Source organism: Copidosoma floridanum, unplaced genomic scaffold, assembly GCF_036245765.1.
Source record: "Copidosoma floridanum isolate Cflo_tuat_1 unplaced genomic scaffold, Cflo_Japanese_pri ptg000021l, whole genome shotgun sequence".
NCBI classification, from domain to species: domain Eukaryota; kingdom Metazoa; phylum Arthropoda; class Insecta; order Hymenoptera; family Encyrtidae; genus Copidosoma; species Copidosoma floridanum.
Window position 1 is genome coordinate 16,711,581 of NW_028321898.1, and position 72,089 is coordinate 16,783,669.

General features: G+C 35.5%; 5 protein-coding genes across 7 annotated transcripts in view; 3 read left to right on the forward strand and 2 right to left on the reverse strand.

Annotated features, from left to right (window-relative positions):
* The first annotated feature begins 11,091 nt into the window (after positions 1 to 11,091).
* Positions 11,092 to 12,375, forward strand: LOC149374148 (uncharacterized). The gene has a single exon (XM_089594752.1). The coding sequence runs from the start codon at positions 11,092 to 11,094 to the stop codon at positions 12,373 to 12,375; it is 1,284 nt and encodes a 427-aa protein (XP_089450878.1).
* Positions 12,376 to 12,429: 54 nt separating this feature from the next.
* Positions 12,430 to 13,149, forward strand: LOC149374149 (uncharacterized). The gene has a single exon (XM_089594753.1). It carries the CDS (start codon positions 12,430 to 12,432, stop codon positions 13,147 to 13,149), a length of 720 nt encoding a protein of 239 aa, XP_089450879.1.
* Positions 13,150 to 13,242: 93 nt separating this feature from the next.
* Positions 13,243 to 16,281, forward strand: LOC149374150 (uncharacterized). Its single transcript, XM_089594754.1, has one exon. It carries the CDS (start codon positions 13,243 to 13,245, stop codon positions 16,279 to 16,281), a length of 3,039 nt encoding a protein of 1,012 aa, XP_089450880.1.
* Positions 16,282 to 19,771: 3,490 nt separating this feature from the next.
* LOC106638953 (salivary C-type lectin 2-like) lies at positions 19,772 to 36,140 on the reverse strand. The gene is made up of 4 exons (XM_089594554.1): positions 35,772 to 36,140; positions 21,967 to 22,076; positions 20,837 to 21,072; positions 19,772 to 20,264 (listed from the first exon to the last, which is right to left on the reverse strand). The coding sequence occupies exons 1-4, from the start codon at positions 35,851 to 35,853 to the stop codon at positions 20,147 to 20,149; spliced, it is 546 nt and encodes a 181-aa protein (XP_089450680.1). The 5' UTR covers positions 35,854 to 36,140; the 3' UTR covers positions 19,772 to 20,146.
* Positions 36,141 to 51,091: 14,951 nt separating this feature from the next.
* The window catches only part of arm (armadillo), a 21,857-nt gene continuing 859 nt past the window's right edge, over positions 51,092 to 72,089 (reverse strand). The window contains exons 2-11 of one of the 3 annotated variants that reach the window (XM_014352381.2): positions 61,847 to 61,898; positions 61,455 to 61,688; positions 60,229 to 60,661; positions 59,782 to 60,143; positions 59,422 to 59,690; positions 58,996 to 59,337; positions 58,721 to 58,897; positions 58,339 to 58,638; positions 56,927 to 57,023; positions 51,092 to 52,596 (exon numbers count right to left, since the gene is read on the reverse strand). In XM_014352381.2, the coding sequence (XP_014207867.1) occupies positions 52,436 to 52,596; positions 56,927 to 57,023; positions 58,339 to 58,638; positions 58,721 to 58,897; positions 58,996 to 59,337; positions 59,422 to 59,690; positions 59,782 to 60,143; positions 60,229 to 60,661; positions 61,455 to 61,688; positions 61,847 to 61,877 (2,406 nt within the window). In that variant the 5' untranslated portion in view covers positions 61,878 to 61,898 and the 3' untranslated portion in view covers positions 51,092 to 52,435. Of the gene's footprint in view, positions 52,597 to 56,367; positions 56,432 to 56,926; positions 57,024 to 58,338; positions 58,639 to 58,720; positions 58,898 to 58,995; positions 59,338 to 59,421; positions 59,691 to 59,781; positions 60,144 to 60,228; positions 60,662 to 61,454; positions 61,689 to 61,846; positions 61,899 to 72,089 lie in introns of all 3 variants that reach the window. The other 2 variants (XM_014352382.2, XM_014352383.2) reach the window with 2 other exon arrangements.

Genomic DNA, 72,089 nt, shown 5'->3' on the forward strand with positions numbered 1-72,089 from the left:
AAAAGTTATCCTAGCATGCATGGGAGTCAAGATATAAAATCAAAAGATGTAAAATCAAAACAAGCTTTATAACAAATGTTCAGTTTATTTAGACGGAAAATATTTATAAATTAGAGACACCTCTTAACTCTCTAATAGCTGAAAGGGCTCTAAAAAAGTTAGACAAAATAACGCGTTGCTATGTCGGATGAGTATGGTAACCGAAAAACAAGAAAGAACAGGAAAACGTCGTATATACGCTCCAAAATGGCTACACACCCGTGTTCGAAACACTAATCGAACACTGCGTAGCCCCCATTTATCTCTCTAAAAAGACAGGAGGAGAAAAACGGCCCCGGAGATAGCACTATCAACTACTCCCGTACTTCGTACCTGCGGCTTCGTAACCCTCTGTGTTTGTCGGTCGATTAGAACGTATACATGGGAATAACAATATAGATGAAAAAGTAAACTGAAACGAACTATCAGCTATTAATTGCAAAGAAATAAATAAAGACAGAAACATACAGTAACAATCTTATTACTAGTTTTTATTTGACTCAGCTGTAGCATTCAGAAAAATTTAATTTGTTGTTAAAAGGTAATAAAAGTTCAATGTTAAACAGTAATAACTTTAAAAAAAAAACTTTCAGTTGTAGTTCTACGTAGGATTACCTCGATGTTGTAGTAAAGGGTGACTTCACTTAATAATTTTGAAGCAAGAAGATATGTAGTTTAAGATAATGCAATTATAAAAATATGAAGTTCGAGATCTAAGGGTCACTAAGATGTAACATAAAGTCTCATGTGAGAGTTATTCTTCTACTGCATTGTTATATCTTTTGATAAATAATTCCCAAACTAAGAATAATATGGTTGTTTAGTTTCAAGATAAAAGAGTCAAAGCATTTTTAAGGTTAAAATTAGATGTTTTACAGCTGAAGAGTTGTGGAATCGGAGTAAAAAATACCAAGCGTAACACGAGGTATTGAATATCAATTCTTATTTGTTTCGCGATTTTTGTGTTATTTTACAAGTGCGTTACTTATTTATTTCAATGGGAATAATAAATGAAAATTTTTTTTCGAAAAAAAGCTGTTTGTTCCATAAACAATGTTTTTGATTGATTAAGCCAAAATCATAACGTATGTAAAAAAGGAAGATTTACTTACGTTTGGAATGTTCTAATGATATTATAAACTATACTTTAGAGTTACCAAATCAGCTCCAAAAAAATGATTTTATAACTTTACTTGTTTGCAAGAGATTTCCTATTAAATCCACAGGATAATCAGTTGTATTTTCAAAAAATGTAGCAGTCTCACAAAGATAATTAAAACCATGCACTGAAAAAGGGAATCCCTCAATAACGAAGACAGTTTTACTATCCATCCTATTACTATTGTCACTTAAATATGAAACGAATTATCGGAGATTATAAGTTTGCGTAGAGAATCATAAATTTTAATTCAAATGTAAACTAAAAGCTAGATATATTTAAAACCAAAACTTCATCTTCCATCGAATACTGGTTTATCAGTCTACAATACAAAATTTTTAATAATTATAATTTAAACGTGTTAATTTACTTAGCTACTATAATTATTAAAATTACGTTTTCGGAGTTTTTTTTTAATAAAAACTGAAAATGACTTACATCACCATCTTTTTCTTGGTAAATTTAACAAATTGTGGGTTCATATGCAAAAAAGTAGCAAGTTTTTAACTCTAAATGTTTTCTAAAACATTAACAAATACTAAATTTAATGAATCTTATACATACAGGTAGTTTCCTTGGACAAAACATTCCTTTCAGTCTGACGATAACTGTAGCCTTTCGTTTCATGTTTCAATGGTAAGTAAGAGTTATTAACTAAAAATATTTCAGAACTACTGTAACTCGAACGTGATAGAGCTCCAATTAGATTGATGATCTACAACAATATTGTTCCATTAATTACTTTTCCGCCCTCGGGTGGTTTTGGGAGGCTGGTACTTCCTTGGGCAAAAAAGCAGTTTTCCGATACTCGTTCGAAAAGTCTCCTTTACGAACCTCGTTACGGACCTCGCCTTCGGCTCGGGCCGCAAACCTCTCGGTTCGCAAATAGAGACTTTTTAAACTCGTAGGAAAACTACTATTTCGCAATAGTGTGTGGAAAATGGGTGTTTTCCGAAATGGTATTAGTGTGGAAAATCGATTTTTCCACATAGTGTGCGGCAAAGGTTTTTCCGCACAGTGTGCGGAAAAGGTGTGTGGCAAAGGTTTTTGTCGCACAGTGTGTGGAAAAAGGTTTTGCCACACACCGGAAAAAATTTTGCTACACACTGGAAATCAAAATTCATACCTATTTGGTTACTATTTTCCTCACACATTGCGAAAAAACTTGTACGCAACTCGTGCGGGGCGATTTCCCGCACTCGTGGCCGGAGACGGTAACACGTGCCTTGCAATCACATTCGTGCTACGCACTCGTGTGCTTAACTGGCACTCGCTCCAGTCAACTCCGGCCACTCGTGTGAGTCAATCACTACTCGTGCGGGAAATCGTCTTTTCCGCACTTGTTACGTAAATAACTATTTTGGTTAAATTTCTTTAGGCGTGTCGTATATAAGGATCTTTTATCAGCAAGCACAAACAAAAGGCAGCACACCCAAACAGCCCTGTCGTGGCAGCCTAGTAGTAGTACACCTATACATTTTTTAAATGCTTATGCTCTCGTTTGCAGTAGCTTAATAATGTTCAACATAAGTACATTTATAGTGGACTTTAAAATTTAAACAAGAACATTTAATTGCTCTGTACGAAAAACTGTAAAAATAAAAATAGAGTCTAAATTCCTGAGAAAGTGGATCTTCGCGAAAATAGGTGGCCTCACTATTTCATAACTGGTGAATAGAATAAATATAGATTGTACATCAATCATTTCTCTGTAGAAAATATTCATACAGAAAGTTTTTAACATCATATTTCATGAATACTCTGGTCGATGTTTCCGTTAATTTTTCGTATGTATATAAATGAATTTACTTCGTGACCATTTTTATTATTCTAAATCGTGACCTTCACTTAATTCCCGTTTTATTGAAACAAAAGGTATAGACATTTTTGCAAGTTTCTGTGTTGAACCAATAAAGACAGTATTTTCAACAATTTTTTTTTCGATCCTTGGTTTGTAAGGTTTTAAAAGTATTTTAACATATAGCTTTCTAGTTTATGAAATATCATTGATGTTTGTATAAAAATAAGAACTTTAATCAATTACTTACCATTTTTTTGTGTCCTTTATCCATAATGTTTTCCAGCCATTTTAGCTACAATATTTTTCAAATTTTTATGATTTCAATAGAATGATGTAATTAACAAGTTTGTTATGCCTTTTAACAAAAGAAACCTTGAAAGTGTATATAGGTATTATGTATAGGTATAAGTACCATGGAAGCAATCAGTATTTTTTACGATTAAAAATACTATGCTTGTAACTTTAAAATAAAGCCTTATCTTATAACAGTCATATTCTTTTCAAAAAAGGAATATAAGGAATGAAGTGTAATTAATGAGTCCCTAGAGGGCTATAAAATCTTTTACCAGCAGAAGTATGTCGGCAAAATATTAGTGTCTGTTTCTTCTGCTGGTCATCTCAGACAAGACCCGTTCAGACTTCCTACCAATCGTTGCTGTCATATGAAATTTTACAGGAATCCACAATTGTGACTGGGAAGAAGCTTTTTAAAAAAACTAACACCAATTTCTAACATACGTCGATAATATTAGACAACGTTTCTATTTTCATACATTTTTCTATTTCATTAAATGTAGTACTTCTGTTCACATCATTAATTTGTAATACCCTAATTATACATCAATAATATATTTATGAATGTCTAAAAATGGCAAATAATATATCAACCATCTAAAAAGTTTCTGTCTTGCTAACATTGACGATGTATCAAAATCAGTTACGTTGCAAAAAAATTTTATTTTAATCAATTTTAATTTTAATATAATTCTTGTTAACTCGCTGAGATCATGAAAGTATTAGTTTGAGCCAAGGTATGTCCAAAAATCTTTTAGATCGTCTAGAAGCACATAAGATATCTTGCAGTATTCACATCAATAGACTGGAGACTCACATAAAATCAATGTAGCATTTTTCATCATTCATTACTACTATTTTAATGTGTCCATTAATTAGGTATAAGTTTACGGCTCAAATAAAAAAAAAAATTTTTTTTAAATACTTTCAAAATAAATTTCCTCTGATATGCAACTTATGACCTTCACACAAATCACACTATCCCACTTAGTTTATAACTTTAATATGTTATACGAAAAAACGCTTATTTTCTATCTCATTTTTTTACAATTTTGAGGATTAAGTTATAGGGTGAAGAGAAAGAACGTGGGTGATAGCCAAAAAGAAAAACAGGTATAGTAGCCCGTTTCTTTCTCTCTCAAAGATAAGATATAAATATGGATTACAGGCGAGGGTAAGGAAAAATAAAGTATGGTTACCCTTCCCTCTCGTAGAATAAGTCCAAAAAAAATGTTATGACAATCGAGTATCTGCGGCAACGAGTTTCACGGCTATTTGAGATGGTAAGAGAATAAGCTAATAAGATGAACGTCATTATTCGTTGTAGTAAAATATACGTCAAAAGGCTACATAAATAAGTCTTTTTATTCTCGTTATACATTGTGTTGAAATGTTTGACATATCAACATCAGCAGTAACAGATCTTTTTTTCTTTTTTTTCAACATGTAAGATATGAAAATTATCTTATTTTGGACTTCATTGTTTTAGATATGCCAATGCAGTCATTAGGTATGCAAGTACAAGTTTCACCGTCAATATCATGGTGGCTTTCTCAGCCAGATTGGAGAAAATTACTTGAATTAAGCAGAAATAGTGAATTAAATAGATCTCCATCACCCTTATTACCGACGTTACCGATAACAGCAAGTGTAGTAGTAGAAAATGCAACACCACAACAACAGATTTTATCACCACTACCATTGTCTAAAAATTATGAGACATGGTCTGAAGAAGATAAAAATTTACTTATTCTGAGGGTGCGGATGTCATTTAAAGAGGAAGAACTAAAACTTCTAGGCCGAGAGAGAAAAAAAAAAATTAAATATTTATATAAGCAGCAAGCTTTGGCGAAAGAAAAAAAAAAAAAGGAAGGCGATTGAAAAAATAAGAAAACAATAAATGTGGATTTATTGAAGACTTCCACATGAAAAGAAGAAAAAAAAGACGAAAAAATTCATTACCACAAAAATGTATAACTGTTGAATGACATGTACTAAAAAAAAATTTTGTATCGAATCGACTTTTTTGTAAAAATGCTTTTCATGTTTTTGTAGAAATTAAAACCAGTTATTTTAAGTATGAGGTTTTAAAGATAACTTTCTGAATAAGTTTCGTACAGTATTTCAAAAGTTCTATTTGAAGGCCTTCCCGAGGCCACTTCTGTACAAGCTCCTCTCTTCGTTTACACACAAAACTCTAAAAATAATGACCTGAGAGCCATCGATTGGTTACCAAAAGCTGTTCAGGCCTTCGAGAATACCAAAAACAATCTCGTTAACGCTTGTCATGACAAAAAGCTGCAGCTAATTCATCCACTCAGGATGTTTAAACTCGATTAGTGACAGATACGTCGGATTTTTCTATGGGTGCTACTCTCGAGCAACTCATCGATGGGGATTGGAAACCCCTTGCTTTTTTGCATCAGTTTAACTCTGCGCAGAAAAATTATAGTGCCTATGATAGAAAGCCGACAGCTGTTTTCGAGTCAATAAAATATTTCAGGTACTTTTTAGAAGGTAGAAATTTTATAGAAGCTACAGACCATAAACCCTCGGTCCATGCTTTTAGGCAAAAAGCTGACAAAGCTTCGTCCCACCAGCGACATCAGCTAGGTTTTATCTCCCAATTCTCTACTCAAATTAAACATTTTCTGGAATTAGACAAAGTGGCCGCTGACGCTATCTCTAGGGTCGAACTTATTCGTCGTCCTCTAGTCGGCTTGTGTGCAGGCTCTAGGGATATGGGTATGGCGAAGGGAATGCGAATGAGTCAGAGCCTGTGCAAGGGCTTGCAGCTTCTTGGAAAGAACGTGCAGGAATGTGACTGAGTCAAAGCTTGCATGAAGGTTCATGGTTTTGGAAAGGGACGTGCATGAGTCAAAGCTTGTGTGAGGGTTGTGGCTTCGTGCAAGAATGCGAATGAGTCAGAGCTTGCATGAGAGCTTATGGCCTTACTGGGAAGGTATGGGTATGAGTCAAGGCTTGCGTAAAGATTTATTCTATACTGAACCATGACATATATATATGTATGGGTGATTTCCTCTGAAACAAATGAAATATCGTCTCCCAAAAATCCAAAATATTTGTAATAATAAAGAGTTTCAGTACTGCTTGTTTTATATTAATTAATAGGCACTGAAGTCATTTCATCTTATTTGTTGTTATTATTATAATTATTACCATTGTTATTGGCATTGTTATTGCTATTTTATTATCTGACCTATAGTAAAAATAGCATTTTAATTTTGGTGCACATTGCTCGACTCCTGAGGTCAGTATGATCGGCAGCGCTATTATCGTGAGAAGCCCATCCTATAGTTATATATATGTCGAAGCAGTACACCTTTGCGTAGTTGGATCGATGATGCACAGAGATGGCTCTTTACATACATATATATTTTGTATCAAAACGTCTATAAACCCTATCTTCTGTAAAAATATTCGTTTTTGGCGTTTACTGGGGGAAGAGTATGTGGGAACCTCGTCTCAGCAGAATGTAGAGTAGGGGAAATCGCCCCTCTCCCACCAGAGAGCGTTTTCTTACTGCCGCACCGACAGTCCTACTTAAATACACGCCTTGAATAAATGTAACGTTGTTTTGTTACACGAGGAGTTACAAGTTGTTTCTGGTCCTTCTTTTATTCTTCTCCTGACAGTATTGAACACGTAGCAGTACTTTTTTTTTTTTTTTTTTTTTTTTTTTTTGAAGGAGCGAGGAGGGGAAAATCTTTAGAGACACCCCGGCTATTCCGGCAGTAGTGTCGAATTCACCCGGTGTGCCTACCGACTAAAAACTAACCTCCCCGCATGGGACAGGTCCGTAAGACCACTCCCCTAGAAGACAAAAGGGCATAAAAGAAGAGGGAAAAAGGAAAATAACGGAGAATTTCGGAGGCCCGCTCTCAAAGGGATGAGAGGAGGGGCACTTACGCGAAAAGGGCGAAGCTCGAAAATTGCCTTGCGCCGGAATAGAGTTGGAGGAAATTTAATTTTGTGTAATTGTATATGTGTGTGATGTGAGTGTGTGAGTGTTTAAGTGTGTTTGTGTGAGTCCGCTGTGTATTGAGTGAATGGGAGCGTACTTGTGTTTGGTGTAAATATTGTTAGTGTTTAAGGCCGTAGAGGATACGGTGGGCAGAATGGGTGCTCCTGATGGGAGCGTGCGAAAGTTGAAGTCGCGAGTTTCGGCGGATTATGGAGATGCATCCGAAGGAAGCATGGGGGATTGAAGACCTAGAGTATTCCGGGGATCCTCAGGGTTCTGAACGAGAGCGCATGGATGTCTTATAAGGTCGAACCGACCGGGTTGGATGTTTGCTAGTGCGGTGATGGTGGGGTTTGGGTGGTCCGTAATGGCGGTGCAGATTCTAGTCACGAGGGCAGGGGCTGCTTGTATTGGAGGGACGATATTGAACTCCTTACAGATTTGAGTATTCCTGATGTACCACGGAATACCCAGGACCGACCTCAGTATCTTCATGAAAGGGTCTTGGATGTTCTTTAGTCGGTTTTCCTTTGCAGCGCCCCACGTAGGGATCGCGTAGGTGATGATGCTCTTGATTATGGCGTTGAAGGTGCGCAGCTTGGTCTTCTGGAAGACACGTAGCAGTACTGGGGCTGTTCTACCAAGCAGATACTTGGACACAGACCTGTCGGTCTACTTAACACCATATGAGCATTCGTTGGTTGGGTTGCGTGCTATCGAACAGCTCATGTCATGTACAATCACTCGCATGGCATAGGCCCCTATACTGCGTATATAGTTAGTATTTATATTTGTTGTTGACTTAGGTAGTCTGAGATTACACAGATACATTGGTATTAATATTACAAGTGTATCGCATTTTTTGTAATTACTATGGTATAATTATTAATAGTGTTTACTCGCATCAGCACACTTATTTCGAACCTTTCAAACTCTTGTAAGTCTTGATCACAGACTCACTTGTTCACCTAAGAATTTGTTGGAATGTAGGTTCTATAATGTTAATGTAAGTGATTAACTTACGTAGTAAAACAACAATTTTTTTACCTTGGGCATTTTTGAGAGGTTAGTGTGCCCTCGGTAGGAAAAGTAGGATTCGAGACGTAAGTGCCATCGCTCCGTGCCTGCATTACGTCCTCAAAATAAACCCAGAGACGATGGCACTTATCCGATGAAATAGTAGTTCTCGTCGGATAATTGCCATCGTTTCCGGGGCTATTTTGTGGCCCAAGGGGCGTAAGATAGTCGCGGATCAATAGCGCTTATGTGGTTAATCCTATTTTTTGTACCAAGAGCACATCAGCCACTCAAAACGCCTAAGGTAGGAGAACTGTACCATTTAGTCCGGCACCAGGGGGGTTCCTGTAGCCTTCTGAGTCTGTGGTCCCACCAAGGTTTATTATGGAGTTTTATGTTCTTACTTAGCCTTCCGAGGGTGGAACCTTAAAAATTCTGTGGCATATTTTTAACAATAGAACCAATTGGCTGTATATACCTTAATCCTATAGAACTCGAGTGAAAAATTGTATAAAATTCCAGAAACCGCGTTTTCTTACACTTTAACTGTGTGTTAACTATTACTTTTATTTTTTTGACACTACAAGATATCAAAATATTCGTCTAAGATCGTACTTTAACAATATTTTAAAATTTTTCAATCAATGCTTTCCATTTTTCTTCAGTGAGCTTTGAATGTCAGGTGTTTTGGCATGTATACAACATTTCTCTAAAGAGGATCTGTTCCGTCGAGGGACGGAATTGGAGCGGAATCGCATGATACTCAGAGTCGAACACACTCTAATTTCCCCTAGAGCCTTGCGCGCGCCTGCACCCGCCGCTGATTGGCTCGTGTCCCGTCAGTACGGTGGTGGTAGGGGCGGGGCTTCAGGACTTGACAGTTTTACTTTTTCCGTTGCACGCTCTCTCTTGTCTGACACGCCGAATTGGAAACATCGTTAACATCTCGCTTAGTGCTTGTTTTACCGCTTACAGTTTGTACCGTCTGCAGGAGATTTCGCCGCTGTCATCGAGCCCCAGGACTAAGGACATCGTCATTGAAACTTAAGTCTCTCTTATATTTTTTCCTTCTATCTTCATCTTCACTCATAGAATCGACATTCTCTTACACCTCTCTTCACCTAATTAGTCCATCACCCACGCTTTATCAGCTTCCGCATTCGCCACTAACTGCATTTGCGTGCTACATCTTAACATCCTCTGCAACAAACCGTCAATTCATTCGCTCATCCGTCAATCTCTTATTCATACTCACATACTTCATAACCCTTTCATCTCTTATTCATGCTGTCCCCCTTTTCCTAAAATCAATCCTTCTTTCCTCGAAACCGCTTTTGTCATCATCACACTAGCTCGTCATTTTTTCCTTTCCTGCACGCCCCCCCCCTGTCACCTCGACACCGTTCGCTTGCTCTACATTATCTCTCTCTCTCTCCATCGTCCAACCTTCCATCGACCTTAACTTCATCGACCACCACCCAACTTCACGATCTTTCTCGAGCACGTCACCAACCAACTTATCAGTCATCCCATCTGTCATACGAGTCATCATCGTTGATCTCGCATCTCTGTATGCACGTAGCATCATCTTAACATCGTCTTCGCTCCATCCATCTGCATTTAACCTTGTCACTACATATCGTACATATCATACATCTATTACACCTTATTCAGTGCACATTGTCATCCCGTCATCATCACTCCATATCTCGTCCCCTTCATTCCGATTCTCGTTCCGGAATCAGGGTCCCCACCCGAACACGCTACTCATAACAACCGTCATCGCAACTACCGCAGGTGGTAGTCAATTTCGACTTCCGGGCGTCGGCCCGCTTTCACCAGCTTCGCGCTGACTCGTGCGACCGTACAGGGCCCGCCGGTTCGCAGAGGAGATCACTCCTCATTCACTCGCCTCGCATTCACACACTGGGAGTCGTTACCACCAGATCCTCCCGCACACACTTACACATTCACGCATCAACACAACACACGCTTATCACCGTTCCAGTTGTCAGTGTTATTGTTAGTTTAATCTGTTCTTCAATTGTATGCACCCCAAGTTGATTTAATAAATCTGGGTTTTTTATGCCATAGGCTTTTTCCCATTAATTAGTTGTTCTTAATTGTGTTAACCTTCCTCTCCTTTTAATTTTGCTTAAATTTAATCACTATTTGTTTTTTTTGTATTATTTTTTTTAATTGAACTTAAACAAACCCTCTATACAGTACAAAGCCCCCCCCCCTTATATCTATATCTCACTCTTTTGAATTTGGACCAGGCAATCCATGTTGGATCGGCTGTGTCTCCACGCAACAATTTGGTGCCTCCTGTGAGGTAGAATTCACGCTGCATCATTCTCATCACTCATCGTCAAGCTGCAAGATCATCTCTTCGTTGGCAAAACATCATCGCTTCACCGGACACCTCTCTCCCAGCGGCCGCAGCCTGTCTACATTTTTCAAGTTCTACAGCTAAGTGACCTTTATTTTGTCTCTTCTTGCCTAAACCGGTAAATTATAATAATAAGTGTCAGTGCGTGAGTATAATTTAAGCCCCCCTTTTGCGCTGCTTAGTCGATTTAAGTTTTTTTGGGTCATTTGTTTAGATTTTTAACTTGTGACACTTGATTTCATATCCCTTCATAAAAATTGCGTTCCATATTAGATTTGATTGAGCGTTCCCGATCAACAGGATCCTTTTATTTGCGTCAAGCGTTTTAGTCGTGTAAGAATAGGGTATAGTCGTCATTGACTTATTGGAAGGAAACCCTGTAATGTGGGATTCAACTTATAACCATGACCAACGACGGTAAGGAGACCAAACAGGGGCAGTCAGAAGTAGTGGTCAAGATCAATCTGTTTACGTTTCGGCTCAAGGGTTTAGACAAGTTGATCACGGAGGGCAATGTAGATAGCACGAATGCGAAGTTGAGACTAGAAGATTTGACTAGGAGGTTTCAAGCGATTGAAGATCTGACAGACGCGATGAGTGTAGAACAGGGAAGGGCTGTAGAAGCGAAGGGCTGGGCAGACGTCTCTCAGGATTATTATAATCTTGCGGGAAGGATTGCACGAATGGGAAACGGAGGCATCGGAGCGTCCAATGTAGGAGTCCCTATGGGTCATTCGACTTTTATCGAGAAGCAACAGCTCTTAAAGCTCCCGGTAGCAGAGCTCCCTAAGTTTAGTGGTGGCCACGAAGAATGGCTGTCTTACAAGAACTCGTTCCACACTATGATCCACATGCGTAATGATATAGATGATCTCGTTAATTTCATGTATTTAAAGAACACGTTACAGGGTGAGGCGTTGAAGAAGGTTGCGATTTATGACGTTAGTGAGAGAAATTACAGCGTCGCTTGGAAAACACTCATCGAGTCGTACGAGCGAAAACGTATTCTGGTATCAAAGCATCTCGACGCCATTCTTGATATTGGTCCTCTTCAATCCGCTACGTCCAAGGATCTCTCGAAGATGGTGGATGATGTCAAGCAGCATTTGAATACTCTCGAATCGTTAGGTGTGCAGGAGTCTCCACGTATGATTGTTAGGTTGTTAGAGAGAGCTTTGCCCCCTTCTATTAAGCAAAAGTGGGAGGATTCACTAGGGGTAGACGAGCTTCCAACTCTTGACCAATTTTATAGGTTTATAGATGGAGTTGTGTCCAGGCTTTACACCATGGAGACTGACGTTCCACGGGGCAGTGAGTCAACAGCTGGGAAATCGATGGCCAAGCAGGACTCCGAGACACGAAAGGCGCGAAAGACGAACGACGGTGGACGCGTCTTAGTAACAAGGTCTGAGACGTCTTGTATCCAGTGTAACGAGCAGCATTCATTGTTTCGATGTCCAGCGTTCAATAACTTGCCAGTCCAAGGTCGTTGGGATTTCGTCAGGTCTCACCGATTGTGTTTCAATTGTTTGCGATCCCACGGGGGTAAATGTACGTTAGGTCATTGTAAACGCTGCGATCGATATCACAACACTTTGCTCCACACAGATCCAAGATCGTCCCAAAATCCAGCCCAGTCCACCGGAAGTCTAGCGAGTAATGGCGGAGGTGGTGCGTCATCGGCGTGACTAGATTTTGACGTACTTAGCGCTGTTTCCCGAGCTCGTACATGTCAATTGTTAATGAGTGCTGTTGTTCATGTCAAATCGAATCGAGGGAAGTTCATCGAGGGTCGTGCTTTGCTAGACACCTGCTCAACAAACCACTTCACAACCGAAAAATTCGTTCAACGGTTACGACTTCCAGTGCAGAATCAGGCGATGCCCATCAAGGGATTCGGGGGTGCTGGCATTAGCTCGAAGGGTAGCATTCAAATCGAGATCCATTCGCGTCTTAATGAATTTCATAGGGTATTAGATTGTCTTGTCGTTCCAATTATAACTAGTGCGATCCCAAGTGAACCATTTCCACGAGAGATAGTTGATCTTCCCAAAGGAATCCGATTGGCTGATCCCCAATTCCATATTCCCCGTCCAGTTGACATTCTTAAAGGCTCAGGAGAAACCTTGTCCTTTTTGTCCATTGGCCAGGTCCATTTGTCTCGAGATCAATACGACGTCTACCTCCAGAAAACACAGTTAGGTTGGGTTATTGTAGGGGGAACGAATCCAGACAGCGAGGCCGAAGCTACCTGCAGTATAGTGGAGTTGGACACACAATTGACCAGGTTTTGGGAATTGGAGGAGATTGGAAGTAGATTGGCGTATTCCTCTGAGGAGAAAGCATGCGAAGAACATTATGTCAAAAATGTTAAGCGTACTCCAAGCGGCAGATACATGGTTAGGTTACCCTTCAGAGAAGTAGATCCTCAACTCGGAGATTCACGGTCGAAAGCGTTTTGACAATTGCAGGCTATGCGACACCGATTTAAAACGAACCCCAATCTTCAACTCGAATACACTAAGGTTATGCAAGAATATATAGACTCAGGTAACATGACATTGATAAAAGATAAGGGTGCCGGGGGATATTGTATGCCCCACCATGCCGTTGTCAAACCATCTAGTATTACAACAAGGACTCGCGTAGTCTTCAATGCGTCTTCCAAGACCGATAAAAATCTCTCGCTGAATGACGTGCTCATGGTGGGCCCTACAATTCAACCGAAACTCTTCAACCACCTCCTTAGGTTTCGTGCTCATACTTACGTCATTACTGCGGACATAGAGAAAATGTATAGGCAGATTTTAGTAGATCCCCGGGACCGGTCCTACCAACGAATTCTATGGGTACATCAGGGTAGAATTGAGACTTACGAGCTGAACACGGTTACTTTTGGAGTGTCGTCTGCTCCTTTTCTAGCAATTAGGACGATTCATCAGTTAGCAGAGGATGAAAAGGCAAGGTTCCCTAGGGCTAATGTTATCTTGAAGCGGGATTTTTATGTAGATGATCTACTTACTGGAGCAAATTCGTTACAGGAGATTTTGCAGATCAGGGATGAGTTGATTCAATTATTAGCTAGCGGGGGTTTTTCTATCAGAAAATGGGCTTCCAATCACGCTCACGCACTTGACGATTCAGAGGGGAGGGTCTTAAGAATGGATAGCTTAACAGAGGGGGATCCGATAGTTAAAACTTTAGGTATATCTTGGGATTCCCAATCAGACTGCTTTTCATATATAGTAAAACAAATAGAAATGCCCCGAACCGTCACTAAACGAGTCATTCTATCTGAAATCGCAAAAATTTTTGATCCCTTAGGATTGTTAGGGCCGGTAGTATTTACAGCAAAGCTAATTATGCAGGAATGTTGGAAGGCAAAGGTCAGTTGGGACGAATCGGTGCCCCAGGAACTTTATACTACGTGGACCACGTTTGCAGAGCAGATTAAATTGTTGGATGCGGTTTCATTTCCAAGACACCTTCTCTTACAACAGGCAGTGACAATTGAATTGCATGGGTTTTGTGACGCGAGTCAGCGAGGATATGGGGCTTGCTTGTACGTTCGATCAGTAGATAGGTCTGGACAGGTTCTAGTTCGGTTGGCTTGTTCCAAATCTCGCGTCGCTCCAGTCAAACAAACAACAATTCCCCGGCTTGAATTGTGCGGTGCGTTAACGCTGGTTCGGTTGTTCAAGGAGTGCAGAGAATCCTTTCATTTTTTGATAAAGAAGGTGGTATTTTGGTCAGATTCCGAAATCGTGCTGCAGTGGATCAAGAAATCACCCCAGGCTCTTAAGGTCTTCGAAGGAAATCGGGTAGCTGAAATTCAAGAGCTAGCTGCATCAGTTGAGTGGCGTCATGTGACTAGCAGAAACAACTTTGCCGATGTCCTATCTAGAGGCCAGAATCCGGCTGAATTCCTTAGGAACAGGGAATGGACCAATAGAATGCCTTGGTTGTACCGTTCAGAGAAAGAGTGGCCCAACTCAGAGAGAAGCATTGTTGTCAGTTTACCTGGATTAAAGGCGTCCACTTGCTTGATGTCGGCAGTGGAACCTTCGCAATCTGTGACGCCAGTTGTTTCAAATTCATCGTTTCAGGAATCATCTCAAATCGAGCCTTTCTACAAACGTCAGTCATCTTATTTTGCGTTAATCAATTCCTTATCGTATTGTCTCCGCTGGCGTTTTTCAACCGATCGAATTCAAGGTCCACCATCACTTGTTGAGAGAATCAGAGCAGAGATTCGACTACTAAGGCTTATACAGCAAGAGCAATTCAAAAGGGAGATAACTCAAATCGAGAAAACGGGGAGTACGAAGAATACGAAGTTAGCCGCGTTTGACCCCTTTATAGATGCGAATGGCTTGTTGCGAGTAGGAGGCCGATTGCGACGTGCGAAAATCCCTGACCGACAGAAATACCCGATACTGCTGCCATCATACCATCACGTAACCGACCTCATCATAAGCGAAGTTCATCATTCGTCGTTGCATGCGGGAATTCAAGGGGTGTTGTATAAAATTCGTCAACGTTTTTGGTTGCTAGATGGAAAGAATCAGGTTAGGCGTGTTGTTAGACGTTGCGTTACGTGCATCAGACATAGACCCGTGACCCTACAGGCGAAAATGAGCGATTTACCCCAAGCGCGCGTGCAACAAGCTTCGGTCTTTGAACACGTAGGAGTAGATTATTTTGGTCCAATTAACATAAAGGAGAAAAAGTTCAGGAATCGAGTAGTTTTGCCAGCGTATGGTTGTGTGTTTATTTGCATGCCCACCAAATCAGTCCACATAGAGATAGCGAGCGATATGACAACCGAAGGGTTTATAGAAGCCTTTAAAAGGTTTATAGGACGTCGAGGAATTCCATCCCATGTTTATTCAGATAACGGTTCTAATTTTGTCGGGGCGAACAACGAGTTGCGCGAAATTTATAATCTCATTCATTCAGAGTCGTTCTGCGATAAAATCAACAATTACGCCGTAACTCATAACATCATTTGGCACTTCAATCCACCAGCTTCACCACACTTTGGGGGGATATGGGAGTCCGCCGTTAAATCATTTAAGCATCACTTAAAGCGAGTTATAGGAAGGCAAATACTGACGTTTGAACAGCTTAACACCCTCTGCATCGAAATAGAATCAATCTTAAATTCGCGTCCCATTAGCTCCATGTCAAGCGATCCAAATGACCCAGCCGCCCTTACTCCCGCGCATTTTCTTATTGGCCGTCCTCTCACGATGTTGCCTGATCACGATTTGACTTCCGTTTCAGATAATCAACTTCCCGCATGGAAATTCATTGTGAAGGCGTGGCAGGACTTTTGGAAGCGTTGGCATTCTGAATATCTCCATGAATTACAAAAACGAACAAAGTGGCTCGAAGGCAAAGGTGAAATAAGGGTCGGATCCGTCGTCATTCTAATTAAGAAAAATCATCCAAATAATCATTGGCCACTAAGAGTAGTGACAGAGGTTCACCCGGGAAGCGATGGTGTCATCAGAGTCGTCAAATTGAAAACCAAAACAGGAGTCTACGAAAGAAATATCACCGATTTGTGCCCTTTACTGGAATCCATGTAACATTGCACCGTGTATACACATCACACGACTACACATCACACACATAAACACGACAATTTTGCTCGCATACTCTCGCAACGGGGGGAGCCTGTTCCGTCGAGGGACGGAATTGGAGCGGAATCGCATGATACTCAGAGTCGAACACACTCTAATTTCCCCTAGAGCCTTGCGCGCGCCTGCACCCGCCGCTGATTGGCTCGTGTCCCGTCAGTACGGTGGTGGTAGGGGCGGGGCTTCAGGACTTGACAGTTTTACTTTTTCCGTTGCACGCTCTCTCTTGTCTGACACGCCGAATTGGAAACATCGTTAACATCTCGCTTAGTGCTTGTTTTACCGCTTACAGTTTGTACCGTCTGCAGGAGATTTCGCCGCTGTCATCGAGCCCCAGGACTAAGGACATCGTCATTGAAACTTAAGTCTCTCTTATATTTTTTCCTTCTATCTTCATCTTCACTCATAGAATCGACATTCTCTTACACCTCTCTTCACCTAATTAGTCCATCACCCACGCTTTATCAGCTTCCGCATTCGCCACTAACTGCATTTGCGTGCTACATCTTAACATCCTCTGCAACAAACCGTCAATTCATTCGCTCATCCGTCAATCTCTTATTCATACTCACATACTTCATAACCCTTTCATCTCTTATTCATGCTGTCCCCCTTTTCCTAAAATCAATCCTTTCCTCGAAACCGCTTTTGTCATCATCACACTAGCTCGTCATTTTTTCCTTTCCTGCACGCCCCCCCCCCCTGTCACCTCGACACCGTTCGCTTGCTCTACATTATCTCTCTCTCTCTCCATCGTCCAACCTTCCATCGACCTCAACTTCATCGACCACCACCCAACTTCACGATCTTTCTCGAGCACGTCACCAACCAACTTATCAGTCATCCCATCTGTCATACGAGTCATCATCGTTGATCTCGCATCTCTGTATGCACGTAGCATCATCTTAACATCGTCTTCGCTCCATCCATCTGCATTTAACCTTGTCACTACATATCGTACATATCATACATCTATTACACCTTATTCAGTGCACATTGTCATCCCGTCATCATCACTCCATATCTCGTCCCCTTCATTCCGATTCTCGTTCCGGAATCAGGGTCCCCACCCGAACACGCTACTCATAACAACCGTCATCGCAACTACCGCAGGTGGTAGTCAATTTCGACTTCCGGGCGTCGGCCCGCTTTCACCAGCTTCGCGCTGACTCGTGCGACCGTGCAGGGCCCGCCGGTTCGCAGAGGAGATCACTCCTCATTCACTCGCCTCGCATTCACACACTGGGAGTCGTTACCACCAGATCCTCCCGCACACACTTACACATTCACGCATCAACACAACACACGCTTATCACCATTCCAGTTGTCAGTGTTATTGTTAGTTTAATCTGTTCTTCAATTGTATGCACCCCAAGTTGATTTAATAAATCTGGGTTTTTTATGCCATAGGCTTTTTCCCATTAATTAGTTGTTCTTAATTGTGTTAACCTTCCTCTCCTTTTAATTTTGCTTAAATTTAATCACTATTTGTTTTTTTTGTATTATTTTTTTTAATTGAACTTAAACAAACCCTCTATACAGTACAAAGCCCCCCCCCCCTTATATCTATATCTCACTCTTTTGAATTTGGACCAGGCAATCCATGTTGGATCGGCTGTGTCTCCACGCAACAGGATCGATTGTACATGTATATTGAGACATTGTATCTCTAAACCTTCTAAGATTCAACCAAGTTTTTTTGTTTTCTTTTATTCTGAATCAGAATGCTAAGGGTGTAACCTCAAAAAATCACGCAAAAAAAAGTTATTAGCAGTTGGTATTAACTAATTACACAATTCAATATTTTTAGAAAAAAAATTTTTTTGCTCATGTCATCATCCCTCTTATTTGAAGCAAACAGGTTTTTCTCAAAATTTGTTAAAACTTCAGATGGTGGGTAAGAAATTCGCAGTGTTTAAAAATTTTCTATTTTTCTGATTTTACTTACTTGCTAGCCTACTTTGATGTGACTAAAAATATCCGAATTACACAATAAAAAACTATTGGATGTCATAGTTAAACAAATACTAAGCAAACAAGTAATGATTGATTCTTGAAAAAAAATATCACACATAAGAAAAATAATAACGTAGTCCATAATTCAAAAAAATATTACTTCAATGATTAAAATAACAAATTCCAAGCATAAGATTTTAATTTAAATATCTTGAAAGGAAGTTTTTACATTTGTACGCGTTTTCATTGATTGATCCTGATAAATTATAAATATTTTAACAAGTTTTTTTCTTTTTAAGAACCATTAATAATCATTACATGTTTGTTTAATATTTTTTAATCAGGACATCCAGTAGCTTATTCTTGTGCAATACAGATATTTTTAGTTACATCAAAGCAGGTTAGCAATCGAGTAAAATCAGAAAACAAGAGAATTTTCAAACGTTGTGAATTTTTTACACATCATCTGAAGTTCCAACGAATTTTTTGAGAGACCTTTTTCCTTTACACAGGAGAAATAATCCGCAAAAAAATTTTTTTTCAAAAATAATTAAATTTTAAAATTTGTTATTAAAAATTGTTAACAACTATTTTTGTGTGGTTTTTGGAGCTTCTAACCTCAAATTTCCAACTCAAGAGATAAAAATATGAACACTGAAAAAATCTTGATGGAGCCATAAAATTCAAAAGCTACAGGAACCCTGGCGCCTGGACTATTTTTTAAATAGTGAAATAAGGAAAGCATATTCATTTCAAGAACAATTGTTTTATTTAAAAAAACTTAAATGCACATCACTGATTCAGAATTACAGACATATCATGTAAAATCTGCACTTGTCTCTGCAGATTAAAATAACATTACATATTATTTTCAGTCGATAAGCGAAAATATCTTTCTGTAACATTGACGATTCTTTTTCATAACGTAGAATTAACGTGTGAGGGAAATTTGTATACAATGTTAAAATAATTGTAATAAATATACACCCTTCCAACAATACAATTAATAAATTTACTATTGTTACTTCATTATTACAAATATAATTACATTACGAACTATTATCTCTGTGTTACCGGAATATATAAATTACAGACTAGGTCGCAATAAGTGAATCTTATAAACAGCCCTGAAACAATATTACTTAGCGTATAATGTACAATAATTAACTAAACTATTCATTTACATTTTAGACTTTCTCACGCAGAGTATAATAATTTTAATGAGCTACTGATGTAATTTTTTTTATTTTTACTAAAATGAAGTAAATAGATCCAATAGATAGAAAATCCATGGAGGACATGTTTGAGTATTATTTAGTTTAACACGAAATCCAACTGTTGAAAATTTCTTTTACCCACAATGCTATCAGGATTTTCTCGTTTTTTCAAATTTTTTTTTTTCCTGCATCCATTGCCCTAAAAAATTTTGGATTCTAGACGATAATGTCGTGCAACAGTGGTTGAAAAAAAAATTCCACGAAAATCAGATTTCAAAAGCTATGACATAATCGGTACACGAAAAGGAATTCGCAGCGAAGCGGAAAAGCCGCACATTGAACTGTGATGAAGTACGTGAGCTACGAAGTGCGAATACTCTCTGTACTTTAGTTCAGTAAAAATAAGTACTTTACAAAAATGAAACGAGGATACCATCTTTCTTCCAAAGCGTAAGTTGAGTGTTTGATGAGGGATTGTACGGAAATGTCACTGAAAAATACCAAGTGAAGGTAAGTACATTTTTTACCTAAGCAAAAAAAGAAAGGAGCAAGGTGCCAGGAAGGTCGGGAGACAAGGAGATAGAAAGAGACAGAGATCACAAAAGAAGGTAGAAGTGAGAAAAAGCATCGGCAGACACGTGTCAGTGCACCTCACAGACGAAGTAAGTTTCAAAACTGCACGGGCTGTCGTTCCATTTAAGGCCTTTGCCATCTCGGTTCCACAACTCCAAGCAGTGCTCTTCTTCGTTATTTTCGTACCTATGTGATTGGGAAAAAGAATACAATTATTGTCTTGCTACATAACAACTCTTTAATAGCATAAAAGTCTTATGAATTTATTTTTTTGGTTTTGTTAGTAATACTAACATTAACGATCTTGAGATCCTGTTTTTGTTAAAGTATACAAATGATCGTGTAATGTTTAATAATCGTTTAGGTTGTTCCGTATAATTATTTAAATGACTTCATTTGGCGGGCTTAACTGCAACTTTTTTGTATTATTTTTACCTTTAATCAATGGATGGACTGATGTGCCCTTTAACAAATTTTTGCTGTAACTTTAGCAGAAAATGACTGTTTATTATTGAATTAAGTTGAAAAATCTAAATCTCCGTTAATAGTTTTTCAATTGACTGGGCCATGGATAAAATCTATTTTTTGTAAAATGATTCATGTATGTATCGAGAGAATGAGAGGGGTGTCATTTGTAATTATGATTTTTTCCTCAATGGTTTGTATACATGAACTTTCAATCGAAGAAAGAACAAAGCTAAATCAGACAAATAAAAAAAAAAAAAAAAAAAAAAAAAAAACCATAAAAGAAGCTGTACCGAAAATTGTTGGGCTCGCCAGTGTTCCAGTTTTCGAAGGTGACGGGCCGGCCATTGGCCATCCAAAAGAAGGTACCCTCCTCCGCTTGATCCGTACCCGACGTCCAGAAATGCTCGTGTCCCAGTCCAAAGTCCCTAATGTGCTTCTCAAGCTTGTCGTTCTCTTCCTGCGAATTTATGCTTGCCAGATGCATACCGTGGTAACGACAGTATTGCGATGCCCTATACCAGTTTGCCTGAAAAATCGTTTTTATTATCATTCATAGTATTATCATTATTGTTATTGTTATTGTTGTAAGTCAATATGTCCTTTCAGTATACCTACAGATAAATAAAAGTTTTCTGAACATTTTATGAGCATATATATTTGTCACTGACCGAAGAATTTTTAGCATCGGCTTATAATGATGTTGCAAAGAAGCTCGAAGATTAATATAATTCTTGCCAGGAGCAGCGGATAATGCAAGTAAGTACGGTGGGTATTAGGGTATTAGTACCTGTTCCTGAGATTTTGACATAAACATTCAATTGCACGCGTATTTATCAACTTATTATGCTACAGCTTACCTAGTATTCCTAAAAACTATGAAATAGCCAAGATTCTCATTTGTAATAATATACTACAACTTACATCTGCATAGCCACTATGTACTCGTCGTTATTCTTTTCACCTGATAATTAGTTCAATCTATAAACGTCATTAACTTTATTTAAAAAATTTTTATAAATAAATCCATACTTGTCAATCCACCAGCGACAACTAACATTTTTCTACGATCCGTTTTTTTCACGATTTTAAATGAATAAGTTTAAAAGTAGTTCTAAAAGAGTTGAAAGAGATAAATTTTTTGTAAAGTTGAAGAGAAAAAGAAACGAATTTAGCTTAGAAGATTTTGGAAAACAGCAAAGTACTTCTGCATAGTGATTTGACGTAGAAGATTGAGAGATGCTCTTTTTCAGACAGATATCAGTGGCAATCGCAAGAATACGGTTGTAAGTGAAAGCAAAGCCACACTTTTTTATTATTTTTAAAACGAAAACCAAATAGTGTCTCCTCATAACAAAAAAAAAAAAAAAAAAAAAAAAAAAAAAAAAAAAAAAAAAAAAAAAACTTGAAACACTCGTCTTACCTTAAAAAAAATTCCTAGATAGTATCGTTTCTCGCCAAGCTTCAAAAGTGGCATTGTCCACCTCATTGTTCCAGCACTCACGATCTCATCAGCGCAATTTGGACACTCATCTGCAACACAAGTCATCGATGGTAAAAATACAGGCTCATACCTTTGGATTATCAATTATTATTCACCTTTGGAAAATGAAAGCTTAATGAGAACATGAAACGTAAGCCACGTGAGTATAAAGCGGGAGAGATAAAGTAAATTATAATAGAAAGTCTTGCTTTCGGATTGAAAAGTGTATTGTATATTACACCTAACTAGTACGTTCGCTTTTATTGTACGTATCGGAAGACTTCAACTGCAATAAACTTTTTTTTTTACGTCCAAAGTTCGAAGATTTATCGCAATCCGATTCTTATGACTTTTTTTATTACCCTTTGCTCCGTGCTACGATCGTGCTCAAAATCTTTAAAAACCAATTTTCATAATAATAAAGTTTGAATGCAAAGTGTCATAAAATCGAGCAGTAATTATTTTTACGCGCCCATACATCGTGTTTAATAATAATATACACGAGTCAAAAACCTAATTTAACGAGCGTATCTCTCTGGGATATTCGCTTTACTTCGGGCCTTGTTGTTTCGGAATGAAAAAAAAAAAAAAAAAAGGAAAAGCCCGAAGCAGACGTGCATAAAAGCCAAAACCGGCTTGTTCCCTCTGCATTATTACTCATGCACTTTTTACTCGCTTGTTCGTACGGATTCACGGAAGGAAAAAAAATTATCCAGTGTACAATTAATCGAAAACTGCGCCAAGAGAGCACGAACATGCGTCATTTGCTCATATGGATACATATACATGTACCTTTATGTACAAGTTTACTCGAGGGCCAGTTCATTTTCTTTCAATGCAAGGCCTCTCGGGCGAATGCGATCGTCTTGCCTGTTCTACAGTAAATGTGGGGGACGAAAAGAAACGCCATGAGCTGATGCTCCACGAAATCCCCTCATGGAATCTACACTTGAAAAAGACTTTGTTTGTGAGAAAAGAAGACTACAAACTTGTTCTTATTTTTTTTTACTGCTTGTGTAAGCATGTTATTTCTTTTGAAATCCCTGAAAATCAAAAACGTAAAGGGAGACGCTAAATTTGTATTACTCAGACGTATGATCCTAATTAAGTACTCCGAGTTTGCATTGCGTTTGGCTCCGTCTGGAAAATCCGGTTTGTCCTGTCACGCATCCTTTATTATCATCTAAATGCAAGTGGCAAGGAGAGTGGCATTGAAAAGGAAAAATTTGTATTTTTCATTTGAATTGCAATCCCAACGAACCAACTTGATTTGAAATAAAGTTCGAACATGCGCTCACGGAGAAATCGATGGCTTTTTACAAGTTATAAATAAGCATTTCTTCGAGCATTAGTGAGGTCAAAAGTTGCAGTCCATTTAAGTTTGGTCGTAGGTTGTAAAACAAATAAAAATAATGAAGTATTCACTTCGAGCGTTTATCCTTACTCAAGTTTTTAACCTAAGCTTGATTCATCTTTGTGTATCGGCTCCAATAACATTTTTGTTTTTATGCTAGAGCTCAAATTAAAGCTTTAAAGGAAAAGGTGCTGAAAATAATATAACTAAAAGTGAACTGATATAATTTTACCTCAGAGGTGCTGGCAGACAGATTTTTAAAATTGTGTGGAATTGTACTGTTATTTGGTTATGCTTAGATCACTTGAAAATGTCATAATGAACGAATAGTCCAACTCAATCCCACGTAAAGTGACAATGAACGGATACCTTTGATTTGAATAAGTTAACCCAAGTTTTCCTCAAGTATTTTTATTTATTTTACGAAATTACTCATGGTAGGTTGCAAACTTTGCAGAATCTCAATCGAGCGTTTCTTATTAACCTCATGTGGCTGTATTTTAATGCATTATTCATTTTGCACTTTACAAGACTCTAATATTTTTGTGAAAAATTACAATCAAAGGATGTGTCCATTTTATGCAGGAACTAAAATTTTATGCTTAATGCATTACAATTAGAAGTGACAAGTCCTCAATCTGATTTTGTGTCATCACATTAGCCGCATTTATTATCCTTTGATATTTTTTATTCTCATGTTTGAATGATACTACTGATAATACTTCAAATTAAATTTTGGTACTTGTATAAAATTGACACATACTTTGACTAATTTGTCACAAAATTATGAGATCTCTGTGTAGTTAAAAATAAATATTGCAAAAAAAAAAAAAATACAGCCGCATCAGGTTTAAAAAAGCTTGATTATTATTCTTCAAAATTTGTAAATTTTTTTTTAATTGGTTTGGTATGTACTAAAAAATTCTAAGAGAAAACGTTTACTTGAAACAAACCAAAGAATATGAAAATTATTATTAAAAAAATATTGTTAAAAAATTTGTTTACAACAATTTCTTTGCTAGTCAGGCAGTAGTTGATCAGCGATCACTTCGTGAGGTTAATTGAAAATACTCAGGAAATCTTGAATGTACTTATTCAAATCAGGTGTACATCGTATTTTCACACGTAAACTTATGTAGACCATGGGTAGCATAGCAAGAAGCTCACAATTTAAAGTTCATGATTAAACAAAACATATTTTCACTGCTCTAAAAGTGATAGGTTCTTTAAGTAGATGATTAATCAAAATTTTTAAGCACTGCAGACTTTCCAAAAGTTTTTTAATAATCAAGATATACACGGTTGAAAATTGCAAAATTCAAATAATTCAAAAGTTTGCGAATTTTTTTAATAAAAAAATATGGCATTTAGAAAATAATTCCAAAAGGCCTTATTTGTTTCAAATGCACTAAGGAATACAAATTAATTTTTTTTTTACCAAATTGATATGGTTTTTTAATTTGTTGATAAAAATTAGTAGCCCTAACTATAGATGTGCAAAATTCTTGCCCCAAAAGATCAAATACAATAAGATTTATAGATGTGCAAATTTTACAACAATGCACCATCGAAAATCGTGTTTAGTAGCTACGATAATGTGAGAAAAATCTGGGTAAAATCATATCAATTGAATAGTTCACGGGAACCCTCCTAGTATGGTAGAATTAGCTAAAAATCATAACGATATTCCCAAAATTCTGACTATCTTGAAAAAAAATAGGGTAGTAGTTTCAATGTATTATAACAAATTGAAATAGAATCGAACAAGTAAAAATATCAGCAAGAGCCCTCAAAAAAATGGCAAAAATGTCCAAAACATGTTTTCGCGTCAAGAAGAAAGCCAAAAAATCGTACATAAAAAAGTGTCAAAAAACCAGCTCGGTATTGTTTTTTGTTTTTGCACAACAATTTTGCAATTTAGGTATCTCCGAAAAATATCGAAATTTTGAAAATGTTGCTAAAGGTTAAAAAACCAATTCCACAAATTGCTGATTTTTTAACGTATAGTAGATCATTATAAACAGATTGAATATCTTCGCGAATTTCCCAGTTTTTGGATTTAAATTTTGTAGGATGATAGTATTTGGCAAGACGCTTCTCCCAAAAAAAAAAAAATTGAAATCCGTTAATCCGTTCCTAAGATATAGCTAGTCAAAGTCAACTCAAGTTTAACAATAAACAATAGCAGCTATCCAACTGATTTTAGAACGAATGCCCTCGTTTTGTCCAGTACTTTACTAATTAACATTAGGCATGCTGAAATATATTATTATTTAACGATAAATGCGCAATTCAGTTGATCCTATTGCGAAAAAAATTGCTGCGAGGTGGTGGTGGGGGGCGACCATCAGACCTTGCTTCAAAAATGAACCAGCAATCTTAAAACGAACGCGCGCTTCAAAATTGACAAAATCTCGGCTTCTAATGAACGGATTTGAACGTTTTTTTTTTTTAATCTGGGGTAGCATTCAACAACAAGTTCAACTGTGATATTTGTATTTGCGTAATATATTAACAATATGCCTTAATTAATTAACAATTATAAATGAGCTGGAAATTTAGCGTTTTACGCCGGATAGAAAATTTTTTTTTCCTCAAACAACATTAATAATCTTTATAAATTATAAAAACCAAACAGTAAAATGTTTAGAAAGTGTTGTAATAAATTGTTTAACCATTTTTATTGCAAAAAAACATTTTTTTTTGGGATACAATTTTTTATTCAATTGGACAAACATTTATAGAACAATACAAGAACTACACAAAAAAATAGGGGAAAAAATAATGGAAAATCTTATGTTGGGTTGTGATTTACTTTTATTTTCATTCCTTTTTATTTGATGAATTCGCACATATTGCATAATACGCATGGTACAAAAAAATACATATTCATATTTGAAAAACGAACTAATCTTAACGAATTATTCCTTCATATCTTCTCCATCATCATATACATCTTCATCTGTAATATGCCAGATATTCGATGAGTCTTCTGTGGAAATCACAAGTTCTTCGTATGGATCATCATCATCATCATCATCCTCGTCTGAATCGTCTTGATAGCGTTTTTCAGACGTTCAGACTGAAGTGGTCCCCAGTGTACACAGAGTAAGAAAACCGTTATAATAGTAGTTTTACGTGTAGTAGTGTTAGAGGACGACTGCATAAGGAGCAGAGAGAAAAAAGGCGGGCAAATAAGTTTGATTTAAAAATCAAGTATACAAAAAATGAAACCATTACAAAGACATAGAAGAATAAAAATTTAAATCAATTAATTTCTTTTGTTTGAAAATAAAAAGAAAAATTGTACATTTTTCACTATATTGTTTATACCGAGCGTAGCACAACTTTTGGGGTGGGAGCATATCGCAATTCTGGTTTCTACCAACATTTCGGAGGTATTCCCGTAAAAATTTGAGCTCCGACTCAAAATGGCTAAGCCAATACAGATGCTTACTGGTCTAATAACTCGCATTCTGTACAGTATTTAGAGCTGATGTTTTAGTATAAGACAGATATCATATCCCTTATCATACACACTAAATTTCAGCTTCATCGGTCTTAAACTTTTCGCGAACCACAGCAAAAATCAAAGAAAGGTCCTTCCGAACAATGGCCAGAAAAAAGTTGTTAGCCAACATTGGTTCATTTTTCAAACGTCTTTTGCTTTGTCTATATTTACTCTACAAGTACCTAAAATGCCATTCATTTTAACTAATTAAAAGTATCGTAAAAATTTATTTTAAAAAATGGCTTTTTGCTCTTCGGTTAGTGGAATCGGCGGCTCAACAGGCCGCCGCTGGAGGCCTCGCTCACTTTCCGCATGCATGTTTTCCTCATGCGCGTTCGAAACGAAATGTGCTTTTTTTGCAATCAATTTTTAAGATACTTCTAAGTAGTGAAAATGAATGGCATTTTAGGTACTTGTAAAGTAAATATAGACAAAGCAAAAGACGTTTGAAAAATGTACCTTTTTTTATGGTCCTTTTTCGCAAGGACCTTTTTTTTAATTTTTGCTGCTTTTCGCGAAAAGTTTAAAATCGATGAAGCTTAAATTTAGTGTGTAGTGTGCGTGTATAAGAGCTATTATATCTGTCTTGTGTTAAAATTTCAGCTCTAAATATTGTATGGAATGCGAGTTATTGAATTTGGAAAAAATGGCTCAAAATAGCAATTTTGTGCGATTTGCGAAAAAATGGCTGAACCGATCTGAACTCAACATGGCTTATTTTATTCGTCTTGAAATTGCACATCTTTTTCACACAGCTTTTTTTTATTTACGATGAGTCGGTTTTCTTCTAGACGTAAAAAACATGTTTTGGACATTTTTTACATTTTTGGGGGGGCTCTTGCTGGCATTTCTACTTGTTAAATTCTATTTCAATTTATTATAATACATTAAAACTACTACCCTATTTTTTTTCGAGATAGTCAGAATTTTCTGGGCCAAAAAACTAATTCTACCATACTATCCTGGCTCCTACACTAGATATGCAGTAACGCACATGAGTACCCAAGATCATTAATTAGGAGAAGCAAATAAAGCTCAGGTACTCACCCGCACGTTATGGATATAAATAAAAATTTTACATGCACGCTCGTGCATCGCCTATACTTACTAATTTTGTTTGCGCAACATATGGTAATTTCTACACGGGCTCCCCAAACTAAGTAAACCCAAACCTACGTATAGAAGTTTTCCCCTGTTATGATCTGCATGTGACAACCCCGATTATAATTTAAAAACAGCTTTTTGATCCAGTCTATATATGTGAGATACTGTATTAAGTAAAAAATCTGATCATGTTCATTTCTTGGATGTGAAGATTAGAAAACCAATTATAAGAATATAATGTATAAATCTGGAAAAAAATCGAATATTACAATCTTACGAGGAAAAAATTGATAAAATTATGATAAACTGGTTTTCTTTATTTTCAATGAAAAATGGAAATATTCGATGGTCATTCTCATTAAAAATATGGAACCTCTAAATAATTCATTTCTGATAATTCTCCTTATTTTTATTGAAACCGTCTACTCAGCTTATAGTTTTTCTAATTTCATGAAAATGTGGTCTTAACTTTATTGCTGATATTACGAAGATCTAAAAAACAGACACTTAGAGCATGTTTTCGAGTCTGATGATAATGGCCCAAAGCTATTTTTTAAACATTTTTTTCTACGACAAGGATTGTTCTGTAAGATTAAAAGTATATGCATTCAAATAAGCAGATTGAAACAGTTATCAGAAATTATTGTCTTACAACAGGAGTATCTAGACGTGAAAGCAAAGAAAGAAAAAGAGAAGGGGGAATTAAAAAACTTTGATTGCTGGTGGTATACACATTCTGCTGCGGAGTAATTGTGTTGATAAAGTGATCCAATAGTATAATATTTCTCATATAACCGAGTCTACGAATTATTTTTCGTTTTATTGGGTGTATTTGTTACTAAGTACGTACACGTTGATATTGAAATATTTATAAGTAGAATAAACAGCTGCTGGAGGTAAATATTTGATTTCTCACTTAAGAATAATTACCCTTGTATTTATTAGACAAGCATGAAAAGAAGATTGTTTAAGACAATTTTTGGTAAGAAATTTATAACAGTGGATAGAAATGTCTAGGAAAAGGTTCTCTTTACTTTTGACCAGAAAGTATTTAAAATGAAAGGTTTCATACATGAAAGTCCAAATTTTTTATTTTCTCATAAGAGACAAACCAGCTTATCGACTAGCTAACTGTACTTCCTTTTATTCAGGAACACTTTACCAACGTATGTTTGTTTTATAACAAACCATATATCTCAAATTATCAAAACTTAACCAGGATCCCCTGATGTCTGGAAAACTAATAACTTCCCATCCGTTTTATAATATCTTTCAACAACAAAAAGACATTACTTTGGTGAGATTTAAAAGTTTAGAGGTAAAGAAAGTTTTTCTTCATTTCGTCTGTACTATTCCTATTAAAAGTTTCTATTGTACAGTCCAGAAATAAGCAAAGAGTGTTAACACTGTAATCAATATTAAATGAATTTTATTTGAATTCTTTTTTTCTGATTAAACCACTGCAACTTGAGATGGATCATACCTTAAATTTGTACTCAATGAAGCGTCCAGTCGATTTAACTGTTCTGAATTCCCTATTATACTGTTATCAGTGAATGAAAATTTTTTAAAAATTTTCAAGAATCTTATTTCTTCAATAGCTAGTGTAATTATGTGTGTGCGATTCGTGATAGCTCGACTTTCGTAAGCTAATATTTTTTTTACATCGGTAAACTTGAAATAGGACGATAAACCGTTAGTTTGTATTTGAATAATAACTTTGGAAAATCTATGGTTACCAACATTATTTATAAAAAAACACTGTATGATGAATATTTTAAAAACTCATACTTATTTCTGATAACTAATTTTCACCGTTTGGTGATTGAATTTTTGAAAAGACTAAACCATCTTGAAATGTAAAGCAGCAAATGATATAAAATTGTACAATAAAGGTGAGCGGATGGTAAAAAATGTCCCAAGTAGAATGTGTATTACGATGATGATATGCCATTTGAGTAACCATATTTTTTACTTCCGCCCATGGTACGTACACGGTTTTATACGTACGCCGTGTAGCAAATAGGAAGCGGAAATTTCTGCTTCAGTAGTTTCAAATTTTCTTAGTCTAGTCCGCAAATTTTTTTTCCAATAAACACTGTGTTTATTCCGAACCATCATTTTTTATAAATTTTAAGGGTCCCCTCGTTAGATAGTTCTAAAATATATATTCCGTTCACACTTAGATATCAGTAACATTATCCCAAAGTCTTTTATCAAAATTTGTTTCATAGAAATTGGACATTCACTGTTAGCAATTTCAATACGATTCCACTCGGACGTCATCAATTCTGTACAATATAATTTACAATACAAATAAGGCTAATCACTATTGGTGGTAAACTTCGTTTTTTTTTTTTTTTTTTTTTTTTTGAGAAGCGCTCGTGTGTCAAGGCCCTAAGATGTTCGATGAGATAAAATCCTTATGAGGCATTAGACGCGTGATTATTCAATGAGGATGAAAATCTTACTACAATATATACATAGTATGTATACTTAATTAGTGAACTCCCAGGTCTTGATTCCATAAAACGACAAGAAAATCTACGGAACATTGCCAAAGTCTGTAGCGAAGTCCGGTGCGAGTATTTGGTATCTTACGGAAGAAAGATTTCCCGGTAGCTGCCCATACGACTGCCCAGGAATCTAAGCAAACTGCCTTTGCCGTATAAAGAGAGGAGTTGTGTCATATCTTTCTCATTGATTCCAGACCAACGACACGTGAGCATATCTGTATACGTGGCTTTACTTACTCGCTCGGGAAAGCAAAACGACGTAGAAAGTACTGTGTTCGCAAAATGTGACTCACAATTAGTATCTCCCCACACATGTAACGTGCTCGAGAGAAACGATACTTGCGGTCAATCTCATCGTTGAATTAAGCATTACTGTGAACGCACCTGTACGAGCCCAAAGCAAACAAAACTCAAATGATTTTCAAGCCACGGTAAAGTAGTACTTTTCGCGAATAATGTTCCCATTTATTCATTGGTGTCTTTGGGGTGGCAATAAACGAGTGTTATTTCGGTAATAAGGAAGATCATTAGTACGCGTTTTAATTTTTAACAAATTGTAATGTAACAGTCATTCACTGGCAGACGTCACGAGCGGAGTTGTTCATCGCAAGGCTGGGAACCCCAGTAATCGACGACCCTATATTACCCTATTGACTCTAAACATTCAACCAGGAATCACCGATCCTCTCCAACGTCTGCGCTTAGCAAACCTAAACAGCTATAAAGGAAAAATAAAACGTAAAAACTCGTAAGACGGCCAATTGGAATAAAAACTTCGAATGCTTCAAATGTTTAGAATTTTTGGCGTCAAGAAACTGACGCAGAACATTTATCGAGATTAAGGCAGCATAAAAATCGATAAATAAAAAATTTTTTAAGTGAGGAATCAGCTTTTCATTGTAACCCTTATAGTAATCTCATGAATCTTCCAGATTTTTAAAGAGGTCGAAAATTTTGGTATTTGTATTTTCGTGGCGATAAAAAATGTAGAGATTAAGCTCCAGGACTTTGTTGCTCTGGTAATAAAGTTTGGTATTTGCATTTATTATAACGTGAGAAAGTGCAAATCAACGGCCTTTTAGGGACGAAAACTGTTTTACGGCGTAAGGAATGCACGGTACTTTTCAGCATCGTTACATTTTTTAAATTTGTCTCACAATTTATTATTTGACCAAAACTGCGTGGATTCCAAACTAAAATTTTTTTAACTGGAATTACGTGTCAACATACTACGGTGCTCCACTCAGTGAATCTTGGGCGAAGCGGAGACGGGGGACCGCTAGTACATGCATACATGTAAACACAAAAAATCGAAATACTCGCGCTGTCGTATCCACACACTGTTAGCACCCGAGTAGTTTGGCCTCCGAAACTATGCGACGTAACGCTGTAGAATCCACCAGCATCCAAAGAAGATTGCCTCATGCACTTTTCTTGTTTTTCCTTTCAATCTACGCTAATCGCAAGGCACGAGGCATATCTATAAATTTATTGCTCCCGGCAACACGACTGTCGAGACGAATCTTGCTTTCAGTTGCACGTGCACGCGTTCACAGAGACTCTGCTTTCGAACCACCTCAAATTCATCCCGTAACACAAGATTTCACAACCTATGCTTATGCGTGTGCATACGTATACTCCTGTGCGTGAGTGCGTGGATAAATCAGCCCAAATTGCAGGGTACGCTGTTTAGAGTAGAAATACGTGGATACACGGGTTCGTCGAGTGGTGCATTATCTACAGATCCTTTTTTTTCTCTTCTTCTTTCAGTGATCTACGTAACAATTTTTTTGATTGATCTTTGAAGAAGAAGAACGTCAGAGAGCCGTCGAAGGATTCCTGTACGTCGATCTACCGATTTTGAAAGGTGCTCGTGGACAAAAAAAAACAACGTACACTCGGTTTTGACTCGAGAGAGATACATTTGAAATTCGTGGCGAACTGGCCATTTTATAATTCTAGAATTTCAAGTGTGTACATAATGATGAACTTGAAAAATTTGGGATCGAGAGATTTTTGTGAAGGAAAAACCCGGACGAAGACTTGCGGGTTCGCAGTGTCGAAATCAGTCGAAATTTCGATGAACGTTAAATAAAACGCCTAGGATGAAAATTTTGTGGTCCAAGCAACTATGGTAAATGGAATATTCGATTGAAATACCGCTTCGGGTTGTTATTAGGCATTGAACGTTAGATTTAACAATTTAACGAAGCACTCGGGCATCGAATGCAGGAGGATGAAAGATTTTCCAAACGTATTTCAAAATACGTGCGCGGTGCCATTACCATTTTTATACGTACATTGGCACGGTGATATTATATACAAGAGTAAAATTGGAAACCACGAAATTACATGAGTCGCGTGTCCAATGGTACATTATACTTTAATCACGTGCATCAAAATGTAATATAGTGGGTGCGTATCAATGTGGAAGGAGCCAATGAAATAGTAGTTTTCGTACCTGGTGGCGCACGTCTCCCGAGACCCCTTGTGCTTGCCCTGGATGCGCACCAGGTGCGAGCCCTATTTTTCCTACTGAGTGCACACTAAACGTCCAAAGGTGAAAAAAAAAAAAAAACGCCCAAAGCAGGAAAAATAAAATTACCCACATAAATATAAGCCTCAAAATGGTAAATTCGTGGACTTACATGTAAGCTCGGTTTCAACGCTTTGCAGCTTGACATTGTCATCGAACGTGAATTTGAAGGGGCTGTCGCGTTGACGCTGCTGGTTCGAATCGAGCTGGCGCTTCTTTGCGCTTCTCACCGCATCGTGCAGGTGTTTCGTTGTGACTTTTTGTTTGTAAATTTTGTTGTTGTTGTTGTTTTTTTTTTCACGTTTCATGCGTTACAGTGGAGGTACAGAGGAAGCAGATTTTGCAAGCAAAGCAGAAAGCACACCGGAAACAGACAGAAAAGGAGAGACAGATCAGATATATCGTATTACATAATGATCTATGAACAGTGGTTGCATGCACCATGTGTTAGTAATGAACTTTTTCTTTTATCTATCTACAAATTGAATTCTCTGTTACTCGATTATTAAAATGTTTCATTGATACTCGTGACGTTACAAATGATGTAAATAAGGTACAAGCTATGTACATATACTTTTTTGACACGTTGCGATTGAAGCAATAAATTAAAATGAGTTCAAGTGCATGGGTCACGCAATTGACGCTCAAATTGAAAAAACCCATAAACATTGTATCTATACATTGAGCAAAAAACGAAAAGGAAACAAGTGACGGTGAAACACCGAGTTGTATAGGATTACATTATAATTATATACACGAAGGTATACCGTGATTAAGAAGGCGTGGTAAATATACGTTCGAGTAAAAGTAGAAAAAAAATAACGTGGTGACACGTAAGTATATACAAATGTCGATGATTTTTCTACTGGAAGAAAATGGAAATGATCCACTCCACGCGGCCGATGACTTCGTAATGTCATTCTATTAAAATCAGAGTGAAAGTTTTGCCGGTCAACTTTTACTGTGTGATCCAGCTGAGTGTGTGTGTGTGCGCGCGTACGCGTAGACTTGATGCTTCTGTGTTTGTTTACATGCGGGAACAATTTTTTCCTTCTGTTCCTCTCTTTGTACACGGGGATCTACATTTGCACGTTTCGTATGTTTTGCCCGGTTGACGTACAGCTAGGAAAGCTTATACTGATCGAAACTGCACTGCATTGAAAGTTTATAAGGTATTTCGAAATTTCGTTTGGTAAAATTGTTTTTCAATGAAAACTTTACAATAACTTTTGTTGAACTGAAAATTTTTAACGCCGGTCTTATCCTCGAAAATGTTTCTCGGCATTTGTGTACAAGGATAGGATATTTTTATCGAGATTATTTCGGTTTTATAATGCAAGTAGGGCAAGCGCGTGTAGTACTTATGCGATTGGAAAATGTTACGAGATTATTACGAAAAATCTAGTGGATCGTTGTTAAGAAAAAATTATGTAAATTTTTGCGTGTGTGTGTGTGTGTGCACATGTGTGTATTAATGAGTTTACGATAAACAGGTTGATTTAATATCCGTATCCTGGCTGTTCAATTATTTTCTAACAAATTTTTAAAAACTTTTGTTTTCAGAACACACACATCTTGTAGATTTAGGACAGTGAAAAATTCATTAGGTTAGCAAAAAATGGAGAAACAAGCTAATGTTCCGTTACTAATTAGAATGTCACAATTTAAAAATTCTACTTTTAGCGTACATCAACCCAATATGTTAATTTTCAAGTGTTTTTCAATGCTTCGCTATCCAAAATTTATTGATGTGATCAAAAATTTTAAACACCTGGGTGGGACCAAAACAATCGATTCTTGGGCTGTTGGATCGGACCGTTTCGTATTTCGCGAAATTCGAATGTACGGATGAAATCTTTTCGTCTCTAGATTTGAATTTAACCAATAAATCATCACTGTGTCATCGTGAATCCAGCCTTAAAATATGAGCGTGACCTTGGGTGGCTGGGTACAGTTTCAAAATAATAATACTGTGGGTGTACTGAAAAAGTGTTACTAATTGATGAGTAAATATTTTAAATGTGTTGGCGATGTGAGCTGTTATTTATTGAAGTTTCAGAATTATTATCGTCATGGTTTTCTCTTTTTTTTTTTCCTGTCATTGGAGAATACATAGTTATAATGCAGTTTTAAATTTTAAAAGTGTACGTTTGAGTTTACATAACTTTTTTATGATGTGTCAATAGAGTTGGACCTCAAAGTTTTCGGATGATGTATCTTAAGCAACATCTACAAAAACGTGTGAAATTTCTCAACACTGAAATTCGAGATTTTGATTTTCACTTTTCGTAAAACGGCCTACTATAAATATTTACACACATCTACAAATATAGACGAAAAATTACAATTTACAAAAGAAAAATAAAAAATCTGAACATGAAAGTATTAAAAATCCATGAAAAAATGTACTATTCTTGGACTTTGTTAATCAACGTGGTTCATTTAAATATTTTTTTCGGTCAACCTGCATCGTATGAAATTCAATGTAAACCAAAAATAAGAGACTCTACGACTTGGGTCCCCAATAAGTGTAATGCTAATCTTCAAATACACAGTATAGAAAAAAATACAAAGTTAAAAAAATACACCAGTTGCACCTACAGTTACATGAGCACCAAACACCAGTTTTAGTTTTTTCAGTTCATGTATTACGATGTTTTTTTAATTTTTTTTATTTTTCTCATTCAAGGTTTTGACCACGTGATAGGATGCAGTGGATCTTACCGTTCAATCTTCCAGGCACAGCTTCAATGGATCCTGCAAAGCTCGTCAGAACAAGCAGCCCCAGGAAATTCAGCACCAACATGTTTTTTCACTCGGTTAAGTTTTTCTTTCGGGGTATTGCTTTTTTTAAATAAAACAAACACACATTGAAGTAGCAGTTTGTTCACCGTCAGGGGAGGCAGGGTTGACTGTTAACAGGATTTAACAACAATGTCACTCAATGTTTAACAAAAATACTTTGGTAGAGTTGTAACGGGAGACCAGGCGAGCTTTGACGTTAAAACAAAAAATAATAATATAAAAAAAACAAGGATGGAATTTATGAAAGTGCAAATTGACACTCGTATCACTTTTATATGCGCCTCGGGACTCGCGTTTTTTTAACTTTCGACATCCGCTCGGCCGAGTGTATATCCCTCATTAGCGCTTGATGCGGTGGAAAAAAAAAAAAACTGCCGGAAACACTACTTTTGAATCGACGATCGATTTCTTTTATTGAGAGAAAAATTACCGACCGGTACCGATTCCCGAGCAAATCGTGGAAGAAAAACGGTGCACTGCGAGGCCAAAAAACGTAAAAAAATCGATGAAAGTGGGAGATAAGTCAAAGGACCGAAGGTCCAGACGCACCTCTCGAATTTCTAGGCGAGCTCCTTTAAACAACGCTGACTTTGAAGGCACGCATAAGTATAAATTATACGGATATGTACACATACAGGGACGTTCGAGGGCCGCGACGGCCAACGGGAGAATGTCTATCGCGGTCGTCCAGCAGCGAAACTCTCCCGGCGGTGCTCCCGCGCGGCAAAAGGACCGAGAGTGAGATGAAGGAGGTGGAGGAGGAGGCGTAGTGTACACAGCATTTCTCTTTCACCTCTGTGAGTCCAGCAGCTGTATACATGTTTATACGTAGACGCACGAAAGAGCCGGAGCTGCCGATGCCTGGTGTTGCGTCCTCCTTCGTCAAGTATATCTTGCATGCGTGTGTACAAGTATTGCTGACCACAGGGGTATAAGGTTGCAAAAATAAAGAAAAAGAAGCAAGAGAGGATCCTGTGGGAGTGGTGATGTGCCATCGTTATTACACCTTCTGCGGTCTCGAGTATACCTCCCGGCGTCTTTGTTGATGTCAAAAGCGCTGTACCAAGGTTTTTGCTGTTTGTGCTGCCTATCATTTGTATCCGTCGATCGATCGATGATTAAATACAGAGATACCGAATTTACAATCTATGATGATGCATACGACACACTCTAATTTTTTTTAATTTTTTTTTTTTTTTTTTAAATACAATTTAGTCAAATTTACAAATAATCAACAATATTGTATCATATCGCTGATTTTTGTATACAAAAAAAAAATTATTATTTTATTTTGTTAATTTATTGAGGTTAAAGTAAAGATTTTTACTAATTTCTTATCTGTTCATGCAGCGATTTATTCGGAGTAGTCGACTTGGACCTTAGACGATAAAATGACTCAATTCTGTAGCCGAGTTGGGTCCAGGTCATTTAATGTCCGAGTCGAATTAGGCTCGGGCACTCTCGAGTAATGAATTTCTTAATCAACTACAAAGTAATATACCATCACATTGTAATGACAAACAATATTTTCTTATACGTGTCATTTCCCAGAAAGTTTCATTTTTAGCGATTTACAGCACCTATGCCTTGACTATTTAATTTCTTTACTATGTACCATCTGAAAGTCTGAGGTGTCAAGCTCCTTTTCTTACAGCTTAAGATAGTAAAAAAAATTTTTTTAAACCCAAGACTTTTTAGTCGTGAGCAAAACTTTCAATTTGCCCCAGTGGTTGCGTTTCAGGCACCTAGAACAATTCGTACTCCGGGGTTTAATAAAAACGCTGTCAATATTTTTGTAGCCATAAATTCGAATGTAGCTAGTCTCAGTGTCGGTGCGACTACAGAGCATTTATCCCGGTAAATAAGTAGTTATTATCGTTTGTACCTTATCTCGGTGGTTTTTCAAACTATCGACTACATACGTAACGTACAAAAGCGCCTGATAAACAGATTTGCTAAACTAAAAGTAATTGCAAAATTTGAGGAAATAGAATTGACAAAAAAGTACCATCATCTATTTATAGTTATGACGAGTTATCATTATCGATATACTTGATTATGGTGTTTTTTTAAAACTCCGTTGAAATTAACATGGGTTTTCAAACAAATGACAGTAGAGCCAGAGTTACAGGTTTTCAGCTAGTGTTAACCTTAGATAATGGAAGAAAAACTAATGAAAATTCCAAACATTAAATTTCGAAAATCTTATTTTAAGTCTCAAAATATCACAGTTTTAGTAAAATAATAAATGTGTATGCTTCAATGACTTGGTTGGCAATAATTATCTACTTCTACTGTCACTCGTCGATGTTACCTTCAACCGTCTACACTTCTTTTGCTGCTGACTTTGTTAGTTAAAAAGGTCAACTGTTGGCAAAATTAGACATCTTTACATTCAGGTATCGTAAAAACTTGAGTGACAGTTTGGAGTGTTAAGTGTTCGATGTCGACCTGTTGACCACGATAATTCCAAAAATTAAATATCAAGAAGTTATTCAATATCCTACTAAATATAATTGGAACAACTGATCCAAGTTAAACTATCAAAATTGATTTCTAAATTACAATGTTCCTCTTTTGCATCAATAATTTTACGTGTTAAGACGGCCAGTACCTTACTTTCTAGTTTATGGGTCTTCGAGCTCATAAAATTATGATTGTACTTACTACTGCACTAAAATTTATTGGTGAAATATTATTAAGAAAGTTTAAAATACTCTCTGAAACGTTTTGTGCTTCATACGTTTGATGAAAAGTTTTAAAACTTTTAAGTTTTTGTCATCCGTTGTTTAAAATAAATTTTTTTAGGTAAACCCTCGAAATGGGGCCTTATTTTTCTCACAATGTCACATACTTACTGTAAGAGAAAAAATCATAAACACGGGTGTCACCTCTACACTGAAACGCGTGTTCACGATTTTTCCCTCACCTACGACATTGCAAGAAAAATATTTCCAAAATAAGCAAAATAAAGGTATACCCAAGAAAAAATTTTCATTAAAAAACAGGGGTCAAGAACTGGATGTTTTTGTGGATTTCATTCCTGCTAACTGTTATGTTGGATGTCATGATCTGGATTCTTCAATACTTCAATACTTACAAATAATTGTATGAAATTGAAGCAGTTTTAACAAATATCAATTTGATGGTTGAACCTTCGGCTCAGGAGTCAGGAGGAAGGCTCAGAAAGTGTAGTAGTATATGATCGTGATGTATGGAAGATGCAAAAAAAAAAAAAAAATTAATTAATAGTGCAAAAAAGTTTAAAACCAAAAAGTACTAATGTGTACTTTTAAAATGACTTAATCTTAAAAGATAGGAAGAAAAAATAGATATTTTTCAAATGAGTTAAAGAGCGCAGACCAAATTACATGACCAATATATATAATAACTAACATGAAAAAGACAAAAAAAAGCAAACTGAATACTCGATGGTAAATTACTATTTTCAACCTAAGAATAACATCAGGGGTTAGAGAAGGTAGTTGAGTAAAAACTCGGGTAAGGGATACTCAGAATGAAATCAGAGAAGTAGACTGGCAGTGGAAACTATACTTTTAAGTACTCAAGAATTTTACGAAAATTGAAAATAAAGGTAAAAATTTTTTAAATTTTGTTTAAAAAAATGATTCTAAATTTTTCTGAAACATAATTGAATGGAAAATACTAAATTAATTATTAGAGTAAGCTGTCAAACAGTTTTCTGACCAAATTTGTTTTAGGAAAGAAAAGAACGAGATTTTTTGATTGCAATAAAAAAAGCAAAACTAAAAGATAAAAACAGTTATCTTCTAAGTGTTGAGAATTCCTTAGCGACGCCATATTGTTGGTAGCAGATAAGGAAATTTTAAATGTATTAGCTAGGTCAGTGTATACTTTCAATGATTTAAGGTAATATTTTGTATCATAGAATTAAGAATGTTTATTGAGGGAGAAAAGCTCATAGCAGGAGAAGAATGTAACGCATAAGAGCAGAGACAAAGTTTTCTTAATGCAGAAGAAAGCAGTGAGGGGGTCAGAGAAAAAAAAGTAAAAACAATGTTCGTAGTAATGAAGGCATGCAAATGACAGGGGCTAAAAAAGATGCCAACTGCTTCGGGGATAGTTTTTTTCTAGATTATTCGTTCAGGGTTTTCCTTGTGCTAAGCTCTTCAGCTTCATAACCCTGTAACCCCACATCTTTTAACTGTGTACCAGACAACTTCAGTGCCCTTAACTTTTTAATCCAGAAACACTTAGAGTCTTATATCACACAACCCGGAAGACATACGGTTCATAATTATAAATTATACTTATTCGGTAACTTTTTTTTTTCTTCAACGTAATTTTTTTCTCAGATCACGTAGTTTAAGACTCTAGTGTTTTAAGGGTATAGGGTTAAAATCTCTAGAGTATTATAATTACATAGTTGAAGGCTTTAAAGTTACGGGGTTGGGGAAATAAAAATCTTAGATTATAAGAGATTTCAATGACTTGGTATTCAAAACTTTAAATAAAAAAAATTTCGAGTACAAAAGCTATAACTCCTAATAAAATTTATCCATTGACAAAATTTTTTCACCAGGTCTCACACGTATTTTTTTTAAAACATTGTACAAAAAGTTTTTATAATTTTCCTCATGATCATCAGATTAAAAAAGTTATAGAGATCATTACTTTAAACAAATTTATGTAAGGAAATTCACGAATAACATACCGTTTTTCCGATTTTAAAATACAATTTTTTTTTGGCACACCCTCGAAGCTGAGCTTCGTTTTATTCGCAATGTCATGTACTACGAGGAAAAAACCCTCAACGCGGGTTTCAATGGAGGTGACACCTTTTTTTCACAATTTACATGGTATTATTATATCTATAAATATCATCTATATAAGTGTCACTTTAACATGTGAATCATGGATAAAGGTAATATCCATAGATATAACAGCATGTGAATTGCGGAAAAACGGTGTCACCAGTCTTAATCTCGTATTCACAATTTTTTCCTCACAGTTCATGACATTGCAAGTAAAACAAGCCCAGTTTCAAGGGTATGCCTTGAAAAAACAATTTTATTTAAAAGGAAAACTTTTTTTGTGAACTTCGCCATATCTCGCATGAACCATGGGTTGGAAGAATTCATCATATTTTTTGGGAAACACAAAATAAATCATACAGTTTTAACACTAATAGAATGTAAAAAACGCTTCATAGGCTGATTGCGTTGAATGCAACAATATCGTCATAAGCATAGATGCGAGCCAATGTAGAAGCTATGTAAATTTTAATGCTAATCTAGTGAGCTAATCTAGTAATGCTAATCTAGTAATCTAGTAATATACATTAATTGATTGTGCTCGGCATCCATAAATAGTTAAGAAATGACGCTGGAACTATGTCACGTATAGCTATCAATTGTCCGTTCTCCCGGTAGAAAAATGTAATGATCCCCTCTATTTATTTTTTTTTTCTTTTTGTGAATGTCAGCGAGAGTCAGCAGTATAAGTGTGGTTCGTGACGTACAACAGGTACACAATACAATACCGATGTATATTTTATTATGAATGGATACATATGCTTACACTTTCATTTTATGGTTTATTGCGCGCTGTGTTGATATTATCGGTCATCAAATTAGCACTGTACGATTGCAAAAGGATTCAACAAATGTTACTGGATACCAGGAGACACATTTTTATTTCACAGTAATGCAAGCATTGAGTTAAACAATCAATAACTCATCATTTATTTCAATCTACTTTTGGCTCTTACTACTAAAAAATAATTTTTTAATTATCTAAAATTACACATTATTTCACGGACGTTACAAAAACATGATCTGTTAAGGAGGCTTGGGCGTTTGGTGTCGTATCTATTGAAGGACCCCTGTGGGGTACTTGTCATACAAATGATTCTTTGTAATATTTTTTTTATAATCATTTTGATTATACACATGTGTGAATAAAATAGCAATAATACGCGGAAAAGTCATTGGGAAAATCGATATTAAAAAATTTATTAGTTTTCCCAAGGTACCTTGTGTAAAAATGACGGCCCTGCCACGATAAAGCTGACAACACTGTACTCTCTTGCTCTCATCTGCTATTATATACCTGTAATTGTGTTAGACTTAAATTTTCATGCTTGTATGTTTATGAATGTACAGCGCATGCGCACTTATAGTACCTGAACAAAACAATTCTCATGTTCGATGTTTTCCTCGCTATTTTCTCAAAATTTAACGTGTTGATCCTATTCTTTTTTTTAAATAATAGATTCTTCATACTTTCAAGTACATGTACCAATTTAATAAGTGGGTCCACAGCTTTTTATTGCGGTAAGGTAGTCTATTGAATTTCGGGTTCCGTAAGGTTGCGTGTTAAAATGACGAATTTCCACAAGCGATTTTCTCGAAAATAAATGTGTTGACCTACCTATTTTGTTTTCCTAAAAAAATCTAGCAAACTTTATCTATATAATCTCTGAATTTCAGACCTAGCCAGCATTTAATTCAAAATCGCCCAAGCCTCCTTAATTAATGATATTAAAATTAATTTATGGTCATGCAACTTACATATTTCGAAAGTACTTACTGCTGCAATCATAAAAGGCAGTTCGTGATTTATACGTAGAAACTCTGCATAAACTTGGTAAATTGTTAGTTGATTGGAGAATAATAATCATGACAAAATTTTCATGACGGGTCATGCCATACATCGCGATGAGTCTATCACGAAAATGACGTTAGTTTTTGACAGCGAGAAATGTCATTCATTTTTGTCGAGAGATATTTGTGATGTGAAATAAAGTAAGGGGAGGGGGTGATAAACTACATCACCTTTCTACTCCTTGGATCCACGCCTGGTAACAAGTGTACCTCAGACATGTACCGATATAAAGTTTCTCATCAAAGATCTGGAAGGTAATTTTTCTATCTCTTCATACCTCATTGACCATTGTATTATATTATAAGTGGTTTTCAGTCTTACATTGTTGAATTACCTAAGGTTGTTTTTTTTATACTAATAGTTTTACTTTTTTTTGTTGTAATACTTTTTATTGATCTTATTTTAATTGGTAGTGCTATGATGGTTTTTATGTTTTTCATTTGTTGGCTTTGAATTATAAAGATCACACCCGATGAGATAGGAAAACCGAGTCGACGATGCGTCGTAACATCACATCCGTGGTTAACTATATTTTTCTGTGCTCTTATCTGATCACCCATCAATTTAGCTTAGTCTCCCATTTTTTACTTCAAGTCATCTGTACTTCGTAACTTCTAGAAACTTGGAGCATTGAAGTGTAAAAAAAATATTCAATGAGATCTAATTAAAAACAATTTTTTTTAACAATGGATTATGTATCATAAACATGTAAAACATTTCTATCTTAATAAATAAAATAAAGCTTATTTTATTCTCGTCCTTTTCTTGTATATTCAAAGTTTCGTCAATACGCTTTGACATAAGCCACTTTCTTTAAAAATCATTTTTGTTTGAAAAAAACGATGGTTAAAAAATAAGCACGTAAGTAATGAAATATAAAAAAAAAAAAAAAAAAAAAAAAAACATAAGTAAAATTTTGTGGGACAAAGAGGCACTACAGACATTGTCCGACTGATGACCCCCAGCGTTCTCAATAAAAAATAAGTCGCTTCATCCCAAAAAAATACGGACATTAAAATACACATTTATCTTGCATCTGTGAATATAAAATCTGACACCAACAAAGCGAAACTTTTGTAAAGGTTTACGAACCACTTTTTTCTATCTTTATTTTCAGTGGCAAGGAAAACCTTGACGGGTGAGTATGCACGTGCGTAAAATAATGTTGGTGGGCCCCACTTCTTGTCTTCTTGACCTCCAATTTCGAGTGAACAAGTTGGGGATTACCGCCTTTTTTTTGTTTCTGCGTCGAGGCAAGGGAATACAGGTATATGTAAACAGTCTTCAACTCCATGTAGTTTTTTTCAGTGTCCGCATTCCTTATGAAATTTAAATTGCGAGAAGGAGAGAAAATATCAAAGTGATAAATTACAATAACGAGTTGAATGGTTTTTGTAAACATTATTTTTTTTTACTTACTTTCAACTTGGTTTTTTCAAAAAAGCGCGTATAAACACTGTATTCAAATTCCACATTTTCTGGGCACCAAGTAAGAATGGTTTGTGTAAGAGACAGAACTAACAACATTATCATAAAAATAACATATACCTTTAAAAATAAAACACAAGTAATATAGGTATGACATCAATGACAAGTGTTAGCTAGGGGCAATTCTCATAGCTAGAGGCAAGTATTTAACCGTTTTAAGAACTATCACTGACGAAGAAAATGATCCATCAGTGAATCTCTTGACAATTTTCTAATAAAGACCTTCAAATTTGTTATTGTTGAACAGATTAAAAATTAGGACTTTTTGTAAAAATTCCCTGCTTTTTAAAACTTTACTTTTTTTGAATGAAAATTTGAACATAAACGTCTTTAGGATATGAATTTCGTCGAACCTTTACTGTCTCGATGAAATCCGTCAGAACTGCTTACTTCTGTTCAAATTTCGAGCTTTACCCTGTAGCGTAGAGCCTCTTCTCTCATTCTTCGAGAGCGAGCTTATCTCCGAAATTCTCCATTATTTTTCAAAATATCCCATTCACTAGTTCCTTTAAGACCAAGAGCTGGGGTACATGAGAGGCAAACAATTAACACCTGCCACTAATCTCATAAAAGTTGAGAAAACTTATGATTCATGGAGATCTAAAGTATTTTCGCGATGTAGTCTCGCCATGACGAGCTACATCGGTATATGAAAAATGCTGGAGGCACAAAATTTATACCTATCACTGTTAAAAAAATATGTATTAAATTTAATATTTATGTATTGGAAGCGAATTTCATAATCAATTTTGAGGTTTAAAAACAAGATTGAAATTTAATAAATAGTTTATAAGTTTAATACCAATAGAATATCGTAATTTTAAGGACTACATCTAAAAAATTAATAAAAAAGAGTATTAATTATTTAGGTATCAATGTATGTAAAAGTAACAATCGTTTGTATAGTAGTTAAAAAATATATCTTTTAAAATAAAGATGTATGGTTTAACAAAAATTATTAAAATATCATAAGTATCCCTGAAAAACATTTCCTTACATTTATTATTAACGTTTATTATTAATGCAATTGTTGATAGCTGTAAACGTATGGCCTTTTAAGTATTTCTTATTTCTTATGCATTTAAATAAGTAATTATTATCGAAAATTAATTAATTTTTTAAATGTTTATTATGCATTGTACTTTATATATATAGTATATATATATATATGAATGTATACGTAACAATTGGTTATAAAATTCGCAGTTGATTATTTATAATAATATTATTATGAAAATATCTATTTCATGACTGAAACAGAAAAAAAAGGGTAGATTAAGATATGTCGTAGCGGGGTCTTGAACCCCTGATCTCTTGCGCCGTAGTCCGCCAGTACCTTAGCAGCTCACCTCAACTTGAACATGCGTGAGGAAGACAAAAACTTGTACATGTATAATCTAGTTTCATCACTTTTAAAATTAATAACTGTATTGCAATCATTCCTAAGAGATATTGACGATTATGTTTTAATAAATTACTATACTTAAACTCCAATATTGCCAGAATTTAATATGTTCATTCATAAAAATATAAAAATCTGCCTAATGTTTAAACGTTTTTTTTTTTAATTTTTCTGTGTCTTGATGTTTTTAAGTTAGTAAAAAATTAAAATTTATTAAATTTTACGTTCGAAATATAGATATTTTTTATAAATGTCAATAATCGGTAGCCAAATTTCATTGCCAGTTGAGTTTCATCGATTTTAATACATACTTTCATCAAGTGTCAATTAGTTTCTCTAAAAAATATGTAATATCCTGTACTACATTATTTTAAGTAACTAAATTATGAAACTTGAGTTACAAGTGTCTTTTAAATATCTCTTAAGTTTAAGAACTTTTTTATGAATAAATACAATTTTTTTATGAATGTTAATAATCGGTAGCCAAATTTTATTTTCAGTTAAGTTTCATTGATTTTAATACATGCTTTTATCAACTTTCATAAGCTTATCTAAAAAATTTATAATATCCTATATTAAATCATTTTCAGTTACTTGATTCTGAAACTTAAGATACAAATGTCTCTTAAATATCTCTTAAATTTAAGAATTTTTTTAACAGTATACTGCCACCGAATTACCCAATGGATAGAGAATAAAAAATTGCTGCTGAGAAGTGCCGTTGGCGGCAGAATTGAGACTCATCTACTACCCTGAAATCAAACTTGGAAGGAAATGGACATCCAACAAAAAAAATACTTGGCGTCGCTTTGCCAAACGTTTTTTCAAGATAATTTATACCCAGAACCACAATGATAATTTTGGGACTAAACAGGGGAGGGTAATTTGGGCCAACTTTGACCACGTTGTAAGAATGAGGGTATACCTTCATTCAACACGTATATTTGTAGCACATGCTCACTTCAAATGGTCAATTTTTGAGTAGTGGACGAGTACTCATTATGCCGCAGTTTATGGAACTGGTACTTATTACAATACATTGGAATAGTTTACTACATAGATAAAATTAATTCCATACCAGCCAGGCAAGGATAGTGCGCTTATCAAATGTGTCAAATATGTTTGTGTGTGTGTGTGTGTGTGTGTGTGTAGCCGATACGTGCTATTAAGCTAAAGAGCCTCGTGGCTCTTGTTTTCTTGTTCTCCTCCTGATTTTTTTCTCTTGAATAATTTTTGTTGACAAACTATTCTAATATCTTGTAATAGGTATATCAATTCCATAAACTGCTACATGGAAATAGAATTGTACTTAATTAAAATAGAATCATCCCCATAAGATCCAATGCTTTCATGCTGAAAATTTTAGTACTGAACTCCGGCATTAGGATCGGCCCTTGAGAGCCTTCTCTCGAAACTTTGGAATCACGCCACAATGTGTAAGCATAGAAAAGCTGGTGGTGCTGACAGTTACGAGCCTTCTCTCGTCGTATTTGAAACTCGCCACTTTATGGAGATTAACCCAGGAGTCCTAGGACATTGGCGCTAGTGCTATGGAGCCGATCCCAATTGGCAGCGCCACCTGAGATGTGCTCGTAGTCAATAAGTCAATACCAATGTGACTCGTCATAGCGATACTACATCGCGAAAACACTTTGGATCTCCACGAATTATAAGGTTTCTTAGTGATTGTGAGATTGTCACGGCAGACATTAATGTTTCGCCTTATACGTACCCCAGCTCTTGGTGTGTGTATATATATATATATAGGGTCTGTCTTCTAGGGGAAATAGTCCTTACCAACTGGTCTCCGTGCGTTAATTTTGTGTCGGCAAATACCTTCACTATCTTTAATTTTTCAACTACAAGTGTCTTCTAAAGATTTCTCTTCTTTGCTTCAAAAATGGAAAAACCGTAATAACTGGCAGTTTCGTTAGATAACGCTAAAAAAAATTAATTCCGTTATTCTTAAGAACTCAATATGTGCGTATAAATGTTTTCAATTGTTTTCCCAGACGTATTTTTGAGGGAAAGAAAATTTCATTCCACGATTTAACATAGACTCTGATGGGGGTTGGTTATTAAATTCAATTCAAACTACCATTTAAATGAATCAAAAACTTTCAAAAAAGTTTAAATTAGTTAAAAGCAAGGTAATGAAATGTCTTTTACAAAAGAATAATCAAATGAAAAAACAAATTATCCGAAAAAAGCTTCAAAAGCTACATTTAATTATATTTAATTCTATGCAAAACTACATATTAATACGACGATTTGATCATTACATCACGGAATATCTCAAATTTTCTTAGGGTTACCATATTTTACAAGGTACCATCTGAAAGCTGAGACTTTTTTCTATAAAATAGTTAGTGTCCTAATATATAACTCCTCGATTATGGTTAAAAAATTACGATGTTTTTAAGTTACTTCATAAAAGGTTGTGTATAATATGTGAACTTTGAGAGCAAATATCTCGAAATTTTCCACGGTTAGAGGGGTAAATAAAAACACCGCTGGAATCAGCGGGTTTCTATCTATTCATTTAACTACCTACAACCTCTTAACTTCTCCCACTGTAAACCCCTTTTAAGGTAGTTGTTTCCCAATATATAGGTCAATGGTATATATAAATATACAATACTAAGGTTATGTTCATATATCATCCCGTATTCAAAATATCAAAGAGAAATGTAAATGCCTTTGCGTACACTTATACGCACATCAACATATATACATCTATCTATTTGTACTCATGTGACAATGTGACGTTGCCCCATACGCGATACTTACTTGGTTATCTTCCAAAATCAAACGAAGAGCACTTTTTTGATTACTATTACTTGAAGGTGGCTCCTCACTATAAATCCCACAAGAAGAGTAAGCATACTGCAACACAGCTTTTCATTGGCTGTGGAGGTTCTTGACTAAAAATGGATAGGTACCTATAGTCCCTTCAAAAAAAGTTTAGTCACATCTACACCGTTGACCTATATCGTACAATACAGTGACCCGAGCAGACGTATGTGTGTTTACAAATCTGACAACATAACCCTTCTATTAGTCAAAAAAGTACATAAGTCAGCCCCGCATTAAATTATTTTCTTAGTTCAGCTTCTCATTTATTTTTATTATAATTACGATTCCCCACAACTCCTATTCATTTTACGTACAACTTTCTGACCAATTCAAACTACGCAGGCTACCGCTCTTTGGTGTAGCAGATGCCCCACACTTTTCATCTGTTCTGTGACTTCCACAATTATCTACTATTTTCACAAAATATCCTATAAGACCCATGGTAATGTCCAAGTACCTGAATGTCGTTGGAAAGATTCTGATTTCTTCTATCTGCTACATAGTTTTCTATTAAGAACTACAGTATCTTTGCTGAGATATCATACAACCTACGCCACCAATTTGACGACCCTCCATAAGAGGCTATGTTACAGTGTCTATTTTCCAGTTGGTTTTTTTAACAATTTTGGTGGTGACGAGGTCTAAAATTTTGGGAAAAGACTCCTTGCACCTTCAAGAATCATCCTTTAAAATATCATTGAATACTCGAGTGTTTTGATTTAGTGAGGAGCCACCTTAAAAACTACGTGGTAAAAAATTCTCAAAAAAATGTATGTGTTTCTTTACTAAGGTAGTTTACAATGGTTTTTTAATTATTTATAGGTATGCGGTACGTTACACTTTTTAAAATAATGGGGCTATGTAGTGTTTGCACCATTGCTCCAATGTTAAAAGAGTGATTTTTTGGTGTGGATATTCCAATAACGACGTGGTAAATCGGTCTCAAAATTTTTACACATATTTCTCGACGCTTATATTAGTTTTGCTGAATATTTCATACCTTTCAAGATTTCTTTGGATTTAGGAAACAACTACTTTAAGAGCCTATGTTAAATCGTTGAATTAAATCATTTTTTTCTCGAGTGTATGTTTGGAAAAAAATATTTTAAAAAATCATACCCCCATTTAATGCATTTAAAAATATCGTGTAAACTTTTTTTCAGTGTTATACAACATTTTTTAGTTTTTGCCAAAACCTCCTTAAGAAGGTTAAATACAATTTTTCAGAGGGGAGGCGAAGCGGGGTTGAGGGTGTGGGAAGCTCACAGCATTACCAACAGAACGTAGTATAGCTTATTGTTATGGAATACATGCATCCATCTTATAAACCTAACCAAAGTTTTCATTTCTATTTCAAAAAATCGTGATTTTCTCTCTAATTAGTATTTAAAACTGATAAAAATCCGAGGATCATATGAATCTGCAGTATTTAAAGTATCAAAATATATTTTTTGTTGATTTTTTAACTATTACTAAGGAATGTTATTTTTAGGTTACAACATTGTTCCCCATAACAGCCCGTGTTAAATTGTTCATTTTTTATTTTGAAATATCTTAATAACTACATGGCTAAGATGGCCCAAAAAAAAAGACGTTTATTTTTTATAACACACAGAATGAATCAAAAACTTAATTAGAACCCCCAACTATTGTCGATGATATGTATCCAACCTCCTTGAGAAAGAGCAATATCTAAGTGAGTTGGGCTGCAATTTAGTATAATTCCCGCATTTATGAAGAGGATTAAAAGATGAAAAACGCAATTTAAATCATATGAAAGAAAACTTTTTTTTTTAATTATGTAAAAACCGGAAAAATTTCTGCTAATATTCAAATATGTCACGTTTTTATTAAGATACAAAAAAAAAAAAAAAAAAAAAAACGTATAAATAAGCTTCGTTTGGTCGAGACAAACCTTTACATGCCAGTTGTGCCTGATTGTTTCAAAGGTACTTATGGATTTCAAAAATTGAAAAAAAACCTTCCCTCAATCAGAAAAATAACAAAAAATGAAACATAACGATTTGACACCACAGCAACTGCAGAGAATCGTTCACGCACGCATTTGAATTCTCAACACACATACTTGCCGTGAGTGCGGCTCTCAGTATTTTGCGTGATCGCTCATTACCCAACTCCGGGCTGCACTTCGTTATTCGGAAAGCAAAAACAAACCTCGCAATAAGCCTAAAAATCGCGGTTCTACTCTTTTTGGGCGCGCAATCATCCTAACGCTCCGCGCAAAAAACAAACCAGCTCCTGGGTCCCGATCTCATACTCAAAAGAAGTATAAGTATACATAAGTAAATCGACGACGCGTTTGGATGGTTGCGCCATCAGTGCCCACCTGTGCGTTACACACGTGAGAGACTCTCCTTTGGAATCTCGGACTTTCCTTTTTTCCAAGCAACCGCCTGCAGGTAAAGAGGACGGCGACGACAAATAGTGCCCAGGGACGGGTCTCTCTCTCTCTCTCTCTCTCGTCGAGTTCGGCCTTCTTCCTGATGAGCGCGCAATCCCTCTCTATTAGCTTCCTTTTAATTTACGCGGCTGACTGAGCTTCCACACAGAAGCCCGTTTCGCGCGCGAGCGCATTACCTGTTATTTCGTGCAGCGCGCCTAGCCTACCGGTTGTGCAATTGTCGTTGTTGTTGATGGTTCCGTACTAGGAAAGTGATTTGGTCATGTGAAATTTTTGTAGAGAATAGAAATTTTGCGTCGCAGGCGTTCGATAAACCAAACGGTTCGGGCATTGGAAGTTTCAAGGAAAATCGTTTTCGATCTGGTACTTGCACTTTTGTACGTTCAGGAAGAATGAGAAAAACAATAACGGAGTCGAAGACACTTTTTTTTTTATTATACGACCGTTTATTTTTTTAATCGTCGATCGCATCTAGAATTCTAGAATACAAATACATAATAATCTTATATTCGCAGAATGTGCTTATAATAATAATATTAATAATAATAATAATAATAATAATAATAATAATTTTTTTCGAGTTGCCACGACGATTGTGTAAAACATTCAATAAATTGCAGTCCTATGATTATCATTTTTTTTTCACCTTTGCTCTTGTTGTACATGTTGTCTTAAAATTTATTGTTTTCTTTCCCAATTGTAGTTTATTATGAATAATACATTTAGTTTTACATTTTTTTTTTAATTTTAATACAGTACTTTTTTTTCTTAATCATACGAAAATGTTACTTTTTCGTTCATCTATAATTTATTTTTGTCCACACATATATGGGCAACAGGGGGACAATTATATATATTTATATAAATGGGTCAATACTTAATCGTAAGATTGATTGACGGTAAATACTTTTTGTTACCTTATCATAGATTACTTACAAATAAAATGAATGCTAATGTGTGAATATATGTATATGTTTTCTTTTTCTTTTTTTTTTTAGTACAATGACACGCAGCTATTTCAAACTCTCATTAGACGTTGCTTACAAAAATGGGTTTTTTTTTCTTGTAATTTGTTTTTATCAGACGATGATTCCCAAAAATGTATCATTCATTATAGATACCCTAAAATTGAGATAATACAGTTATTTTTTAGAGCTTAATGGATTTCATCTAATCATATAACTTTGGTAATCATCGTCGAGAATTTGAAATAGCTTTTCGTATACGAACGTGTGCAGATCTGACGAGTTAGGCTTTTGTCGTAATTTACTCGTATGCAAGCGTTGTCGTACTTTTTCTTCTTCATCATTGTTATTATTATTATTAATTATTTGTTTATCTATTTGTATACTTTTTGTGTCTGTACGCAGTGCTTATCCTAAAATCATTTTTATTCCTAAAGAAAAAGCTCGTTTAGTAATAACTAAGACAATAACTATAAAAAAAAATAAAAAAGAATTTTTTAATTGCATGATTACGCGGCCTTGCACGTGTTTGTAAAGGGGCGAGAGGGGCCACAAGTCAAATACCTCGAATTTTCCTTTCATCATCATGTATACTGAGATTACATAACATCGATGGAATAGAAAACAACACGTTATATACTCTTCAATGTATGTATACGCGACAGAATGTGTTTATCTTTTTTTCTCTCTTTTTGTTTTTTTGTTTTTTTGTTTTTTTTTTTCCATTTTCTATGAATACCAATAAAAATTTCTTGCATGGGATTTTTAATTTTGCTCTCGTGCTCTCTTCTCACTCACGGTCTCACAGATCCGTATCATACCACGCATCCGCGACCGAACTATCCTGGGGCGGCGCGGGAAGCTCCTCCAGATGATCGAAACTCGTGTCCATTGGCCCGTACGTCGAGCCACCGCCGCCAATCTCCAGGCCCTGCATCGAATCTACTGGTATCTGGTCATAACCTGAGAAATAAAAAAGAGCGGGAAAATGAATTAGTGATTTTTCCCCATAGTCCACGGTATCACGTTTTTTTCTAGATCTTAGATTTTTTTTCTAATATTCTGCAAAAAATAAGAGTGTGAATATATACAAATGTATACAAATGTGAGTACACAAAAACCAATAAATAACGTGGATATTAATTTTGTTTCGTTTTTTTTAATCGTCTTGCAGAATTTTTTTTCATTCACATTAACTTTCTTCCGTTTGAATCACATATTGTAAATTTCTTTCAAAGTAAGTAAACTGTCTAATTTGTCCTAGTCTATATTTCACTAGCGCCAAAGCCACTGTTTGATGCTTCATATGGTGGTGAATTTATAGCAGGGACATTAAAAAACATACTTTTTTCAATTATAGTAAAAATTAAAAATGTGCTAAGGTTAAGTATTACTCAAACCATAGAGCAAGATTGAGTTAAGCTTTAGAGCAATACTTAAAAAATTAGTATATTTTATACTATCTCCCTTATAAAATACTTTTTGCATGACGCCACTGAAAATTTTTTTGTCCCAGTGCGTATATACACACTGAGATTTAAAGTTCACTTTGACGCGGAGCTTTTGCAAAACGACTACATAAGTATTCGTGATCATCTTCTCGAAAAACATCAAAGTTTCCGATATCACCGTCTGTGGGTGATCTTGATCTCGCTTGGATATTCTTGACTTTTCGTCAAAAAATACCTCCCAAGTATTAGTTTTGTCAATCATGTGAGGCCCACTAAGTAAACAATTTTCGTGTGAAAATACTCGGCTCCGCGTTACAAGTAATTTGGCTCAGCTTAGCACATAATTGTTTGCTGTTCATCACAGTGAATTTGCTACGCCCCTTGTAATCGCCCTAAATATTAACTACGTCATTTAGCGACTAACGTTATTACTAAAGTAAGCGATACAACGTGGGCTGTATATGACGTGGGCATTGATAAGATGCTCCCGACGAATGATATAAAATCCGCCTTTTATTCAAGAGCCGCAAGAGATTTTTTATTTTCCGAGGATGCGTGGATTTTTTTAAAATTACTGATGCTCTGCTTGTAAAAGAGAAAGAAAAACTGGCTCTCATGTGATCGACGAATCTATACTGTCGAGATAACATTTGCGGAGGGCAAACATCAGTGAACTAAACTGTCTATGTATTGTTCTATTTCCTCGTCTGAATAGCATGTGAATCAAATATTATAAAATATACTAATTTTATTAGCTCCGAATCAACATTACTATATTTTAATGTTTAAAACGATTTTGGACCGCATTCGGTATTTCAGCGAAAGTTTCAACCTTACCTACTTATATACAAGTTATTTTATTATTCATCGTGAATTATCGTTGTGATTGTTATTGCAGCTCATAGTACAATAAAATTATTACGAAAAGAGAGAGAAGACATTTCAGTTCTTCGGTGTGACTTTCCTCTTTTCAATTTGAAACTGATTTAAGTACGGTTAAATTTATTATAATAACTGGTACGTCTATCTTTTCTCGCTTGAAAAATCGTTTTTCTAGATTAAAACTTGATTTATTAAACAGAAACTTATTTTACCGATAAGATGTTTTTTAGTGATATCGTTGTTATCTTATGAACTTTACGAATACAATTAACAGTTGCAACGTAGAGTCAGACTACATCATCAAAAAGTTTCGAGAAAAATATTTGATGACAGCTAAAAAAGTTATCTTGGCAAAAGTTCTTAAATTTCAAGTTAAAATCATTTTGGTGAATAGCTAACGATGTGCTATGATTGATAACAAGAATTAGTAAAGTGTAGATTTAAGACTGAAAATAAAGTTTCATAACTTTTATTACTAGTTGTTGTTTTTTATTAGTATTAAATTGATAAACATAAAAACTGAAGTCAATCACGTTCCTATTTGCAATAATTTTTTATTTATTAATTTTTTTTCTTTTTATTTATTTATTCATTTTTTTTTTTCGTGATGTAGTTCTGTTGATACTTTAATTACCGTTGAAATATCGATGAAACTCCACAAGCTACTTTAACGTAAAATCACAAATTGTGAGTGTTGTAAAGCTGTAAGGTATCTGAGAAAAAATTTTTTATACATTTGTTTTTGAGGTTAAACATAGGTTAGGTAAACGTTAAATCAACTAAAACTGTTATTTGAAATTTAAAAAATGGATGGGGAAAAAATTCAACTTTTACCGATGAATCCAAGTCTTTAAATGTGCATATTGGGTCTTGTAATTTTAATTGAAGTCGTTAACTTGACTGATTCATTGACAACGATTTGAGATTATGAATTTACCATATAAGTTACAGTATTTATTAACAATTGAGTATTTTATCAGTATTTGTTTTTGCCACTGTCTTACTGTTCCAACTTTCAACTCATTATTTTGGTTTACTGCATCACTATATACCCAAGCGAAAAGTTTTTATTGCTATCAAGTAACGGAAAAAAATAATTATTAATAATAGTATTTTTTACAACCCATGTTGGAGACTATAATGAAAATTAATGAGTTATTATTTTTTATAATTTTTTAGTATTATCATTATCAAGTATAGAAACATCGAAAAAAGTAGTAACTAGAAAGAACTTTTATGGTTAATTATCGGTATTTAATACTTGACTTTTAAGATTTATCGAAAACTAATATAGCTATTAATAACTTTTAATAATAGACCATTTTTATTCTTTCATATTTTATATCAGATGGAAAAAAATAATAATCTTTACGGGCACGATTGTACCGTTTGATCTTGCGAAAAAAAAAATAGCCAGTAATAAGGATTAAAAAGTTTGAATAACAACTTGTGACGGACAATGGTGAATATCAAGTCTTATTACTTGTCTCAAATCTAGACATTAAAAACTGTTTTTTTTTTCTTTTATTTTCGACTAATTTTTAAAAATAATTATCACCATCTTATCGAATAAAATGATTTGTGTTCGGGTACAATCCTGTTAAGTTTCATCTCAGTGAATCATTGTTCTCTACATTTAGCGAAGCTTACGTCAGTAATACAATTATAAAAAAAAGACATTTTGCCGTCAAAGTAAATTCATATATGCTAGATTGTTTTAATTTTTCTTTTTATAAACCAATTGGTTGGTAAGGTAAAAACTCTCTGGTGCATAATACAAAATGACTTTAAACAAATTTTTTGAATCAAGTTAAAAATCAAAATAATTAAGTATTAAGTACGCTTTAAGAACTTACACTTGCACACCAGCAAGAGAAAATACAATAAATACATATTGACACAGTGCACTACTATCGTTTATACATTCATAATTCTGTATTTAATTTTCGTAGTACCTTTAAAAAACATATTTGATAAATTTTTCAACAAATTGTTACTTTAGACGGTTAGTTTTAATTAATACATATATAATATGTGTTGTTTATTATTTAAAAACATTTTACTTGAAACATACAGTTCAAATATTTTCACTCAATATTTAAACTAAATATGTACATAAAACTAATAGTAATAGAACTTAGCATACATACATAATAAAATGAAAGAAATAGTAAATATACAAAAGAATAGTAACAAGAGTGAGTACTTGGAGTAAGATTAAGTGATATATCATTCCTCATGCAATTTGTATGTAGTAAATATTACATAAGTGTATCATACACGTCACAGCAGGATACAAACGCAACAGAAATACTAACGATGCAAACAAAAAAGTTGCAGGCAAATAAATTGTACAAAAGGGCTCATTGAAAAACGTTATATCTAAGGAATTTCTGTTCACCTATGATGTTACACTGCGAGATATTGACGGTAGCCTTTTAATAATATTTAGTCCATGGGTTAGGCTGTTAAATAAACAAAGCAATTTTAATTCTCGTTACTGTTGGCCACTTGCGTAATTTTATATGTTTCACTTATGTTTCATACATCCTGTAACAACTAAAATATCTACTGATTCCCACCGGAATTACTCTTATTATTCTTTAATCAATGATATTGTGACGATAATGATGATGATGATGCGCATTTCCGTTATGTTGCAAATGATTGTTAGTGCATGTGCATTTGTTACTTGAAAGTTTTTCAATTAGTAAGCAAACAACCATTCGTACACCGATTATTGTATTATTAGTAATTTCAGATGTTTTCTGACACATCTAAGTGAAAGTGTGTTAAAGAGGGCAAATGACAAGATTCCATGGCTTTGGGCCATCACCTTCAAATAAAATGGCACAGTATAACGTGAAATCGACGATGAAAATGAAGAACACATGAAAGTTATAATGATAGTGGTGATCATAGCGCTTGAAGAAGAAAAAAAAATACATGGCGTAATTTACCTTGAGGCTGATAAATGCGACCCTCGTGGCTGTTGTGTATATTAACAGGTCCTTGTTGATACATACCCTCAAATCCCTGATCCATACCAAGCATCTCCTAGGGATTGTATGACAGATATCAAAAAAACACAAAAATCTCAAAATAAACGGAACGAAAACGTTGTATTCGCTAGTTTTTTGGGGATGTCTTCCTCATTTAAAAAACGAGAGCCATACTTCTTAAGCATTTTTCTCTCTATGGTTTCACGACTAGAGTCTCGTTTTTTTGGTTTTTTCAACTATCTAAGGATTACTTTTTGAGAAATCGACGTAGTTCATTTGGTGACAAAACTCGCAAATCTGGAATTTTTAGTATAGGATTTGAATGCGTTTGATGAGCCACATCGATTTCCAAAAAATACAGAAAAAAACACTAATTGTAAAATTTTTACTACAAAAAAAACATAATAGACATGTATATGTGTATAATCAAGCTCTACAAATGTAAATTAACATCGATATTGATACCTGGTTTGTCCAGCTCAAAGGAAAACAGGACAAAGTCGAGAGCGTTCCCATGCAGATAATAGATGAATTAAAAATAATACTTTGTACGCTATTTTGCTAATTCAGCTAAATAAGAAGATAAAATAAAAATTGCTCTTTCATTACGATGATAATGATACGTTTATTAAGGAATGGGCAGTGAAATATCGTATCTTGTTGATTTTCACTGGACATTCGCAATTAAAAATGAAAAGCAAACACGATAATGATAAAAACTAGCTAAACATTGAAACTATCTTTAAGCAGGTAGGTATGTATGTAATGCGATGTAATATTTGTGACCATGCTCTTGTGGTAATTGACATATGATGATGTGTTGAATGAATTAAAAAAATATTAAAAAACCATAATTTTGAATGAAATGGCCTGCAAATGTTTTTCCCTCATTTGTAAGAGTGAGCTCATTGTAGTTTCTCTTTGTGCATCATCGATAATATACCGATTGCCCGTATGATAAAAGCTTGACTCAGGCTCGTACCAAAAAAAGACAACTTACCGAAATAGGAAGAAAAAAAAAAAGATAGCTTACGTGTTTAGCGAAATAAAAAAAACGTATCTGATATGCATGACTCGCTCAATTATTTTAATTGAACAATAATCAGTAAAGCTAGTCCGAGTGCGCGAGTTGTGGTTTATTTTTGCAAGGGCCCAATGGACTTAACTTTTTTCCTACAGGCCATCGATATGATTTTGCAAGGAAAAAAAAAAAAAAAAAAAAAAAAAGTAATCGTCACATGTATGAACCATAGCACGTTTAAAGAACCGCTGACGAAACTAATTTTCTCACATAGAAAAAAATTCCTCTAGTCCACCGAAACGCGAGTTGTCGAGCCGCACCGGCTCTCCGCCAGTAGCTATCGACATACCTGTAGATCCGGACCCATAAAGTCTGCGTTATTCCATACATTGGTATCATCTCGTAGCAGCGAATTGGTCAACTCGACGGACAGGCGTTTCTTGTAGTCCTGCGGCTTGTCCTCGCTCATACGGAAGAGCACAGCCGCGGCATAAGTGGCTACGCCCTCGTTACGCGAGTGCAACAAATCGGTGAGGGGCGATGTTGCGCCCTCTTGCTCGATCATCTCTGCACCCTCCTTGTCCGCTGCGAGCTCGCAGAGCACTCCTGCTGCCACTCGCTGGATATTCTCGATCTCGTTGAATAACAGCTGAAACAAAAAGATACCAGCGGTGATTTAATCTTCACGTGGTCATGGTTATCGGTGCTTTCGTTCAACGAAAGATCCATACCTGTACGAAGATCGGTATGACGTTTTGAGATCGTATGATGGCTCTGTTGTTGGATTCTCTAGCGAGAATGTGTAGCGCACCAACAGTGCCTTCGACAATTTCTTCCATGCGCACGCCATCGGCGTAAGCTCCAATGGGAGGCTGAGCTCCTACCGAGTTCGCCACGGAGTTTCTTTGCTGTGATTAACAACAACAACGAATTCAACAATGAATAACTACTCACCAGAGACATTATGTTTTTAAATTATAAGGTAGGTAACACAAGTAACTCGTACCCTCTGAGTGTCTTGATATGCGCGCATGAAGAGCCGTATGAGATGATGAATAGCTCCGTGCTCCCTGAGCGGGGCATGGTTGGCCTGACAGAGAGCGAGATTTCGGATGAGGCCAATAACAGCCTTGACAAGGGGCCAGCGCGAGGGTGGCTGCAGCAGCTTCACGATCACCTGGATGCCGTAGTTGACGCGCACGGCGTTTTGAGCCATCTCGGCCTCGGCATGACGCGATGTTAGATGGCGTAGGGCGCATACTGCTGGCTCGGTGATCTCCTCACGGTCGCCAGCGTTGACGATCGTGCGCACCAGCGAGTCCACTCCGCCCACTTGGTATACGGTCACCTGTAAAGTCGAAAGGACCGTAGTGTTTTTTTTCTCTCTCTCTCTCTCTCTCTTTTACAATAAATCTGAGGTGTGTTTGCGGACCTTGTTGCGTTGGTTGTTGCAAGTCAAATTTGAAAGGATGCCGGCAGCACAGGTGACGACGTTGACGTCTGCGGAACTAAGTACCTGCACGAGGCTCTGGAGGAGGTTTTCAAGTCCATCGACCTTGGTGCCAGCATCTGACAAATTTCTAAGGGTCCACAGACAATTCTGAACAAGTCTCTGGCTTGCGTTGCCCAAGTGCATGGCCAGGGCTTGCATCCCGCCAGCCTCGACGATTGCTGGCTTGTTGCTCGGACAAACCGACAGTACTGCGATTTAAAGGAGACGCATTAAATTTTAAAATCAAATGTCGTTTGAAGTAAATCGACGTTAATGTCAATTGTTGCAGGAAGTAAAGACCTTTGAGTACTCTAGAGGTGGTCCAGAGTAGCTTTTCGTAGTCGTAGGTTCTCATGATGCGCACGAGCTCGGCTGGTCCCTGAGAGGCCAAGATGATGAGTTTGCTCTCTTGGTTGCCGTAAGCGAGAATCTGCAGGCAGTCGGTGACGATGGCCAAGAACTTGACGTTGTTGCGCTGCAAGAGGATGACCATCCGTTGCAAGCCTCCGGCCAGGCGCACGGCCATTTTCGAGCCGTCCTGGTGCAGGAGCAAGTTGTGCAGAGTCGTGATGGCGTAGAACAGGACCGACTCGATGTTGGAGCTCAAAAGCTTGACGAGGGCGGGAATGCCGCCGCTCTTGAATATGGCCAGGAGACCTTGTCTGTGGTAATCATCGTGAAATTAGCCATGAAAAGAAATTACATTTCTCGGTGGTTCAGCATTCCTAAATATGACGGCATTCGTACCTGTGGTGCGACAAGTTATGCAGGGTGCCGACGGCAGCCTTGGTCGACTCGAGATCCTCGCTGTTGGAAATGGCACGGACGAGAGCCTCGACCATCTGGGCGTTGTTCATGATGGCGTGCCGGGAAGCTTCCTTCTTCGACAACTGGTGTACCATCATCGCGGCCTGGGATACAACGACCTGATCCTCGTCATTGAGCAACTTGATGAGCTCGGGAATGGCGCGAGTTGCCAGATCCGCGTCGTCCTGGTAGTTGATGAGGTTGACGACGGCGTGCTTGAGCATTTGACTGGGCTCGGCCAATCTCTGGACGGCCGTGGGCTGGGCCGGGTCGAACTGCGTCGACGGGATCTCGATGCCCTCCTCGAGGGTTTCCGGGTACATGGCCTCGCGGACGCGTTGGGTGCGCGTCGCGGTCAGCTGACGGTTCATCTCTGCAAATCGTCAACACGCGGTTAGCACTATTCTCTTTTTTTTCTCTTTACCATACATTTATAGAAAAAATGGCATCATTAAAGAACGTATCTGAGAAATGACCAAATCTACATCAACCACCCAACCAGTATAGAATGAAATGAGATTTTTTTTCGTAGAAAAAGAAAAGGTATGTTGAAGGGTTACGGAGCAGGAAACATCCTATGGCCTTCTTTTACCAATAACCTTAGAAAAATTACAGTATTCAGCTTAGTTGAGTTGGTTGAATAGTTGATCAGTCATTTCTATGTAAAAACTTTAACTTGACGTTTTGAAGGAGTTGCAGCACAAAATCAAAGGATTTGTATCAGCAAACAAAAATTTCCGAGACCTTGGTTTCATCGTTTCAATTAAATTAATTTTTATTTACAATCATTTTCTCTCTATTTCTCTCTAATAACTCAATTAAGATGTATTTGATCAAGCTTTTACTGTATGCAACATTATTTCTTAGCATAATAAATGAGTTATGAATCAATCAATCTATCTATCTCTTTGCACGAAGTACACGTTTTAAATGAAAAATTAATAATGAAGCTAAGGTGTGGAATATTTTTGCCACAGTTTATAAAAATTATATCAAGAGGTTTCCAAAATGTTTTTCTTGTCACTCAAGACCAACACTATTGGATGAACAATCGTCGTGCTCAAGAGGATATCTTTATCCGACAAAAGGACAATGTAACCATCATTTAACCAAAGTTTGCGTAAAATGCATCAGCGCGAGACATGCGATCCTCTGGTAAAACGTACCGTCGACCTGATCCTGAGTGAAGCCTTGAGCGAAGCCCTGGTCCAAGTCGAACATGAGCTGGTCGCTCTCGAGCTCCTCATCTTCCTTGCCGGTGAGGGATGGGGCCTGGGTGGCGGCCCCGGAGTGGATGCCCGAGTCAACCATGTACGAGTTCTGCTGCCACATGAGGGTCTGCTCCTTGGCGGAGCACATGGGCACGTCGGGCGGGCCCTGCTGGTAGTTGCCGTGCGACACTGTACAACAAACGAGTCATTACTATGTATACATTCTCTCTCGACCATCAGATTGATCAGATGATTGTTCGAATATGCGTTAGCGACATCAACCGTTTGCGTGTTTAGTCGTGTTTTTTTTTCAAAAAAAAAAATTTTAAAAAAAAAGGACTACTCACTCGGCCTCGACTGTTGGTGCTGGTAGCTCATAGTGTCCGGATTGATCCACACCTGCAAAATGACGGAACAGTCAGATAATGATGTGCCGCCGACTCTGCCGAGCGGATGGAAACGGATGAGTCACCCGATCGGGAGATATTGTCATGCGTTTCCATTTTTTTTTGTTTTGTTTTGTGTACACACGCATTCATACATATATAATAATGGTAAATAATGAATCTCACTGAAAGTGTTATTACTTTTATTTTTAAAAGAGAAAACCTCAATCGTTTGCATGAAAACAAAAAGGTGAAATTTCATGGTATGATTACTCAAATGACAGAGTATTTGTTATTATTTAAACAAGTGGGAATACAGACGTACAAACATGTCTTCTGCATATCCGTAAATTGAATACTGACTATAATCATTATAAGATCTGTGTAGTGAAGCTGACAATTACTTGGTGATTGTTTTCTATTTTTTTTTTTTTTTTTTACACTTTTACACTTTTACGTGCTGTTAACTTCAAATTTAGTTTATGTAATTAATAAATACGTAGTGTCAAAGTCTGCACTTTGTCGATAAAACTTTTTGGCTGTCTTATTCGTACAGAGGAAACGTGGGAATTGAGTTCAACTGGTTGAGTGTTCGGAACTTTTTCATTACGTTCAAAACTATAGCTGAAACCTGACTCGATGGTCATTTTTAAAGAACCCGTGTTGATTCGAATGGAATTTTTGAAAAAACTTTAAAGAAGCTTTATGGTACTATTTTTTAAAAATTATGAAGCTGCAGTTGGGGATTCCAAAGTTCAGTTTGGCACCTCTACATCATACATCGTGATAAGATTCGGTCGTTTAGTCGATAGTATGTAAGAAACTGTCGAAATTAGGTGGATTATACGGTAATGAGCTCTTGTATTTTAGTCTTCTACCAAAGTCTTATGTTTATGACGATACTGGTAGCTGCATTCGAATTTCGGGTGGTAAAAAACCAATGAAAATTTTGACAGATGCTTTACGTCACGATAATGACGTTGTCGCCTGTTTTTTCATGGCCACGCAAAACGACATTCTTTGGTTTTATCTGAATCAGCCTAATTTTTTCGATTGAATAAGAAATTAATAGAATTTACGAATGGTTTCAACAAAAGTTCGATTGTCAAGTCACTACGAACACTATTATACACTACTGTGGGCAACAATTATTAAAGCATTTCAAATCGATCATCTTGTATATACGGCGCGTGAGGTCGTTGACTCGAGTTTTACCGTGGAAATACTTGATCTCGTGATAATGTCCCTAAACATACAACTAGAAAAGTGATGAGTGTCTACAGAAATGTATTATAATATATAGCTTAACAATTTGGTTTTAAGGTTTCTAAGATGACGAACTTTCTCGTTTTTTCTCTCTCTCTCTCTCTCTCTCTTTCATAGTGGAATCACCAGCCACTCCTCACCCCGAAGTAGTTAATACAGAAACAAAAACTTCTCTCCTCGTCTACACGGTTAATGTGATGGTGGTTATTAAAAAAGTAATGTAAAGCCATCTAAAGCTGGAATACTCGCTGGAATACAGTAAACTTTTACTATGCTCGTGACTTGGTTTATGTAAATTAAAGACAACACAGTGTATCTAAAATTTATTGAAAATGAAAAATATCACTGTGCCAAATTTCATTGAAAATAATCCAGTAGTTAACGTGTACTATGTTTACGGTTAAACGTAAAAACCTTCGATAGTTATATTAAATAAGAAATCAAGCGAAGCTTGATGGTTGTTTCGGATCAATCGAGCATATATATTTGAAAGTGTGAAACATGTCAAAGTTTTTTCGTCTTTTGTGGGTAGTGTAAAATTGTTAAAAAATGCGTTCGAATGTAAATGACGAGCGTTATCGTGTTCAAAAAGTTGTTGATTTGTTTTCGAAAAAGTGTGCGTCCTCCTCTCATCAGAAAAAATACTGAAATTGTTAACGTCAACTTCGTTATTTTTAAAATAAAGTTTTCGTTTTTGAAAAAAAAACATCTTTTGGTGAGCAGTAGTTTTGTTAACGACAATGGTTAAAATACTCAAAATTTTACACTTGCATGCATAATTGACCGTCCGTATTATTTAAAACATGGTTCGAAGAAACGAGAGCAAAATAATGACGCGTGCGGTAAGAGAATCTTTTTCTCTTAAGAGTAAGAGTATATATCCAGCCAACCAGGTATACACTGTGGAACGAGATGGAAATCCCCGTTTTTGGAGCAGACCAACGAGCGCGTAAAGCCCAACCATTAAAAAAGATCAGAGAACGAGGCTCAATGCAAGGGCTATATACAGCGCCTACAACGCCTCTCAAGCAAAGTATAATCGCAAAGGGCTGCCGCTGCCGCTGTGACGTATCTCCATACATGCATCTCACTTACTCGCGCTCTTTCGTATTTTTGAGTTGGTGCTCCATAGCAACGGAAGGAAAACATTTTTATGCGCACAAATGTAGGCAACAAAAGCTTGCTCCAGATCTTTTTATTTAAAAAAATGCTAGTTCAGCGTTTCGGCCAAAAAATATGCTGAATCGGAAATTTTTTTTTCCCAGTTTTGCCGAGGTACCTTCATAATTTTATTTACTATTAAAACAAAATACAAAGTTATTTCTTGTTTTTCGGCGTAGGTACAGGACAGCATCTATATAGCTGTTGCACAACGTAACCTCAAAAAAGCATAAAATGTCGAAAGTACGGTTTTTTGCAATAGAAAAAAGAAACAAAAAAACAATGCTTTCCAAGGATAAAACCGAGGATAAAACTAAATCAGAAAGTTGTAGATAATAAAAAAAATTATTTGAATAAGACTTGTTGGATTAGAATTAATAATGTATTTCATCTAAAAAATTCGAAAAATACTGTAAAAAACTGTGATTTCTTTATTTTCAACAAAATTTTTTGAATTATTAAATCAATCACTGTATATTCTGTGAAAAGGACACCGTTCATTGAGTAGAAAAAAGTTTTTTTTTTTTTTTTTTTTTTTCAATAAGAAACGATTAAAATCAATCAAATTCCTAAGGAAATTACGAAAAAAAGACCTTTTCAAAATAATGGCGTCTAGCTTGGGTAGTGCCGAAGGATACATCCAAAGCTTACATTTTTTGTAAGTGACATAATACTATCACACAGTTAATTGTCAAAGCGTTTATTTTATATTTTTAATCGAAAAAAACGAAATAAAATTGTCACATTTTTAGGATTCCGTTTTTGCGATACAATTTAGTACGTTAATAATACGTATACATTTTATTAATAGAGAAGCTCTTTTTCAAACATGAAAAAAAAAAACCATTTAAGGTAGCTCCCTTGTCTATACTGCTCTAATCAAGTAGGAGAGTTTCACTTATATATATGTGTACGTATATAGTTACGTACATCAGTGTTGGTATTCTGCTACCGTCTGTCATTTATAACCATAAAGCTGATTTTCACGTCTTCCTTCGCAAATATCTTTAGAAAATGCTCCATTACCAGCATTTTACATGACAGAATTAAGAAAAACAGAGATTTTTCTATAAGTACATTATAATTTGTCTGCTCAGGTTTTTTATTGTGAGTTGAGAAATGCCTGTAAAGCTGATATTTTGATGCTCTGCCATTTGATCTCGTGTTAAAAAGTTCAACTTTAAACTGAAATATCTCGAGATTTTGCTCCACTTGGGGTATAAACAAGGGTACCTTTCAATTCAGTGGATCAAAATCTATTGAATGAAACATATTTCATCCCGTAGGTTTTCGAAAGAGGGCTACCTTGAGGAGCTTTGGCGTTTCGTAACTACGTGACACACGTCTAATTTTTAATAAAATTACTTCTAAAAAAAATATTACTTATTTAATACGATCACCAATGAGTTATCTTAATTCAAATATAATGTTATACCGTTTAATAAATCTTTGCAGTAATGAGGTTCTCAAGTACTTAGATTTTTGTGAATAGTTTGTTAGTTTTGCGATGATCAGTTGCTTGGGATGTTTTGGTATATTAGCCAGTCATAATTCACAATATTAACTAGAGCAATCGACCGTTAACTGATAAATTAGGTAGTTTAGACAGCTTTGCTACTTTCATGGTAACTTGTCGGACAAGAATCTATAGTAATACTTATAATCAAGATACAAAGATTTAGTATAATGAATTATTAAGTGTATGAAAAATAATTCACAATTAAATCATACTTAGTCACTGAACAATAAAAATAAGAAAGTCAAGAGCTGCCCAAATATGTAAAGAAATGTGATAAAATATTTAAAATAATAATTTATCTTTAAGGAACAAAAAAAATAAATTTGATACTTTTTAAAAGTGAAAATATGACCATAATGTATGCGTGAAATTTTTTGAATAGGTTAAGAGCTAGTAATGAGGTAAGCTAAAAGTACCAAATTAATAACTTTACTCGAAATATCTTGTTTTCCTAATTTTCAAGAAATTTCTTTATTACCTAATGACAAACCAGTTGGTCCATCAGTAAGTTTATATTTTTTCTTATCGATAAACGAATAAATTGTTTTTAGGTCATGAATATACAATTGATTGTAATGTAATTTTGAAGTTGTTTTTAGAGATTGTCGTGCAATTTATCGTTTGTTAATAGTGATTTTTATCGTTTTGTGTATTTAAGTACTACGAGCAGCAAATAATTGTACCTAAACTTTATTAGTCACTCACAATCCACTTTGCGCAAATCGCTAAAAGCTTATCAAAATATAAATTTTGTTTTAGTTGGGAAGTGTTTGAGGATGAAAAAATTTTTTTTTGCCACATTTCATTTAAAATAAAAAGTTGTTCAAAGTTACTGGTATGAAGAGTTTATCTACGGGAACTTAAGCCTTACTATTTTGTAAAATATGTGAGTTGAACATTAAAAACTTTAAGGCTAGAGAAACTGGATTAAAATGAGTAAGGCGGGAGAAAAATATCAAGATTTTAATATAAATTTGCTTTTCAAACCTACTTCACTAGTTTTCAGGTTCTTCTCCAAAATTTTCGCAGAAAACTATCTGAACGAATATTCTAGAATCTTTTTCCTTATCATCGTAAACACCAAAAATTTATTTTGACTATTTTTGAATAAAAAGTAGCGCTCCAAGATTAGACGCATATTAGTTGACAACTCAAGGACTCTATTCGATATGGAAAACAGATTTATGTTACTTGCCAGTTCTCAATGAAATATCAAGAATCTTTTGCAAAAATAATGGAAAATACTTTAAGATACCTTTTTTCTATTATTGAAATACTGTGAATACTTTCCTTGTGTGAGAAAAAAATTATCAATAAATATTATAGACAATCTATCTCACTTCCATAAAAATCTGTTAAAAATGTTCAATAATGCTAATTAATGATATATTACTAGCGTATACAAGGTTTTCTGAGGAGCAACACCAAGTTTCAGATCATAATTTTAAGTAAAATAGCTTTTGGAATTTATTTTGGAAAAAACCATGGTGTTGCATGAAAAGTTTCAAGAAGACAATCTTTTATATCTTTAAGGAAGTTTGGGAGTATCATTCAGAGAGGCAAAGAACAGGGAGTCTCTCCTGCCCGCGCATCTGGGCCCTCTTTACCGCGCACCTCCTCTTGCACTCTAAAAACTTGAAATTGTACGACTGTAACTGCTTGTATTTTTGAAAAATGCCTAGGAAGGCTTGATTTTTTTTGTCGAGCATCTTTTTTTTATATCAAGTTATCTATAAAAACGTTTTTTTTTATTCCAACACATTTAGAATATACCTTAAATTTAATTAAAAACCTAACCTTGCTCTCTCATAAGAGACCGTGTTAAACTGTCTATATTTCATAATTATTTTCTGGAAAAATCTGAAAAAATGCATGTGCACTCCTAATATGCTCAAATGTAACATACATTTTTTTGGCACGTTTCTCCATTTTGAACTTTTCTCCCAGACCTCCTTAATATATTAAACATAAAATAAGCTGCGAGCTAACGTAGTTACGTTTGTTTTACCGTAGTATTCGCTTCGTCAGCTTCGTGCAGCAATTTGTAACAACACTACCTGCAGGCGAAAATATATCGATACTAACTAACAAGTATACACAATTCCATATGGACATCTATCTTTTACAAGTGTTGATTTCAACAATAACGTATCTTTAACAACCAAAGTAAGTTCTTTCAGCTCCAAGTAGCGTATTAATAGTAAAAAAAGCTGTTTTTACTATTTCAATAAAAAAAAGTAAGCTTCTCGTATATGAGATGGATGTATCGTATGAACGAGTATAATAAATATGACTTTTTTAATGTGCTGACTCAAAAGTACTCCACGAAATAAATTGATATTCGAGGAAAACTGCAATACTCGCTCACAAAATACAAGTATGTGAGGAGAAAATAAAATTTTTAAAGTTATACTTTTATAGGCGCGTTATGCGCGGGCGTAGTTGGATCCCAATCATCATTTTCCCATTTGATGATGGCTCTCAAGCATCATTGTATCCCATGTGTAGTTGGATCCCAAGCATCATTGACTTCCATGTGTAGTTTTCAGATTTTAACTTTGAGAAAAAGTGTGACGGAAGTGAATTTTGTTTGGTTCTTCCCCCTTACCTCGTCCCCCGTGACGTACTTCCGGTTTCCTCTACACTACATGGCGCCATATCACATGACCACATCACACATTTTGAATTTTATGAATTTTATTTCTTTTAACGGATTCTTAAAATAAAAAATAATTCAAAATAAGCAATCATGACAGCTTTCAAAATAAATAAACTATTGTTTATACAATTTTGTCACATTTTTTCAGAACTTACATAAATGAAAAAAAAACAAAAAAAACATTTCCGTACTGTATAAGTACAATAATTGATTTTTATTGCGTTTTTTTCTTTCACAATTTTTCCTTTGTAATTGAGAACAAAATTCAGAGAGGCGGGAGGAGCGCAAATATATGCTGCAACGGTGGAAATTATTTTTCTTATAAGGATGAACTTACATACACGCTTTTACGCATACTTGGCACCTTTTTTTTGTGTTGATGAAAAAAAAAAGATTTATTTGAAAATAAAACAGGTTTATCAATCAGTGGATTTATAAATCCAATTCAAAGTGATTTTTCCATAAAGTTACATTTTAAATTGAAAATTTTTTCAAATTACACATGTGAAAAAGGGTACAGTTCAACGATCTGCTATTTTATAAGGGTAGTTCTTATTTTCTTAGGAAGTTATTTTGAAACCATCGGAAGATTCGATGAAAGTGCACAGTATTGTACTGGCCAGCTACTATATCGTTTATATTTTATTGTGCCATAAAATATTGTTTATAATTGTTCTGTTATTAGATATTAAAATATTTATTGAACTCATACCCAACTAACGTAGGCATACTCATTCCAACGATAATTGCACCACCTTTGTACAAAATATCATTTCATACGAAGTGTACTTATATTTATAATTATATTATTTGCCATATAATTTTATAGAAGTATAACTTCTTACTTGGGTACCCAAGCACCCACTATCCACTGGTTTTTTTATCAATGCACTGTTAATTAGGTATTTTTCAGCTCGGAAGTATGCTTATCACTTAAACAAATTACATAAGTTGATTGAGTAAGAGACGTTGCTGAAATAAACGCTTGTAACAGATCATTGTCCATAAAAGGCTTTGTATTCTTTTTAGTTAGTATCGACATATTTTTCCCTGACGATGGCGCTATTTCAAATTGCTGCATGAAGCGAATAGGATACATTCATTGAAAATGTGTGTGATGGTCAATAATTTTTTAGGTACCAATTTATTTAGAATTTTATGAGTTTTCATTGAGTGTGTTTTTTCATTGTCTCTTTATTTTTTGGATCACTTTTTATGGGATTTGAACTCAGCCATCAGCGCCACACTGATGCTGCTTTTGTAAGCTCGGAAAGAAGGCTATGACGGCTGTCACATAAAGTAAACACATCAGCACTTAATTTTTTTTCACCTATGAGAGCATTATATCGCTGATGTTTTGTAGATGTTTACACAATAAATTGTAACAAAATGAATATTCAAAAAGGAGAAGCAGTGTGGTCTCTCAGAAAATCTCGTATCTATTGCTGTGTTAAGATTGTTCTAGTCAACCCATGTACAACCAAAGTTTATTATTCGATGCTTTTCCGTGGGATAAAAAATATATTTTCATATAAAATGTGGGCAATATGAGAAAGTTGTGACTTGGAAAACGTGGGCCAAGGACATTGGTATAAAAAATATATGTAAGCAAAAGTATGCAGGTATGCTTCAAATATTTTCGAAAACAAGATTTTTTCACAGACTCTCATCCCAGTAGGTGAATTGTTTCATTTATATACTTACAAAATCGACATCTTCAATTCACTCGTTTGTAAATATAATGTTATTATGTTCAAAAATTCATTATCATTTGACACTCTTCCACATTTAATAATACGCCCCGCATGAAGAATTCTTTCTCCCTCAATGAAATTTCTGCTTGACGGGGAAGAGTTTCCAAATAAACATACCTACTTTTTCAAGCTTGAGATACATATTTTCAATTTCATAACCTATAAAGACAAGACTATTTTAATTTCATCATACGCTGCTTGGGATAGGAATTATTACACAACTTTCTTACAAACATGTGTACATCTTACAAAACAATAAATATTTATCAAACTAATTAATATAATTTAAAGTTTACTTTGTGTAACAAATGTTTGCACACACTTATTTACCACGTACTATAAAGTGGATAAGAGCCTCTCACCCAGCTTCGCATATTTTCCACGAGGGTGCGTACTGCCAGAGTTCAAATCCCAATACCCAATATAATATGTACTGCTCTCAATAAGAGGCTATACGTTAAAATTTGAAAAGTTATCGCTTCATGGATCAAAAATTACGTGGTACAAAATATTGGAAAATTCTCACAACTTATCAACACATTAAAAAGTTATGTTTAACAGTTTGGCTTATTTCATTGAATTTTAACCATTTAACTTTTTAAAGCGTTTGATTGGTAAGTCATAATTCGTTGTTCAATTAATTAAAAAGTAAGGTATGAGTCTTGTTTAATAGGGGTACATAAAAAAAAAAAAAACATTTTTGACATATGTTGGAATTTAAAAAGGTATAGTAGAATTTTACTGCGATTTCCTCATAACCACTTTAAAATCCCGAAGAAAAAAAGAAAAAAACATTTTGAATCAGTATACGTATTAAGTTATGCATCTGCTAAAACCGGAAGGTTATGGGAATGAAAACAGATAAAATTATTAGCACACTTATGTCTCTTTTTTCTACATTACAAATTACAACCTAGTTAGTTTTTTTTAACGATACCCTCATATAAATATTGGAAAAAAAAAAAAAAAAAAAAAAAACATGTATTTATTCATATCAAATTCTTAGATGCAACAATAGTAAGCAAGAGTTTAACATGAAAAAAGAGGAGCTTGTCGCGGAACAATCCATATATATATTTTTGTATGGATTAGGTTTGTGTGCATGCATATACATCCTATACGCTATACCATACCCTATACCAGTATACCCCTGTTACCCCGTACTTAATACATTCGCGCAGGTAGAACGAAAAGCAAGAGAAAAGAAATAAAACGAGAAGAGAGGGGAGAAGGCGTGGGCGGTTTCAGAGCAAGAGCAAGAACACTACACAGTGCTTGCTGCGATGACCTATACGATATATAGGTATGCACAACAAAGGGCTCGGAATGCATAGAATACATCGACTTTCTCTCTTTTTTTCTGTCTCACTTTTTTTCCTTAATCTTAAATTTCATTCGTCTTTCAACAATCTCCTGTTTCTATAGCTTTTTGAATTATTTTCCTAGCTATCCATTCAAGTCAACATCAGACAAATGTATGGACAAAAACAGCAGAAAGAATAAACCACACCATCTTTTATCAACAATCTCGCACCTGACGTTCACTCTTTTTTAGAGAAATTTTTCATGGTTCACTAATACTTATCTAAATAAACTTCCGCCATTTTCGTCAGCTCATAAAAAATACAATTCATGGATAACATGAATTTCCAAAGCAAACGTCCGCCATGTTTGTCAAGCATAATGAGCAGACCTTCACTCCTTAGTTCATGCATAGGATGTAAAGAAAAGCGACCACACGAAAGCAAGCAGAACTATACCTTACATGTATACACGTACTACTACTACTATGTAGCGTAGCGTGTGAAACATGGTTACACTCATACATAATACACGATATGCGTG

Excerpts from the sequence above, each read along its gene's own strand:
- LOC149374148 (XM_089594752.1), top strand. The coding sequence starts at position 11,092 with ATGACCAACGACGGTAAGGAGACCAAACAGGGGCAGTCAGAAGTAGTG.
- LOC149374149 (XM_089594753.1), top strand. The coding sequence starts at position 12,430 with ATGAGTGCTGTTGTTCATGTCAAATCGAATCGAGGGAAGTTCATCGAG.
- LOC149374150 (XM_089594754.1), top strand. The coding sequence starts at position 13,243 with ATGACATTGATAAAAGATAAGGGTGCCGGGGGATATTGTATGCCCCAC.
- LOC106638953 (XM_089594554.1), bottom strand. The coding sequence starts at position 35,853 with ATGTTGGTGCTGAATTTCCTGGGGCTGCTTGTTCTGACGAGCTTTGCA. Across the intron at positions 21,073-21,966 it reads ATCTAGGAATTTTTTTTAAG|GCAAACTGGTATAGGGCATC; the intron begins GTAAGACGAGTG and ends ACGATTTTTCAG. Across the intron at positions 20,265-20,836 it reads GGCGAGCCCAACAATTTTCG|GTACGAAAATAACGAAGAAG; the intron begins GTACAGCTTCTT and ends CCAATCACATAG.